The sequence below is a fragment of the Oryx dammah genome, unplaced genomic scaffold (assembly GCF_014754425.2).
Source record: "Oryx dammah isolate SB20612 unplaced genomic scaffold, SCBI_Odam_1.1 HiC_scaffold_23, whole genome shotgun sequence".
In the NCBI taxonomy this organism is placed as follows: Eukaryota; Metazoa; Chordata; class Mammalia; order Artiodactyla; family Bovidae; genus Oryx; species Oryx dammah.
Window position 1 is genome coordinate 8,879,039 of NW_024070207.1, and position 56,120 is coordinate 8,935,158.

Sequence of the window (56,120 nt, forward strand, 5' to 3'; positions counted from 1 at the left end):
AAGGCCCACTTGACTTCACATTCCAGGATGTCTGGCTCTAGGTGAGCGATCACAGCATCATGGTTATCTGGGTTGTGAAGACCTTTTTTTGTATAGCTCTTCTGTGTATTTTTGCCACCTTTTGTTAATATCTTCTGCTTCTGTTAGGTCCATACCATTTCTGTCCTTTATTGAGCCCATCTTTGCATGAAATGTTGCCTTGGTATCTCTAATTTTCTTGAAGAGATCTCTAGTCTTTCCCATTCTCTTCTTTTCCTCTATTTCTTTGCATTGATCACTGAGAAAGGCTTTCTTATCTTTCCTTGCTATTCTTTGGAACCTTGCATTCAAATGGGTATATCTTTCCTTTTCTCCTTTGCCTTTTGCTTCTCTTCTTAGCTATTTGTAAACATCATAGTTTATTCAAATGAGCCCTGCACTTAATTAAAAATTACCTCTGGGTATTTTAGGTTTTGTCTGTTGCTTTTTTGGTTGCTCTTGTGAATGGTGTCTTTTTCTCTGAATAGGTTATTGTTGATACCTAAAGAAGCTACTGATTATGTTAACTTTGTAGTTTTACTTTACTGAACTGTCTTCTTAGTTCTAATAGCCTTTTCAGTTTCATGTATTTCTCATTCCTCTTTTAATTGTTTGGGGTTCTTATGGGTAGAAGGGGAAGGAGTGAGAAGAAAAGGGGCCAGTTCATTTTACCCTCATTGGTTGTAATTACTACCAAATTATTACTGGGTTGAAAAGTAAATTGCAAAACCTTGAGATGCCTAATAAATCGGAGTGCCCAAGCATTTGTCTAATGAATTGTAATGATTCTTGGAATTTGTCTTTCAGCGAGAAGCTCTTCCTGCAGATAGCTGAGATCATGGCCTCAGATGGCTGGAAGGATGTAGGTTATGAGTACATCTGCATTGATGACTGTTGGATGGCTCCGGAAAGAGATTCAAAAGGCAGACTTCAGGCAGACCCTAAACGCTTTCCTGGTGGGATCCGCCACCTAGCTGATTATGTGAGTGTATGGGTAATTCTCTTTTTCGTTCAGGTGACTATAAGCATTTCTGTACATAATCTTGCTCAAAACACTTGGAAAGTAAAATAGCTGTTACTATCCAAATTGTAAGGCTTGTTGGGTGGAATTTTCATTCCATCAGCAGATCTGTGTTTCACAATAGTTCTTGAGGCCCATCTTGGAGAAGTTCTCTTTTTGCTGAAACCACTGAATTCTCTAGGAGAAAAAGGGAACTTGGTTCTTGACATGCGTGCATATATTTCCATATAAATTTTGAGCAGTTATCACAATTGTACTATAGACTACAACTTTAGAAGATAGAAGGAATATGTTCTAGAGATTGTTAAAGCATAATGGAGCCAAACACTAGTTAAAGGCAGTGAAGACAGATACTGAGTACAATTCAGTACTGTTGTAATAGGGGAAAGAGCCAAGTTCAATCCAAAATACACCAAAGATGAGTGGGGTTATAAATAGCCAGATTGTGGGGGTCGGTGGATGAACAATTACTAAGAGGAGATATCAGGAGGAGGGGAAGCAAGCCAAGGACTTAGACATCAAGGCTGGGGCGTAAGGAATTTGATCAGATATTAAAAGGTGGAGGGGGGAGGGTGACTTTGCAGGATTCTTACTAAAACCAGACAGGGTAAGCTAAGGTAGAGGCCTACTTGAGAGGGGGTTTAGAGGTGCCTAAGGTTCAGTCAAGGAAAGAGTCTTTGTCCAGATAAATCTATCATTGCCCTGAAAATGTAACTTTTAGCATCCCATCAAATGAAGATCAGAGCAACTGACAGCTTTCACATCAGTTCTATGCTATTGTTACATGTAGAGTTTGAACTCAGCAGAACTGAGGTCTTTGCTCTTTATCTCCTGACAAACTAATCTGGATAATTTTATGGGCTGGGGGGGCAGGGGAAAGCCCCCCCAGTATCTACCTGGTGAAGTATACTGGTCTCTGCGTCCAGCCTGAAATAGTTCTCTATTTCATGATTGCCCTTCTAGCGAGGTGACTCTTTTCTCTCATTTCAGGTTCATAGCAAAGGACTGAAGCTAGGGATTTATGCAGATGTTGGAAATAAAACCTGCGCAGGCTTCCCTGGGAGTTTTGGATACTATGATATTGATGCCCAGACCTTCGCTGACTGGGGAGTAGATCTGCTAAAATTTGATGGTTGTTACTGTGACAGTATACAACATTTGGCAGAGGGTACGTTTCATCCACAAGATTTAGCCAAGAGCAAAAGGCAGAACTTTGAGGACAAGGTAGCTAAGCATCCAAAGAACTACTCCTCACTTTGGAAATATCCAGTCATGATACTGGAAATAATGATTCTCTGTGTGCCAGAGTTCCTGCCTCTTCTTTCAGTTTGTCCATCATTCATGCATGCAAAAGCCACATGTGCCTAACCACAGCTAATGCCGTGAACTTTCATGTAAGAGAGCTCTGAGTTGACTCCAGATAATTGTTAACTCTCTGTCCATCACTGGGAAAAGAGTCCCAGATGTCAAACAGTCACAGAGAGAACATCTTCCTTCCTGCCCTTCTTCAATATAGCCACCATCCTGCACTCTCTCCTCAGAACAATCCCAGCAGTCTGGGTGGTACTATGCACAGTGTAAGCACAGAACAGTCGCCTCTCTGTGCTGCTGGTTTAAAATAGAAATGTGGCCCTTCCAGGCAGCTTCTATTAAAAAGATACAGTCCCAGCTGGAAACCCCTTTCTTTATTTTACACATTGTTTTCTTATACAGGTTATAAGCAAATGTCCTTGGCCCTGAACAGGACTGGCAGAAGCATTGTGTACTCCTGTGAGTGGCCCCTTTATATGCGGCCCATCTTTAAGGTGAGCTAGTGAGCTCAGAATCCAATAGAGCCTTGCTGGTAGATTTTCAGAACTCAAGAGCCAAGGAGATGAAGGTCCCTGTCAAAGTCCAGCCTTACTTAACAGTCTCATCCTGCCGTTCCTCCCAGGATCTATCTGCTTCTCACCATGCCCACTGCTGTAACTGGAGACTAAGCCACCATCAGCTGAGAAGCCAGTCACCTTTGACTCTTCCTTTTTGTCTCATGGTTCACAACCTATCTGCAACAATCCTGTTAGTACTGCCTACAAAATATATCCCGAATCAGCCCACTTCATTATCATGTTAACCTATTCAGTTTCCTTCTATGAGCTTAACACTATATGGAATTATTTGTTGATGTACCTATTGTCTGTCTCCTCCATTAAACTGTAAGCTTCAGGAGGGCAGGGACCTTTTCTGACTTTATCAGTGTATCCCTACCTTATGGTAAGTGTTGAATAATTACTTATAGAATGAATGCCTGTTACCTCCTAATCTCTGCAAAATTCTCTAACCTCTTTCTAAACACCTTAAACCTCAGATAGCCCACCTGCCTATCTACAAACTTTTATTTCTAATTAAACATAACAAATTATATGCCTGGGATTCAAATTGCCTTATCATCTGCTGGCTGAGTCCTGTGTAATTTGGAACTTTTACTTATTAAGATTATTTTAGTTATTTTTTAATTGAAGTATAGTTGATTTATAGTATCATATTAGGAAATCACTGTATTTGCTTCTGATTATAAAAGTAATACATGTGCATTTTGGAAAAGTTTGACTGTGAAGTATAGAAAAAATTAAAATCCTCCATAATCCCAATACAGTAGTCCCCCCATCCCACAATTTTTGTTTTTCATGGCTTTGGTTACCAAAGGTCAACCACAATCCAAAATATTAAATGGAAAATTCCAGAAACAAACAATTTATAAGTTTTAAGTTCACACCACGTTCTGAGTATTGTGATAAAATCTTATGCCATCTCACTCTATCCTGCCTGGGACATGAATCATCCTTTTTGTCCAGCATATGCATGCTGTGTACACTACCCACCCATTGGTACCTGTATAGGGAAAAAAAGGTAAGTACATACAATACCACTCGGAGTCTTAGAATGCATCCCCCACACATAAGGGGGGACTGCTGCACCTAGTTGCTGTTTGCTAAATTTCCAGCAAAAACAGTGTTAAAACCATTTTAAGTTATATAGCCTACTTCTGAAGCAAACGTCTTACAATGAAATTCCATTATATTAATGATAAGGATTTAGCTCTCCTCATAGAGACCTTTATCGGGCTTCCCTGGTGGCTCAGACGGTAAAGCATCTGCCCGCAATGCGGCAGACCCGGGTTCAATTTCTGGCTCGGGAAGATCCCCTGGAGAAAGAAATGGCAATCCACTCCAGCAATCTTGCCTAGAAAATCCCATGGACAGAGGAGCCTGATAGGCTACAGTCCATGGGGGGCAAAGAGTCGCATACGACTGAACGACCACTTTCACTTTTACTTTTCATAGAGACCTTTAATCTGTAAACTAAGAAGGCTACAAGTGCCTTTTTAAAACATGATTGTTTTCCTATCACAAGAATGTTAGTAGAAAGTAAACAGAAGAGTTCTCTCTGTTTTCACAGCCCAATTACACAGAAATCCGAGAGTACTGCAATCACTGGAGAAATTTTGCTGACATTTATGATTCTTGGGAAAGTATAAGGAATACCTTGGACTGGACATCTTCTAACCAGAAGATAATTGTTCCTGTTGCAGGACCAGGAGGTTGGAATGACCCAGATATGGTAAGAACCTGAGCCCTCTGCTTCAAGCTCTTGAAGTAGACCTGTTTCCTTCCTACTTGACACCCAGGATAAATCAGAAGGGAGAAGTTCCTGGGAGGAGGCTTTATGTGAGACTAATCAGAGCAGGATGCCCTAGAAGGTGACTTGACTCTATGTCTAGGTAACTAGACAGAATGTTTTATCTCCCTTGAATTCTTACTTCATTCTTTGTCCCAGTTGGTGATTGGCAACTTTGGCCTCAGCCGGGATCAGCAAATAACTCAGATGGCCCTCTGGGCTATCATGGCGGCTCCGTTACTTATGTCCAATGATCTCCGAAGTATCAGCCCTGAAGCCAAAGCCCTTCTTCAGGATAAGGATGTAATTGCCATCAACCAGGACCGCTTAGGCAAGCAGGGATACCAGCTTAGAAAGGTATAGTAAATAATGTTCTATGGGAGAAAATAGGAATTGGCCAGGAACATCTTCTCTTGCCTTATCATTTACAATTCATCCAAATGTTTATTTGGGGTGTGTATTTTACGATGGGTTAATACTCAAGTACCAAGTTTGTCTTGGACTGAAACCTGTTATTTTATGGAGGATATGCACTGATCTTTTAAGAAGGCATTTTTTAATCTTGATATCATAGTTCGTGATGAGGCTCCTTTGTGCTACTTTTCTCTAGAAGTGCTTGATAATTCTAAGACATAATGTCACAAATAATATGGCAGCTTATCGCTAGTTACCAAACTATCACACCTCTTTTTCTGGCTTGTTTTTCAGGAGGACAGCTTTGAGATATGGGAACGCCCTCTCTTGAACTTAGCATGGGCTGTGGCTATAGTAAACCTGAAGGAGATTGGTGGACCTCGTTCTTACACCATCACTCTTACTTCCTTGGGTCGAGGACTGGCCTGTAATCCCAACTGCCTGATCACAGAGCTCCTGCCTGAGAAGAGGAAGCTTGGGTTTTATGAATGGACTTCAAGTTTAAAAACTCAAATAAATCCCACAGGCACTGTTTTGCTTAGGCTAGAAAGAACAAGCTCAGCTCAGTTCAGTTACTCAGATGTGTCTGACTCTTTGTGACCCCATGGACTGCAGCATGCCAGGCTTCTCTGTTCATCACCAACTCCAGGAGTTTACTCAAACTCATGTCTATTGAGTGGGTGATGCCATCCAATCATCTCATCCTCTGTTGTCCCCTTCTCCTCTCACCTTCAATCCTTCCCAGCATCACGGTCTTTTCCAATGAATCAGCTCTTCGCATCAGGTGCCCAAAGTATTGGAGCTTCAGCATTAGTCTTTCCAATGAATATTCAGGACTGATCTCCTTTAGGATGGACTGGTTGGATCTCCTTGCAGTCCAAGGGACTCTCAAGAGTCTTCTCCAACCCCACAGTTCAAAAGCATTAATTCTTCAGCGCTCAGCTTTCTTTATAGTCCAACTCTCACATCCATACATGACTACTGGAAAAAACATAGCTTTGACTAGACTTCGTTGGCAAAGTAATATCTCTGCTTTTTAATATGCTGTCTAGGTTGGTCATAGCTTTTCTTCCAGAGCAAGTGTCTTTTAATTCATGGCTGCAGTCACCATCTGCAGTGATTCTGGAGCCCCCAAAAATAAAGTCTGTTACTGTTTCCATTGTTTCCCCATCTATTTGCCATGAGGTGATGGGATCAGATGCCGTCTTAGTTTTCTGAATGTTGAGCTTTAAGCAAACTTTTTCACTCTCATCTTCATCTGGGGGCTCTTCAGGTTTTCTTTGCTTTCTGCCATAAGGGTGGTGTCATCTGCATATCTGAGGTTATTGATATTTCTCCCAGCAATCTTGATTCCAGCTTATGCTTCATCCAGCCCAGCATTTCACATGATGTACTCTGCATATAAGTTAAATAAGCAAGGTGACAACATACAGCCTTGACGTACTCCTTTCCCGATTTGGGACCAGTCTGTTGTTCCATGTCTAGTTCTAACTGTTGCTTCTTGACCTGCATACAGATTTCTCAGGAGGCAGATCAGGTGGTCTGGTATTCCCATCTCTTTCAGAATTTTCCAGTTTGTTGTGGTCCACACAGTCAAAGGCTTTTGGTATAGTCAATAAAACAGAAGTAGATGTTTTTCTGGAACTCCCTTGCTTTTCTGATGATCCAACAGATGTTGGCAATTTGATCTCTGGTTCCTCTGCCTTTTCTAAATCCAGCTTGAACACCTGGAAGTTCATGGTTCACATATTGTTGAAGCCTGGCTTGGAGGATTTTGAGCATCATTTTGCTGGTGTGTGAGATAAGTGCAACTGTGCTGTAGTTTAAACATTCTTTGAACTTTTCTTTGGGAGTGGAATGAAAACTGACCTTTTCCAGTCCTGTGGCCACTGCTGAGTTTTCCAAATTTGCTGGCAAATTGAGTGCAGCACTTTCACAGCATCATCTTTTAGGGTTTGAAATAGCTCAACTGGAATGCCATCACCTCCAATAGCTTTGTTCATAGTGATGCTTCCTAAGGCCCTGTTGACTTCTCATTCAAGGATGTCTGGCTCTAGGTGAGTGAGTACACCGTCATGATTATCTGGGTCATGAAGATCTTTTTTGTATAGTTCTTATGTGTATTCTTGCCACCTCTTCTTAATATCTTCTGCTTCTGTTAGGTCCATACCATTTGTCTTTTATTGAGCCCATCTTTGCATGACATGTTCCCTTGGTATCTCTACTTTTCTTGATGACAGCTCTAGTCTTTCCCATTCTATTGTTTTCCTCTATTTCTTTGTAGTGATCACTGAGAAAGGCTTTCTTATCTTTCCTTGCTATTCTTTGGAACTCTGCATTCAAATGGGTATATCTTTCCTTTTCTCCTTTGCCTTTAGCTTCTTTTCTTTTCTCGGATATTTGTAAGGCCTCCTCAGACAACCATTTTGCCTTTTTGCATTTCTTTTTCTTGGAGATGGTCTTGATCACTGCCTCCTGTACAATGTCACAAACCTCCATCCATAGTTCTTCTGGCACTCTAATCAGGTATAATCCCTTGAATCTGTTTGTCGCTTCCACTGTATAATTGTAAAAAATTTGATTTAGGTCATACCTGAATGGTCTAGTGCTTTTTCTTACTTTCTTCAAGTTAAGTCTAAATATGTCAATAAGGTATTTATGATCTGAGCTAGTCAGCTCCCAGTATTGTTTTTGCTGACTGTATAGAGCCTCTCCATCTTTGGCTGTAAAGAATATAATCAGTCTGATTTCTGTACTGACCATCTGGTGATGTCCATGTGTAGAGTCTTCTCTTGTGTTGTTGGAAGAGGGTGTTATGACCAGTGTGTTCTCTTGGCAAAACTGTTAGCCTTTGCCCTGCTTCATTCTGTAAGGCCAAATTTGCCTGTTACTGCAGGTATCTCTTGACTTCTTACTTTTGCATTCCAGACCCATATAATGAAAAGGACATCTTTTGGGGGTGTTAATTCTAGAAGGTCTTATAGGTCTTCATAGAACCATTCAACTTCTGCCTCTTCAGCATTATTGGTTGGGGCATAGACTTGGATTACTGTGATATTGAATGGTTTGCCTTGGAAACTAACAGAGGCCATTCTGTCATTTTGAGATTGCAAGCTAGACTGCATTAAAAAGCTTCCTTTATGAGTGACTACCCTGCTTTTGTCCATCTTCAGCTATTTTTATTTCCTTGAGTAAGATTTTCCACATTTAAGCTATCTGAAAACATTTTGGGGAAAAGCCTTTGAACCAGATATGAATAGCTGAGAAAGAATAGCTTAGTAATATTAATAAGTAAAATAATAATTAACAGACATACCTCGTTTCATTGCATTTAACAAATACTGTGGGGGTTTGGGGTGGTTTTTGTCAAAAATTGAAGGTTTGTGGCAACCCTGCGTCTGTCACAAGTCTATCGACCTTTTTCCAACCGCATTTACTCACTTCATGTCTCTGTGTCACATTTTGTTAATTCCCGCAATATTTCAACCTTTTTCACTATTGTATTTATCATGGTGATTGTGATTTACTATGGCAAAAAAATATTGACTCACTGAAGATTTAGATGGTAGCTAGCAATAAAGTATTTTTAATGCATCCATTGTTTTAGACATAATGCTATTGCTAATATTTAATAGATTACAGTATAAATGTTAAGTTCTATATGCACTGGAAAACCAAAAAACTGGTGACTACCTTTTTATCTGTTGCCTGTATTGGAACTACAGGCACTATTTTAGATGCACAAGATGTACTGACCTCACAACCCTGATGCAGGTACTTAATCACTGTAAATTACAGCCAGGAATTTAAACCAAGGCTGGTGGCTCAACTGAAGAATCCACCTACAATGCAGGGAGACCCCAGTTCAGTTCCTGGGTTGGAAGATCCCCTGGAGAAGGGATAGGCTACCCACTCCAGCATTCTTGGACTTCCCAGGTGGCTCAGCTGGTAAAGAATCCACCTGCAGTGCAGGAGACCTGGGTTCGATCCCTGGGCTGGGAAGATCTCCTGGAGAAGGGAACAGCTATCCACTCCAGTATTCTGGCCTGGAGAATCCCATGGACTGTATAGTCCACGGAATCCCAAAGAGTCGGACACAACTGAGTGACTTTCACTTTTTAACACTTACACCGCCACCTACTTGGATGGCACCAATTCTTAGCCTAAAGGCCAGTACTTTGGCCACCTGATGCAAAGAAAGAGCCAATTCATTGGAAAATACCCTGATGCTGGGAAAGACTGAAGGCAGAAGGGGGCGACAGGATGAGATGGTAGGATGGCATCACCAATTCAATGGACATGAGTTTGAGCAAACTCGGAATAGTGAAGGGCAGGGAAATCTGGCATGCTGCAGTCCATGGGGTCGCAGGATCAGACACAACTGAGTGACTGAAATGAACTGAAAGGGAATATAAAAAAACTTTCTCAGTTTAAGGGGGAAAAAAAGAATACCCTTTATAAATGGACGATTTAGAGGCAACCCATGCATGTGTGCTCATCTGCTTCAGTTGTGTACTACTCTCTGCAACCCTGTGGACTGCACCCCACCACGCTCCTCTGTCCTTGGGATTCTCCAGGCAATACTGGAATGGGTTGCTATGCCCTCCTCCAGGGGATCTTCCCATCCCAGGGACGGAACCAGTGTCTAGTATGTCTCCTGCAAAGGTGGGTTCTTTACCACTGTGCCACCTGGGTGGCAATCCAACAGACCACATTACTGAATTTTTATGGAAGAATCTCGTCAGGAAACACCCCTACACACACACTTAACTTTCTAAACCTAGAAATAATTGTTTTTGTAATCTAGGTCCAACAAATGCAAACAGCTTTCTTTCACCAACAACAGTTGGTACATTATGACCTAAAATACTAAACATCTGGACAGAAGACCCCCTCTGCTCTAAGATGAATTGCCTTATCTTGAGGTCCCACAGTGAGGCAATGAGTTTCAAATTGGGGTATGGAGGAATGAATCACTGGAGGATTTCTCATGACTTTCCTGGTGTCTCAGACAGTAAAGTGTCTGCCTGCAATGCAGGAGACTGGGGTTCGATCCCTGGGTTGGGAAGATCCCCTGGAGAAGGGAATGGCACCCCACTCCAGTACTCTTGCCTGGAAAATCCCATGGATGGAGAAGCCTGGTAAGCTACAGTCCATGGGGTCAACAAAGGGTCGGACACGACTGAGCGACTTCACTTTTTCCTCTCATTGGTTTACTTAAGGACCAACCTGCAGCTAATGCTTCAGGCCTGCCCCTTCTCCACTTCCCCTTCTACCATTGCCCTTTTCCCACATAAGCAAAAAAGCTATTCAGCTCACCCATCATGAATGCAGGACAGTACAAAAGGCCCACTCAAAACACAATATGCATGTTGTAACAATTCCTTAGGCTGTCAGGTGATAACCAACTTTTTTTCAATAAAACTGGAAGACTATTCACTATTAACTGACTAAAACTGTCAGTTAATAAAATTGGAATAGAATTCGCAAATCCAGACTTAATTCATCCACAGAAACTGGAAGGAAACACCTCCAGGTCCAGTTACCAAAATGCACAGCTGATTTGTTTCACCTCCAGTTTTGCTGCACAAGAATGAAGAATACAAAAGCATACAGAGGATTCCAACTGTTAGGCATTTTACAACATGAATAGGTCATTCCCCATAGATTCCACTGGGGAGTTTAACAGAAATTCTACCCTTTGCAATTATTTCAATGATTAAAATAACTTTTTTTATCTACTTAAAATTTGAGGAAGTTTAGGTGGGATGAGAGTAAGTCTAATACATATAAGGGCTTCCCCAGTGGTGCAGTGGTAAAGAATCCACCTGCAGGAGACTGGGATTCAATCCCTGGGTTGGAAAGATTCCCTGGGAAAGGAAACGGCAACCCATTCCAGTTTTCTTGCCTGGAGAATCCCATGGACAGAGAGAGGAGCCTGGCAGGCTACAGTCCATGGGGTCCCAATGAGTTGGATGTGACTGAACAATACTATGCCTAGAGAACTGGGTTGAAATTCCTCAACTTTAGTTGACTTAAATTCTGGTGACTTTAGTAGTAAACATGTGAGACAAATTATGTCATGCCTGGTGAACCCCATATTCAATATGGACATAATTGTTACTAATCTTATCCTATTAGCAAGGTTTCAGTTCTCTACTTATATTCCATGATAACCAGTAACAGCCTTAGCTTTTTAACAATAAGTCCCAAGTGCTGAAAGTACCAAACCCATCACAGCATCTGATGTGAGTTCAACCAGTCAGATTCAACTCCTAATGAGTCTAGAATCCAAAACCATGAAGCATAAATAAGAGGATTTTATTGATGGCATTTTTATTGTCTTCATAATAAAATACGAAGCTCAAAACTGGATCACTTGGCCCTGCAATAGAACAGGAAAAAAAGTGAGTTTTTATATTTTGTGAAGAATCTTTACTCCATCAATAATAGTGTCTATTCCTAAAAGGATCACCATCCCTAATTAAAAACCAGTCTTTTCATTTCCCCCTTCTTACATCAAAACTCCAGAATCTATGGATCTTAGTTATATTGAGAGCACTGACTGCCCCTGATCTTAATGAGGGGCCACAAAAAATGAGTAGGCAGAAATCTTCAGCTCTCAACATCTTCCCTGGTAGCTCAGATGGTAAAGCATCTGCCTACAATGCAGGAGACCCAGGTTCAATCTCTGGGTTGGGAAGATATCCTGGAAAAGGAAATGGCAACCCACTCCAGTATTCTTGCCTGGAAAATCCCATGGAGGAGCCTGCTAGGCTACAGTCCATTGGGGTTGCAAAGAGTTGAACATGACTGAGAGAGTTCATTTTCTTTTCTTTCAACATTATAAAACCATATAAAAAAGACTGCACCTTTCACCCCATAATTACATACCTTTCTCTTCTTATCGCCTCCCAGCTCAAAATGCTTGCATCTCTTAATAGCCAGCATTCTCTTTGATCTACAGTTGGGCTCAACACATTCAAGCCTCAGTACAATCTTCTTTGTAGTTTTAGCCTGGAAAAATAAGTCAAAGCCTTCATAAATCACTGCAGAAAATCCTTCTTCAAAAATATGACTATGCTGGGTCAAGTATGTAAAGCAAAGCTCTGCAAATTTTAAGAGTTGTGACAATTTCTCTTTAGCTATAGGGAGAAAACAGAATTGTGAAAATAAGTAGATGTTGTGGTGACCCAAGGAGGGTCTTGGAAAGCAGAAACAGTAAAACAAGACCCTTATCATCCTTCTCTCCATGTTGTAACCATTAACGGATTTCAGGTCCTCCTGAGCAGTATAAACTATCTCCCTTCCTACCCCATAGGGAGAAGGTATTTGCCTTACTCTTTCCCCTACCCAGTATACATGCCTCATCCAATCAGCAAATGACCCACAAGACCCCTATCCCACTCCTTGTACCCTGAGTATAAAAGTGGACTAAGGATCCCTGTTCAACGTTGGTTCTCCCTTGAGCTAGCCTGCTGTTTTAGCAGCATCTCCCATTCTAATAAACTTTATTTCCCACTCATTCTGTCTCATGTCTTGAAATTCTTTTCCAACCCGCACCTGGACCATGACAGATGTAAGAGAAAATAGTGGCATTATCTACTTGAAATCAAGTTCTCCATTCAAATCAAATATCATAGAGGGTTTCTTATCAATAGGCCCTCATCACACCACCTTGGCCTTTTAGCAGTTAAGTAATCTGCACAGGCAAAAATGGGTCAACTGAATCCATGTAACTATACTTCAAACAGCATCTGCAACCTATTAAACAAGGTTAATAAATATTACTTAAATCTACTCTTCAGAGACTACTACTAACAGTTACATTGAGATTTTATGTGATAACTCAGAAAGTACACTTCCCACAAATACTCAACTTTTAAAGCCTGCTCCTGTAGTCAGAATTCTATTGCTACTAGTTTGCAGTTCTCAAAAGGGCAAAAACATAGATACAATGTCCCAACCCCGAAAGAAGCTACCCAAATGTGGAAATGGAAATTACCACCTTGAGATCAAACCATTTATTGTACTTCAATGTACACTGAAATCATTCCTGAATACTTTCTGGAACCAGGCTGAATGAGGAGCTAAGTGCCAAAAGAAATGCTGTTTGTGGGAAGGCTATGCTCCAAGCATTGTGTACTTTAAGGGGTAGATAAATCGGAACAGAAACTCAAATTCAGACGGAGAACCACGGGTTATTCAGGAAGTCAGTGGCAGACCTAAATGGCTATTTTGAAGAACTTTTAAGACTTTGTCAGGTAAGTAGCTGACTTCAGGCTTCTGAACAGAACTGAGGCACAGAATAAGAGAAAGATTCTTACTGCAAGCATGAGGACTCCTTAGGACATGACAACAGATAAGAGCAGGGCAAAGGAAAGGATTTACAGTTGTACTCAAACTTCAGTCTTCAGGAAAGCAGTCTCATTCCTTGATGTTTGCCTCTTCACAAAGAGGACAAAAAATATCTAAAAAAACCAGCGAGGCAGTGATACTGTACAGTGTAGTCAGACCTGGACCGCGCTCCCAGCCGACTAGATATCTCCACCGGTAATTGAGGCAACTTCACTGAAACTATAAAACACACACCTATACTGTAGACATGTGTGGGCTAAAAGCAAACGTAAAGTCTCTGCCACGGTCAGTGAGAAGCATATCAAACAGTAATTATTACGAACCTTTTTCCGGAAAATCGGCTTAGTCTGCCCACCATAGCCACTCTGTTTCCTGTCATAACGCCGCTTTCCTGGGAGAATGCAAGGTATTTGTCAGGGTTTATCAAACATAACCAATCAGAACAGACACGTGGAAAAGTCTTCTCATCGATTTTATCTTGGACTTTCCAGCAGAAATATCAATGCCCAAGTGGGAAAGGGAGGGGAGACTGGGCTCGCGTATTCTATTACTACACAAATGCTGCATTAAAACCAAATCACGTACAAACCATCTTACCCTGGGCATACAGAGAATCCTTGCCCTTCTTGTACTGTGTCACTTTGTGGGGCTGGTGCTTCCCACACTTCTTACAGAAAGTCCGGCGCGTTTTTGGAACATTCACCTTGTAAATAAACCGTTCAGAACATAGTGTTATCAGACCATCGGCACAAAGCCCAACCCGACCCAGCTGAAGCTAAGGCATCCCACGAGGACTCGACTCTCAAACTCCTCGCCAACACACAACGCTGACTTTAAGGTGGTCTAGCCCCATGTAATTCAAGTACAGCGGCCTCTGCCGAGTCCCAAACTAAAACAAGAACATATTCCCTCTACCGCTGCCTACGTCTACCCCATCACTTCAATTGCTGGCCCCGAAGCCCAGTCCCTTTGGGCTCGATCCTGGCAACACTGGGCTCCTTTGGTACAACGAGTCCACTCAGGAGCCTGGACTCATCCCGAGACAACACCATCAACAGAGAAGGAAAGATTAAACTGGATGTTACCAGACCCCACCCCAAGGTCCTACCATGTTTGCGAGAGCGGTACCACCACAGAAAGAAAGAGACCGGACCGGAAACGGAAGTATATAGGAGGTTTCTCGTCGCGCTTCCTCATGGGAGTCGGTGGGGAACAACCATAGAGTCTCAGGCTCTGTGTGCACCTCCCTCTGGCGTCTGAGAGGACTCGACTCAGAGCTGCAGGCACAAGCTTAAAGAACGGCTCTGGCTGATGCTGATCCACTCTCTTCGACTTCCTCTCGCCTCACTCCAGCTTTGCAACTTTCCCTCACTTCCTCACTTTTGGCGGATAGTGGTGCGTAGCAGCGTTAAGTGAAGCAAGCAGTGCTTCCAGATCGTCTGGCTTCCATGTGCCTATCCCCGAGGGAAGCCAGAACCGGAGTGAACTGGACGAGCCCTCCACCTCAATGTCCAATTCCTGTTCCACTTCGGGGTCACTGGGAACAACATCTTTCAGTGAACTGTCTGTTCACTGAAGGCTTACAGGGAGCCAGTGCTCTAGTTCATCTACCACATCGCTAGCTGTTGCATTCAACAAATGTTTATTGAATGCCTGTTCTGTGTTGGGCACCGTTCTAGCGGAGGGCGGGCAGGCTTAGTCACTTCAGGTGTCCGACTCTTTGCCACCCTATGTACTGTAGCCTGCCAGGTTCCTCTGTCCATGGGATTCTCCAAGCAAGAATACTGGAATGGGTTTCCATGCACCACTCCAGGACATCTTCCAAACCCAGGGATCAAACAGGCAGTCTCTTAGGTCTCTACATTGGCAGGTGGGTTACCACTGAGCCACGTGGGAAGCCCTCATAAATGTATAATTACAGACTAAATATTTGTAAGAAAGGAACAGTGCTCAGCATTAAACAGCCCCCGCTTGTTTAGGGAGCAAGTTGGCTACCCTAGGTTCTGCAAAGTGAGGATAAAATTGTTCAGCTCCAACAACAGCAATAACCAGGCCAAAAGAGAGAACATATCCAGCAGCTCACTTCTTTGCATACGTGGCAGAAGTCATGTGCCAGGTTTCAAGAGAGTCCATCAGAGAAAGACTGAAGGGTTCTGGGCATTTTAAGTGAATTGTCCCATAAAATTCTCTCAGTAATTCTAGGAGGTAGCTGATACTATTATTCCCACTTTACAGTAGAGGAAACTGAGGCCGTAAGGTGTTAAACAATTTGCTCGATGCTGATAGTATTTAGTCTGGAGGAGGAAATGGCAACCCACTCCAGTATTCTTGCCTGGAGAATCCCATTGATAGAGGAGCCTGGCAGGGGTCTCTAACAGTCCATGGGATCACAAAGAGTTGGACACGACTGAAGGGACTTACCACATACTATAGTATTTAGTAGAACCAGGGTACAAACACAGGTGATCTGACTCTAGAGCTTGGGTTCCTTTACCATAATATAATATGATTGTAATTATAATCAATCAATCAATCAATTCAGTTTCTCAGTCATGTCCGACTCTTTGTGACCCCATGAACTGCAGCACGCCAGGCCTGTCCATCACGAACTCCCAGAGTCCACCCAAACCCATGTCCATTGAGTCGGTGATGCCATCCAACCGTCTCATCCTCTGTCGTCCCCTTCTCCTCCTGCCCTCAATCTTTCCCAGCATCAGGGTCTTTTCAAATGAGTCAGCTCTTCACATCAGGTGGCCAAAGTATTGGAGTTTCAGCTTCAACATCAGTCCTTCCAATGAACACCCAGGACTGATCTCCTTTAGAATGGACTGGTTGGATCTCCTTGCAGTCCAAAGGACTCTCAAGAGTCTTCTCCAACACCATAGTTCAAAAACATCAATTCTTCTGTGCTCAGCTTTCTTTATAGTCCAACTCTCACATCCATACATGACCACTAGAAAAACCATAGCCTTGACTAGATGGACCTTTGTTATAAAGTAATGTCTTTGCTTTTTAATATGCTGTCTAGGTTGGTCGTAATTATAATAGCTAACATCTATTGAACACTTATTATATGCCAGGCATTTTCCTAACTACTTCACATACTACCTGCTTTTAACCTAACAACCCAGATGATATATACCTTTATTAGTATTTAACAGGTGAGAAAACAGGCATGAGACATTAAAGTTGATTTAATGGTATGGCATTACCCAAAGTCACACCAGTGGTTATTATATGGAGATAGAATTTGATCCCAGGTAGTTTCAAGACCACAGCCTTGTACCTCACTGTGTCATCACAAGGGGCAGCAGGAGCATCTACAGAGTAGAGAATGATGAAGAGAGAATTGGCAGGGACCCAGGAGGAGGTGTCCTGGATTAGAGGCTCAGGAGCCTTGATGGCCTGGGCTCTCATGCTTGCATTACCCTCCAGGAACACCCACGAGTCTAGAGCTGACTCTCTGATCAGCTCTATTTTGTTGAACAGTGTCTGGGAATGAGATAAAAACATTACCACTGCCTACCGCATTTCCCAAAATTTTCTTTGCCCAACAGCCAGCCTATAGGCTCAGAGCATTTCCTTCTTCTCCTCAGCCTCTTACGCAGTGTTACTGGCCTTCGAGTTGTTTCTAGAGATTTCTCATGTTAGCAACATGGAAATATGAAGACAATGGACATGGCCCCTCTTAGTCTAATGGACCTTAGTTCTTTCTATCACACCACATATGGCATAGCTTTGGTTTAGATTCCTTCACCAATCTTGGTCTCTGGTTTGAACATGATCCTGCTCATTGATTTCCCTTAAGATGAGGAACTCAGAATTGAACACAGGACTCCTAGACATAGCCTGGCTTCGCAGTGTATGTGACTTGTTCTCTTACCTACATCTAGACATTGGCACTGTTTGGGTGCACGCCTTCTGTCAGCTGGACAAGTGTGTGAGGGGAGTGCACATGAGCAGAGTGAGGGAAAGTAAGTGTCTGTGACCAACTCTCAGGCAGATTCCTGGAGCAGCTATTCAGAGGTGGCTAGTGAAAGGATAAAAATTGTCAATCAAATAGATCGTGCAACACCGGCTGCCCCTTTATCTTGTATGGATCTGAGGATTAACTAGTCAACTAGCCTACAAATATTTTTGAAAAATGTCTTGTTCCCTTAAAAATTCTGACAGACTTCTAGTGGGATTTATGATCTGTTTCTACACATAACACCTGTGCTGTGCTTAGTCACTCAGTCATGTCTAACTCTTTGCAACCACATGGACTATAGCCCACCAGGCTCCTTTGTCCATGTGGATTCTCCAGGCAAGGATACTGTAGTGGGTTGCCATGCCCTCCTCCAGGAGATCTTCCCAACCCAGGGATCGAATCCAGGTCTCCTACATTGCAGGCAGATTCTTTACCCGCTGAGCTACCAGGGAAGCCCCACATATGGCGCCTAGGACAAGTAAATATGGCAGGGGCTGATGTGTCAAGATGGGCAAGCAGAGCAGTTACCCAGGGCTCTGTGGCCATCATGGTCTATAGCCAGTACTATCTGCACGTCCTAGGAGAGCCCTCCTGGAGACGATCTCTGCTAGAATGTGTGCTAGAAGGTGGCTGAGGAAACATTCAGGCTTCAAGCAACACATCTAGTCATCTTTTACGAGACGAAAGAGAAAGTTGTAAATGAAGAGTTAATCCCCGAGGCCGAATCTAAAATGGAGAAAATCAACATCCACAGAAAATGGGAAGGACACATGTCAGTGTGTGGGCTTACACTCAGACATTTTTATCTGTAGAAAAAAAAATGCTTTCTTAGAAAATGACTCAGCAGGGGGAAGTCTTGTCTCTACCTCTGTCAGGATCTATACTTTTGGGTCCCTTCATCAATAGTCTCCATCCTTCATTGTCAAGTTTAACTGTGTGGCCTCAAGTCTCTGCCTTAGAGGACACGAGAAGCTAAAGACACTCTCCCTTGCCAGTCTCTTTGTTTTGTCTCCACAGATCTGCATTTCTCCTCTTTTCTGGAAGTCTCCGCTCCCTGTGTTGACCATCCCAATGGTCCTTTAGCGATGTCGTCCCTTTACGTTGGGGAGGTTGGCCTGAGGATGTGTCTGCTCAACCCAGCCTGGTCTAGAGTCTCAGTGGCCCCAGTCAAGTAGAGAAGAGTTCTTTCAGAGCAGACTCAACTAGTACTGTCAGAGGTCCCAAGCAAATGAAGGGCGGGGACTGCTGGGCGGGTGGGGGGTGGTGGTGGAATAAGGACAGCAGCAGGGAACCAGATACCATGCTGCTGAGAAGAAGAAAAAAAAAGACATTGGTTTAAGTCAGGAAACAAAAAAAGGGAACTGAGTGGCTGTGAAAGGGTGGGGTTTGCTCAGACTGTCCTTCCTCTCTGGACTGTAAGAATATGTCTCCAGGGCCAGTGTCTTCTGACATCGAGTCCCGACTTCCAAGTCCTGGCATCTCAATGCATCCGGGGAGCTGCCAGCATTAAAGTCAGAACTGAGGTGGGTCCGGGGCATGGCAAGGGCTGGACAGCAGCAGCAACTGCCTTTCCTAGGACCTTGAAGGTCAGAGAGAAAGCGTGGCTGGTGCCATGTAGTCTGAGGCAGGAGGAGGCAGATGGAGGGTGGGAGTGTCATCGCCCAAGGCCCTGGTAGTCCCTTCTGATAATCAGAAGAGGCTGGAAGGGTCCTTTCTGGGGAGGTCATAGTTGGGTGGAGACAAGAAGAAAAAAAAAGTGACATGAGGTGACCATCTGAACAGGTAGCAGATGTTGGAAAGAGGCAACTCTGCACAATTTGGCAGAAAAGTAAGCTTTCATGCCCGTGGCTAAATAAGCCAGGATAAAAATAAACTGTTTGGGTAATATTGCCAGAAGACCCCAAATGGATCCTTGTGTCAATGAGACCTTTGGAAAAAGAAATTTTTAAGAGGCAGATTGTCTTAAAAAAAAAATGGTCAAAACGCATATGCTTTTGAGCTCTGTAAGCTACGGAAAGGCTCAACCAGAGTGGAAAGCCTCTGGCTGCATTGGGCCAGTATTGCTGGGATCAGAGCTGCCTTGTTGGAAGGACTGTGCGTGCCAACCTCGTGGTAACAGTGGGTAAGAGATTGGGCCAGAAGTCAGCCTCAGCCTCGCGGCCTAGACAGTGTGGCCAACCCCTGAGGTCACGGGGAAGCTTTTTCCTATTACCATTGCCTGCCATGTGCACGGCTTTCTTTTTTTCTAGACTCCATCATTTGCTTCTCTCCTTTCCTCTCCTCTCCATCTGTCTCCCCCTTCTCCTCCTTTTCCTCCTTCTCCTTTCTCTACCTGTATCCCCTCTTCTTTATCCCCTCCTTAATTTTGTTCATTACCACCCCGGAACAGAGCCAATGCTTAATAAATTCGTGGGGAATCTCAGTGAATTCTTCTTGCCCCTTTCTTCCCCTGCTGTTTTCCCTTTGCCCTTTCGCCCTACTTGCCTAGTGCCTTCCCCATAGGACTGTCGTGAGCAGTGTGTTATCCTATGTAAAGTAGTTAAAATGGGGCCCAGCAATAGTCAGTGTGCCTATCTTAGTGTTTGCTATTATTTGTATTCTGCCTGAGACCTGTCAAGGTCCCCAAAAGGCCTGCCTAGAACAAATATGTGGCATCTCGAATAAAAAGGATTGCTGGCCCTGACCAAGACATCCTTGGGTGAGTGCGGGCCAAATGGAATTCCAGTCCAGTTTCCCGGTCACCCTGCTCTCCAAGCTCCACGTCTCTGTCTCATGTTGTCTGTTTCCGAAGGTAGGGCAGCAGCAAAGCCCAGAGGCAGGGCTCTGTACAGCTCAGGGGTTATCTTCTGTGCTGTTAGTTACATGCTGCTTCTGCTCCTTCCCTCATTTTGCATGCCAAGCCCCTGACCAAGAGTGCTACGGCCTCTTGGAGCCTCAATTATTTGATAAAAAATGTCACCTACCAAATAAGCCACAAGATGCAAATACCCTAAATAATCTAAAGCGTTCTACTGAAATGGAATCCCTTAGCGTTAACCCTATCTGGTCTATTTTGACCCCTTCAGACAACTTAAACTATCTACTTGCCTTCAAGTCCAAATTCCTGTGGCTTATGACTAGCGATGTGTTTGTTTAGAATCTTTTGTAAACTCCTCATGGTGAGAACTAGTGCAACTTTCCATCCACTTCTAGGGTCTGGGTGCAATTTAAAATTATCATCAGTATGATTTACTATTTCCATTTGAGCAAATTTCCTATAGAGAGTTTCCTTTCAGCGGACTAGACCCATACCAGGAAGTGACTTAGGTATAAGGGGAAGACATGGCTTTTGAAAACCAGTCTGAATGTTCTCCAAAGAGTCATCAGACGTTTGCTGCTTTTTGCCCGTGGATCCCATGCCGATATCCGATGGCTAGGACCTGGGAATAAGAGTGACATAGAATTTTCAGGAAGGCAGTGCTCAGTAAGAAGTTAGAGACAGACCTTGACCTAATTCACTCCAAAACTGCTGGGTTATGCAAATGAAGCCATCAGGGGGAGGGGGAGAGAGAAATGCTCTGAGGACCCTGAAACAAATGGGCCACGTGTGACTTTCGGTTTCTCTGGAGGTTCATGCGCACTGGCTGAGGGTGTTGGGAGAGCATTTGAAAAGCAAAAGCCTTAATCCCAGGCTTTCTACCTCCCTCTCTGTGAGCAATTACCACATGCCGTTAGGGTTAACATCAGTTAGCTGAACTTCCAGAAGAAGCTATTCTCGCTGCCTTACATCCCCAAAATGAAAATGAATTATAGTCTGTTAACTCCTTCCTACATATTTATCTGTAATAGAAACAGAATAAAAAGAAACTGATTAGAAGTGGAGCAGAAAAGAGACAAAAGTATGGAAAAACAGGTTCTCCAAAACTGCTATTTGGAGTGGAAATCAGTTACAGTGTTTCTGGAAACTATTTTGTCAATATCTTTCAAAACGCAAAAGGCACAAACTTTTTGACTCAGCATATGATGTTTATATAGAGATCCTAACAACATGGGAAAACATCTGAAATAATGTTAAACAAGAACTTTAGATATTTTGTGGACAACGTATGTTGGGTGAAGGAAGGATACTTAGGTAATAAGTATCTAAGTATAAGAATAAGAAAAATAAGCAAACTATAAATATTAGGTGCAATATGATCTCAAATATAGTCAGAAAAACACAGAGAAAAAGAATGGAAGGAAACATGCCAAAGATTAATGTGTCTGGATAATGAGCTTGTAACTGATGTTTCCTTTTTAATATCCCTGTACTTAAAACATTTTCTATAATGAACATGTTTTACTGGGATATTGAGGGAAAAAAATAATATATTTAAACCAGGGAAAACAAAAGCTAAATTGAGAAGGAAGGCCAAAGGGTCATACCAATCCAGAGTGAAAGACGGACATCCTAGCAGTCACTCTCAAGGCAAAGGAGCAATGCTGAAAATATCACCACCAACCTGTTGCTCGAGGTAAATTTGCAGATTGGTTTTCTGGCTCTCTTTTCATCACTTGGCCAGAATCTATTGTGTCTAGTGCAGGGCAGAAGAGTTGACAGAGACCCAGAAGTGTCCAAAACCATAGAAGAAAATTGTAAAATGTTAACAACATGAAATGCTGAAGAAGAACCAGAGTGCTGAGACCTTTTAGAAACGATTGTAGTAGATGAGAATTTCCCAGGTTAGCCAGCAGCCAGAAAACGATTTTGCTGGAAGTCTTCATCACAAATTTGGTCACCTGTAGCAATGACCCTGGAAACATCATCAAATAATTAGCTTTCACTGGGACCTGAACAGACCTTCTTGAGGACTTAACAAGAGTAATTATGGCTCCTTGTTGCTATGGGTATGATATTTTAATGACAACTTCTCTTCTGGTTCCGAGATGGGGAAATTCTCAATCAAAATCTCAATCAAAACCTGAGAGATGCTTCTTGGACCTGAGAAGAGATTTTTAGTAGGCCTATCAGTTATACTCTACTCTAAGTAGAGTAGAGTATAACTGATAATTATAGTAGAGTAGAGACCACTGATAATTCTACCAGATTTCATAGAAAACGCTCAGGAAGATTGAACCAAAAGAACAAGGGATTACATGAAGTGCATAGTCCAACACACAAGCTAGACTGGGTTTGCCAATTTGACTTCGTAACTGAGAATTCATTCTGAGAGTGGAAAACTATGACCACAGGTACAAGAATGTTCATGGTAGCATTCTTTATAATTGAAAACAAATAACCTAAGTATCCATCAATAGGAGAATGGATCAATGTGATATATTCATTACATAGAATACTTGATACATATCAAAATGAATTAAAATGTATGAACTAGAACTAGGTAAAAAAAATCATAAAATGTTACATTGAGAAAAAAATCATAAAAATGTTTCATTGAGAAAAAAAGCAAGTTGCTAGTATGTAACACATAAATTCAAATGTGAAAGTGTAAACCAATGCTAAGTATCTCTTTTGGATACTACTTAGTATTACCTGTTATGTAGTAATTCCTACTATTACCTATTACATATTAATAGTAATATTAGTAATAGTAATAGTAATATTAGCTACTATTACCTATCACACAGTAATAATATAAAAACATGCCTAGGAATGCTAAATGCTAAATTCCAGATATTAGTAGCCTGTAGGGAGGGAGGGGACTAAAACTGTGGAAGAGCACACAAGGGAGTTTTGACTGTATGGATAGTATTATAGTTCTTAAAAAAAACCCAGAAACAAAGTGGCACAATGTTAGGATTCTGTTAAGCTAACGGTGAGCACATGAGTATAATGTTATTCTCTTTTCTTTCTGCCTATTTGCAATATTTCATAATATGAAAGAAAGTACATTCAAACAAAGTTTTATATGCACAGTAAGCAATAACAACCCTAGAACGAAGAGTTGGTGTTCCATCTAAACTCTATGCTTTTATCCCTTTAACAATGAAAAATCCTGAAGGAAAAAACAGCTGGTGAATCTAAAAATCTACCAGTAAACAAGATCTCCTTAGAGAGGATTTAAAGGAAAACGTAAGAAAACGCTGAACTGAGAAGAGTCCTCATGTGGGAAAAAGTACTGTCGTCACTTAAATAGGACAGACCATCCTTTCATGTGTAGAGGAATATTGCAGAGGAAAGTACCCTTGGATCCTGAATTCTTTCTTACTTATCCCCACACTTACCACCATTTCCTCCTTTGTCTAATGTTCTTAGAAGATGGAAAGGGTTCTGTCCCCACTGCTCTTTGATGATAGCCATGGGCAGTGACAGAGTGCTGAGGTGAATGACATCACACTTCACTAAAGGCAAAAAACAAAATTCCCTCTGGGAGGCAATGAGGTACAACAGAAACAGCAAGGGTGTGGAGTCACTAATAGATGTAGGCAAGTCACGTAACCTCCCTGAATCTTGCTTTCCTGTTTGTCATAAGGAGTAAATGAAAGAATGTGTGTAAAATGTCTGATGATGGACTGCACTAAGAGAAGCAGGAGTTTCCTCCCATTCCCCTGGGGAGAAAAGGGAATGGCTAGAATCTTGCTGGGCAATTAACTAATGCTTTAAAAGAGAAATAAGCACAAAATGCAGCTTATTGGATATTTCTGTCTTACTAGTTATTTGAACTATGACTGACTGTTTCTAACTAGCGTCTCCTAAGACCTTTCCTAATCATAGTCAGGCAGAGCCATTTTCTGATTTTTGCTTTGATGTTGTCCCTAATAATGAGCAAAGATAGGAATCAAAGGTGGTTTACTTTACCAATTCTGCAAGTGCTATTTATATTAATTTCTTGGCATAGGGCAGTCTGTAAAATGGCTGAACTCTTACTACTAAGCATTCTCTTTTTGAATTCTACTGCTCCATAGGGCGGAGAAGGCAATGGCACCCCACTACAGTACTCTCGCCTGGAAAATCCCATGGACAGAGGAGCCTGGAAGGCTGTAGTCCATGGGGTCGCTGAGGGTCGGACACAACTGAGCGACTTCACTTTCACTTTTCACTGTCATGCATTGGAGAAGGAAATGGCAACCCACTCCAGTGTTCTTGCCTGGAGAATCCCAGGGAAGGAGGAGCCTGGTGGGCTGCCGTCTATGGGGTCGCACAGAGTAGGACACGACTGAAGTGACTTAGCAGCAGCAGCAGCTCCATTGGGAGACTAGAGGCTGCATAACATGGCCATGTGAAAATCCTGCATCTGTAGATTAATAAAGAGAACATCACAACACTGTAACTTTATGTTTTAGATGAAGAGCCATGTGTGTGTATTCTTTTTTCTCCTCTTTCTTTTCCTATGTGAAGTGTGTGTGTGTGTGTGTGTGTGTGTGTGTGTGTGTGTGTAACGTTCATGTCACTTCCGTTTCCACCCCACCCCCACCACTTGAGTGAGGTGCAGGGTCAGCCCTTACTGTGCATCTTTTGTGGTCAGTTGACTCTGTGGGCTGCTGAAATTGTTAGAAAAAAATTAGGACTTTCCATAATAAGTACCCAAAGAAACTGCAACTATCCTCTAAAGCAAAGTGTCCATTACACACCAACCTTCAGGAAGATATAAAAGTAGATGCCTCTCCTTTCACCATTAATGGACCAGTGGTGACTAAGGAAGAGCTACCACATCATCAGACCATGTGTGTCTTGAATGGATCACAAGGAATAGGGGGAAGCAATCAAAGAGGGAGCAATCGGGCTGTAGAAATCCCAGCAGTCCTCCAGCTCAGTGATCTACAGGTAGAGGCCATTTCACCCCATGCTCAGAGGGGCGATGGCTAGTGAGAGGCTTACTTCCTCATACTTAGACCAGCTCTAAACCCTACCCCAACACAGATACTTGAAAGAGAGGAAGGCTTCCTCTTGTACAAACTGGATTTGTTCTGAAAAACAAAAAGAACAGAGGCAGCTTCCAGAAGGACCCGTCTTATGGGAAATAAGAGGAGAGGCCAAGGCTGAAGCAGATGCTGGGTCCAAGCGGGGAGTGTATTCACCAAGAGCTTGCAACAAACCTAAAGGTAAAACGATGGGTGTGCTTTACTCAGCTAAAAGAGGCACAGCTGGACGTGGTTTGTTCAGATGATCCAATTTACTGGTCATGTTACTTGATTTCTTTAGGGTATTACTTTCTTTTTTCTGAGTTGAATCTTTGGTGGTGAATAGGTACTTAATTGGGATTCACCATGGGAACAAACAAGCTATTACTACAGGATCTCGATGAGTTGGCAGTACCTGAGAGCCGACCATTATTAGTTGGTTATCACTACTTCTGAGTAAATGAAAAATCTTAATGTTACAAGAAATCTCTTTGGGGACTGAGCTGGATCTGAATGCTACAACTCTTATCAGTTTGTCAGTCCTGTGAGAGATGATTTAAACCCGGGAATCAGGGAAGAGAGCTGTGTGGCAAGGTGTAGGGAAAAGTGTACTCCTTGGCCCGATTTTCTCAAAAAATCATTCATAAAAAGTTGAAAAAAATCTATCACCAGAGAACAGTGGCATCCAGACGATGAACAAGTAGCAAAGTGATCATTCTGAACATCCTTGATGTTCCTGTAACCTATTTTTGTCTCCTCAGTACAATAATAGAACTGTTTACACCACAAGAAAGAGCAAAATAATGGTGTGGATAGCCTCAGACTTTGATACAAACCATTCCCTTGCTTTCCTGGTGTGAGAAGTAACTTATGCTTGTCAAATAGGAAAAAACTACTGACTTTATTCTGCCACCAAAAGCATAAGGAATTTAGTTAAAACAAAACAAAATCTATCCCCTTCAGGAAAAGAACTTGCTTCCAACAAAACTGGATGGGGAAAGGGATGATCATTTGGTGATTTTTTTTCAGAATTTTTTAATGCTCTGTTTTTGTGTCAGTATTTATGTCTTCATTTTATCTTTCTAATGAAAGTTGTGGATTAGTACTACAAGATAGTTCATTTAAGTGAATAACTGTGTGTTTTGTTTGAATTAAAAAAAATAAAACCAAGGGTGACTTTGTGTAACTTTCTTTGCCTTTGTATATTTCAGTTACCCAAATTGAATCTTTCTGAATTATTGTTAAGTTTGGAGAGACTAAACAAGTTACTTTTCATAAATGATCAAAGATGGCATCTCTAAGAGTTGATGATCCTATCCAAAAGAATGAATCTAAGCAAAAAGGAAGGGAAAAGCAAAAACCAAGCAAAACAACTGCCTCTCAAAAATTGTTTTTCAATTTTAGAACAAAGCTCAGCCAGAGCTACAAAGGATGGGCAAAATCGGTTGAGTGGCAGTTAGTATATGTCCACAACTGCAGGTGCAGCCTCCATATCCTTATTAGACCCCTTGGTTACAGACCCCAGTGGGACAAGGTATGAAAAATTATACTCACTGTCTAGGAAACTGGGAACTGAAAGTCCAATATCTGCCTCAGTGGAGTTCTGGCACCTGCTTTATACCTTCTGGGGATATTAGGGCCAACAGCTGCACCAAGACTTTTTATTGTTCACAGATTCTGCACATTCAGTAAAAGGGTGGCTAGGGTAGAGTTGCTTCTAGACATTACCAAGCACATGGTACATGTCGTTGATATCCAGAACACTCCATTGACTTATGCAAGAACCCAGTTCATATGAACTCATAATGTAGAACCAATCACCCCAATCCAGTGTGCATCCATTATACCTGAAAACTGGCAGAAAGGACAGTTATGGAAGGAGGACATCAAGGTAAGAAGATCATTCTTTGTTAGCTTTGAACATTTCTATTCTATTTGAAAGTAGGTGGCTAGGCTGAGGGGGAACCAGGAGGGATGAGGAGGATCAATGTGCTGGGTCTTCAAGAACTTTCATTATCAATAGCACCCAGTGAGCTCCAGAAAGAAGCGATGGCTGCAGTGATATTGGAGAGCATCTTTCTGAAGCGATCCCAGCAGAAAAAGAAAACATCACCTTTAAATTTCAAGAAGCGCCTCTTTCTCTTAACCGTGCAAAAACTTTCCTACTATGAGTATGACTTTGACCGCGGGGTAAGTTTCTCTGCTGTGAAACCTGAGTTTTAAGGACTTGGCCTTAAATCTGCCTTGGTGAGGATGTAGATCTTTTTTGGTTGGAGTTGGGGGTGGAGCAGGATGGAAGGGACCTAAGTACACTTCAAACTCAGCAAAGTATTTCCTAACCCAGAACTGGGAAGTCATGCTGGAACAAAAATTCAAAGGTGCTAAGAAGCTATCAGGGAAATCTCACCATGGATTTTCAAAGTTGGTGAGCACTCATTAAATGATTGTTGAGAATGAAATCCAAGAGTTGGAAATTTTTTCCTTATTTTTTTATGTTAAAATTTAAAAAAAAGCACACAAAGTCAATGCATTTGCTCTCCATCTGGTAGTCAAAAAAGATCAGGTTAATAGATCTGGAAGTTGTTTGGGTTTGGTTTGTCTGTTCATTTTTTCAAAATGACAGGTCCTGATATAGAGTGTGGGTGTCACCTCACTATGTTGAATGATGAAATAGCAAAATCTAATCATCTGGTTGCTTAATCGCTCTTAACCTTTCTCCATTTCTTCCTCATTCTCTTTCTCAGAAAAGAGGCAGTAAGAAGGGTTCAATAGATGTTGAGAAGATCACCTGCGTTGAAACAGTGGTTCCTGAGAAAAATCCTCCCCCTGAAAGACAGATTCCGGTGAGAAGAGACCATTGTTAGAACCAGCCACAGGGGGTGGGGTGGAGTTCAGAAACTTGGAACACTTCAATTCTCTGTAAATAAACTGGTGATGTTGTGCAGTGTGGGACACATAAAGGTCCCTTATACCACTATGCTCTTCACTCCGCCACATATTGGTTATGCTGAGTCTCAACATCTTTTTCCCCAGATGCAGAACAACTCACTTAACTGGAAAACTTGTAACACCAATTTTCAGATGATATCCCATCAAGTGCTCAAGCTGATCAGAGATGATTGGTTTTACTCCCTCAGTCACCGGGATCAGATTTACAGACTTGAATTAGTCTGCAAGCCAGAACCCTAGGGCTCTGAGTCTTGAGATTCTCACTGCTTCGTCTCTCATTTCTCTGAGGACATAAAATCTACTGATTTCCTGATTTTTTTAAATGTCATTTTTTTCTGATGACAAGAGTAAATGCATGTTTATTACAGAGACTCTGCAAAATACAAAGAAAGCACATAAAGAAGATAAAATTATGCGTAATCTCATTAGTCAGCTAAAACAACTGTTAACATGCTCATGTACAGACTTATTGATGTTTTTCTCCATTAACAACACATACACTCACACTAATATATATGTTATATATTTAAAACACAGAATCATACTAAACACCTTGCTTTGCCACTTACATTTTCAATTTAACAATATATGAAACATTTTCCCCAGGACAATAGGTAATCTTTAATAATATGATTTTAATGATTATATAGTGTTCCCTATCGTGGATATATTCTAATTTGTTCAGCTAGTCTCCAATTACTAGACATTTAAATTGTTTCCAATTATTTTATATCAGAAATCATGTTGAGGGGAACATTCTTACATACATCTTTATGTATCTTTGTTATTCTTTATAGTGACTTCCTAGGAGTAATATTTTGTTCTTTTCTTAATTAAATGTGTACACTTTGGTTATTTTTATAGTTTTATTCTATTTTGTAGAAGTCGAATTTGAATATTATATATTCCCGCAAGCTGAATATGAGAGTATCTATTCCTCTACATTCTTTTCAACACCAGATAATTTAAATATTTGCTAATTTGAAAGCCAAAAATGATTTAATTTTTAAATATTTAATTGCTGACTTATTTTGTCACTTTTTTGCTACTCAATTATACATCCACAGTTCATTTATACTTTTTCCATTTGTGAATTGCCTGTTGATTTTTTTGGCTCTTTTTTCTATTGAAATATTTACCTTATTCCCAGTACTTTTTAAGAGATCTAGATATATTAACTTTATAATATATGTTGAAAATATTTTTCCAGTTTTTCATTTATCTTTGAATTTTTTTTTTAAACCATACTGGGTTTTAAAATCTTTGTCATCAAATTAGCTCATCTTCCTCTCAATGGTTCTAACTTTTAGCATTATATCAGAAAGGCCTTGCCTCTTACAAAATTATATGAATATTCACTTTTTTCTGTTAGTCATAGTTTCATTTCTTTCATAAGCTCTTGAATGCATCGAGAATTTACTCTGGTGTATGGTGTAAAATAGCTACCTTAACTACTCTCCTACCTCTGCCAATATTAGTGGTTAAATGTTTGTCCCAGCATCATTTATTGAGTAACCTCCCTTTCCTCAATAATTTGAGATTTTTTTGAATGAGGGTGTGCTGGATCCTATGGCTATGTGTCCCCACTGGAATATAGGAAGCCATCACTAAGGATTAGCATTGTCCATGCAGAATAGTCTTGTGGAACCACTGCAAGAGACTCCCAGTACCTAAGGAAATCCAGAAAAGAGTAATGCATCAACCAATAACTATGATTTTTTCTGTCATTGCAGAGAAGGGGAGAAGAGGGCAGTGAAACTGGGCAGATCTCAAATATTGAAAGGTTCCCTTACCCCTTCCAGGTGAGGTATTTTCTCTCATCAGCTCACAAGGGGACCTGTAATGTAATCATCAGGGATGGCACAGGCTGAGGGTGTTTGCTTTTCTATTTTCCAGTCAAACATAGTTTCTTTTACTCTTTACACCTCAAAGAGAATCCATAATGGCACTAATTCTATTATGGTGTGTCTTGTCTATGAGAACTGCATTGAGAAAGATGCTGTTTGTTGAGTGAGCATTTCACTTCCTTCTGGTTCTGCCTCTCTATCTAATGGTGGTCATGTGGGTTGAAAAGACAGAAAAGGGGAGGGAAGGAGTAGTATTAGGAAGTTCAGTGTGGGGAAGCCTAATTAGATTTACATATAAACTTAAATTCTATTCAAGTCTGGGATAACTGAAGAGCCACATAGACATCTGTTTGACAGATGCAATGTAAGCCATCAGAGAGAGCAAGAGCTTCAGATTCAATCAATCTCTGATTTGGTTTGCTTATGTCCTTAAAACTCTGTAGGCTACATACCGTGAATAAAGCAGTCTCTGCAACAGTGAAAGCCAGAAAAGGAAGTGGAAAGTCTCAGGGGAGGGGGCTTTCTGTCATGGATTTATGAGCACAACAAGACTAACAAGCAAAAAGAAAAAATATAAAAGGATCTTGTTCATGTCCCTGACTACAACAAAGTTTACAAAACCTGTAAAGGGAGAGGTGTTTTAGACACAGTTTTTACTACCATTGTTTTTCACTAAGTTGATGTTGTGACTGGCCTGGTGGATAATGGTAAATAGCAGGTAATTCACATTTGACTTTAGAATCTACTGCGAAACCATGTTTTATATGTTTTGTACATCTCCATAACACAGCACAAAGTCTTATACATGTGTAGTGTTCAAAAACTACTGATTTGATGATGATGCTTAATATATACTTCACTCTTTTTGAAGTAGGTCTGTAGTTCCAAACTGAGGTTATTTTGGCTAACATTGGCTAGGGGGTGCCACTAGGCATTGGGGGGAAAATTAGCCATGAGTTAAAATTTTGCTCATATTGATGAAGTTTATAATTCATATGTACTAATCAAGATTTGTTACATAAATCATTACTTCAATTATCTTCTATACAAAGTTTAATAAGATCATAAAATATCCTTCCTTGGATAAACACAAAGATTATGAACTAATTTTACACACAAATTGAAACACAATTTAGGAGGACCTAGGAGAATTCACAAAGCTAAGAGTTCCTTAATCCTACATCCTTGGGAATGAGTTGTTCAGGAATTCCTTGCATGACGCCAGCCCCACTGCTCACTGAAGATCCTGCCTTTTTGTATTCCACTGTCGTTATACAAGGGCTTCCCTGGTGGCTCAGAGGGTAAAGCGTCTGCCTGCAATGTGGGAGACCCAGGTTCGATCCCTGGGTTGGGAAGATCCCCTGGAGAAGGAAACAGCAACCCACTGTTGTAGCTTGAGATTAGTTGCTTCAAGGTCTTTCTTTTTTTCCCGGCTCCTAACTGCTGAAGTCTGTGTGTCCATTGCCCCAGGTTGTATATGATGAAGGGCCTCTCTATGTCTTCTCCCCAACCGAAGACCTGAGGAAGCGTTGGATTCACCAGCTCAAAAATGGTGAGAATTACTTGGAAAATAAGCTAGTTTCCAAAGGAAGGATGGGAGGGAGGAAGGAAAGAGAGAAATTGAGAGGGAGGAAGAAAAAGATAGAGAAAGAAAGAAGGAAAGAAAATGGGGACAGGGAGGAAAGGAGAGAGGGAGAAGGAGAAAAGAAAAAAGAATGGATGCAAGAAGGGAGGTGAAAAAAGAAAGGGGGGAAGGGAAGGAGGGAGAGAATGAGAAAGGAGAAGGGGGGCAAGAAATATTTCATTTTCTTCAATATTAGTGATACAATTGACAATAATATTCCTTCATATTTGATGAAAGATCAGGTGCTAGCCTAAGAGTTTCAACTCAGTTCTACCACTGTCTCTTTAATGCAATTTTGTAATTATAGGCTCCTCCATTTCCCTACTTATAAAAAGGTCCCATTCTTTACACCAATTTACAATGGTGGTGTGGTATGGCACTCAATAGTTATTTCAATATTTTGAATCATAGATATGAAATATCTGGTTCCCCCAAAATTAATATATGATTACGAGAGTGCTTAGGGTCAGACCCTGGTTCCAAGTCTTCTACCACTGATAAGCTGGGTGATCTCTGGTAAGTAGGCCAATAAGCTCCTTTGAGGTTCAAGTTCTTTTTCTGAAAGAGAAAGATGATGATAATAATAATGATGATGATAATGATATATTAATAATGATGTCCATGGTACCTATCTCTGGGAGGTAATGTATGTGAAAGCACACAGCAACTGTAAAGCAATGTACAAGAAAGCACTGTACATCTTTTCATTGTTGGTAGATATTTTCCAAAGAGCTATTTTCTGTTCCTTGCTTTGTGAGGACCTCAATTAAACATAGTTCAGTTTTTCACATAGACCATATAGTATGCTCAGATAAACTCGACTGTAAATGCTTACAGCACAGGATGCATGCACACATATTTGTGTGTATATATAGCCACATGTCAAGTGACTGAGAGATTAACTGCTTGAGTTGACATCAGGAAAGGCTGCCTAGAGAAACAGGAAGGATGGCAGACTGATAACAGCATGGTTGGGTTATTGCATGACAGCCCTTTGTCTTAATAAACATGTAGATTCTGATATTTGGTGGTTGACTACACCAGCTTTGTTCAGTCCCTTGAATGCAAGTCTGATTGGCCAATACAAAAATCATCAGATCTTTCAAGCCAAAAGAGGAGAAAGAAACAGAGGGGTCATTTTACTTAGTTCTTTTTGTGTGCCAGACACTAAGCTAGATATCTTGTAATCATTATCCCATTTAATTCTCACAGCAACCTTGGGCTAAAAACAACTAACACCTAATGAGCATTAACTCTGTACCAGGCTCTATGCCAAGTGCTTCAAACATACTAGCACATTTAATCCTGCTGATAAGCTTATTTAGTATGTATTATACCCCTAATTGCAGATGAGGGAACTGAAGCTCTAAGAGGTTAAATAAGTTGCTCAAGGGAGCCTGGGTTCTTACTACATCCCTAAGTCTGTTTGAGCTAAAGCCTAAACTCATTGCAGAGTTTTGTGCTGCCTGGTTCTCAAGCCCAGAAATTGCACCTGGAGTTGGCTGCAAGATATTTTAAGAGTAAAGCCATGTGGACATTACAAATAGGAAATCTCTTGTACCACATAGTTCAGTTCCTGGCATGTTTTGAAGAGGTCATCTTTAGTCTTGAGGGTACAAAATGAGCAAAGACTTCAGTAATGCTTATTATGATCCAAGATCTTAAGTCCTTGATGTACGTTAACTGATTTCTTCTTCCTATCAGCTACATGAGGCAGTTAATTTCACCATCCCCATTTCAGAGGAAAAAAAAAAGAGGTATAAGAGGTTAAGTAACTGGCCCAAAGGCACTCAGTTAGTAAGTGGCATGGTCAGGCTTTGAACTCAAGCTCCAAAGTCTGTGCTCTGAACCAAGATGCCACCTACAAGGCAGAGAAATATATGCAGAGGCTCAGCTGGAGTTCCAGAGGGCATATATATTTTTACTTCTTTGGTTCTCTCCATAGTACCTTATACATTGCCTTGCACACAGAAGGCAACCAACGAATAGATGTGTTAAGTGATTTTTCTGCAGAGCAATCACCACCAACTTGGGATCCACACTGATGGACAGCTAGGATATAGTTTGGAAATAGGGGAAGGTGGGACATACTAGATGAGTGAGAACCAAAAGGAAAAAAATGTGGTATGTATAAGTTAGTAATTCCTTTAACACTTCAAACACCAATTTCAAAACTAGTTGTAGGTTAGCTCAAAAATATATAGAGTGCCCACTATATTCAATATGAGTAATGACTGAGGATAAGACTATTCAACATGTAAATTTGTTTTATTGACTCTGATATTAACCTCACTATGTTGATTATGCCCTACTATTAAAGTTTCATAGGTAAGTAAAATTCCAAGAGTAAAAACAAAACCAAAACAAACAGAAACCACTACTACTTCAGTTGGTTCTTTGGTTCAATTTTGCTTCCTCTTCCCTTGTGTTTTACTGAAAGCATTTTTTTTTCATTTACTCCAGAATCTACTTGGGCTAACCAGCCCCAAAGTAGCTGCCTTGCAACAAACACCACAGTTGTTGGGAGATTTAGATGTAGATCCTAAAGATCTCAAAACAGCCCCAGATTCTGGCAATGCCAATAATGAGATACTCCGGAAGCTGTAAAACCCCACTCTGGTGATGTTATCCCACTCTGGAGTGAAATGCACCAATTGCAAATCACTAACATGAGAAGGGGACCTCATGGTATACAGGCTACCTCTGTAGCAGTATTGGCTGTGAAGAGGCACGAGGGAGCCTTCTGAGGTGCTGGATCTGAGTGGTGGTTAAATGGTTTTACACAAATGTGGCTAGCTGGATACCTCAGATTGCATGTTTTATTATATATTAGCTATATCTCACTTTATATATTGATATGTAAGCTATACCTCAAGGGCTTCCCTGCTGGCTCAGATGGTTAAAAAAAAAAAAAAAGCTGCCTGCAGTGCAGGAGACCTGGGTTCTACCTCTGGGTGGGGAAGATCCCCTGGAGAAGGAAATGGCAACCCACTCCAGTATCTTGCCTGGAAAATCCCATGGACAGAGAAGCCTGGCAGACTACAAGCAGTTGCAAACAGTTGGACATGACTGAGCGACTAACACATTCACATTCATACCTCAATTTAAAAAGTAGGATGTCAGGTATCTCATATTGAACTGCCATCTCTTTTCAGTGGTACTTTTCATGCAAAACTTGTATCCTTGAGCCCTGAGCTCTCTCCTTCCATTTCCTTGAACATGGCAGTGGGCACTTCAGTATTACAGCACCACAGACACTTGTCTTCATTTGGTCAAGCTCAATAGAGCCTATCCTAACTGTAGCTTCAAAAATGAGCAAAAGACCTGACCTCACCAAAATGAATGAGTGGCATTTGTGAAACTCCAATGATGTATATGGAGGGTAATCAATCACTCACGCCCCAAACAGAATTTGAGCCATTATCCTGACAAAAATGGATATGAGAGATCAGTCCATGATATGCTTGGAATGTGCATCAACCATTACTGCTTCCTGGCCCCATGCACTGGTGAAGTAAGCAGTTTTCTCCTGGTTCTTCCACTTGGATGCTGTCATAATCAGCTTGAGATACCACAACAAAATATCAAAGATCAAGTGATTTAAACAACAAACATTTATTTCTCACAGTTTTGGAAGCTGGGGAATCCAAAACCAAGGTGTTGGCCAGTTTGGTTGCTGGTGAGAACTTTCTACCTAGCTTGCTGACTGGTCACTTTTCTCACTGGTTCTCATATGGCAGAGAAAAAGAATCTATCTCCAGTCTCTTCTTATAAGGGCACTAATCTCATCTTGGTGGCTCAGACGGTAAAGCCTCTGCCTGCAATGCGGGAGACCCGGGTTCGATCCCCAGGTCCAGAAGATCCTCTGGAGAAGGAAATGGCAACCCACTCCAGTATTCTTGCCTGGAAAATCCCATGGATGGAGCCTGGTAAGCTACAGTCCATGGGGTCGCAAAGAGTTGGACACGACTGAATGACTTCACTTCTTCACTTCACTTCAATCTCATCTTGAGGTTCCACTCTCATGACCTGAGTACCTTCCTAAGGCCGCATCTCCTAATATCACATGGGGGGCATCATATGAATTTAGGGGGACACAAACATTCAGTTTGTAACAGACACTGCCTTTGCAATTCTAAGTAGTTGGAAATACCAGGTCTGCATTAACCAACAAAAGATAAGTGTCATCTTCAAGGGATCTCTTAATTATTTGGAAATGTAGGGTGGGTTCTTAATGACTGTGCTGGAGGTAGTGAGTTAAGAAGTCCTATAGCCTCTCATTAGCATACTAGGATAGCTTAATTTATCAGAGCAGCTAGTTGTTGATTAAGAGTTTTGAAATGTCTACTGGTGCTGAAGCCTGCACAGCAAGGTTCTTCAAATCCCTCAGTGATGGGCGTGGCACGAGGGAGGGGTGGGGCAGGCAGAGGGTAGGAACAATCAGTTCTAGCTAGGAAGAGTATCTGAAACACTGTTCAGAATTGCTAGAGTTCAGTTCAGTTCAGTCGCTCAGTCCTGTCCAACTCTTTGCGACCCCATGGACTGCAGCACGCCCAGCCTCCCTGTCCATCACCAGCTCCTGAAGTTTACTCAAACTTATGCCCATTGAGTCAGTGATGCCATCCAACAATCTCATCCTCTGTCATCCCCTCCCCCTCCTGCCTTCAGTCTTTCCCAGAATCAGGGTCCTTTCAAATGAGTCACCTCTTCACATCAAGTGGCCAAAGTATTGGAGTTTCAGCTTCAACATCAGTCTTTCCAATGAACACCCAGGACTGATCTCTTTTAGGATGGACTATTTGGATCTCCTTGCAGTCCAAGGGACTCTCAAGAGTCTTCTCCAACACCACAGTTCAAAAGCATCAATTCTTTGACCCTCAGCTTTCTTTAAAGTGCAACTCTCACATCCATACATGACCACTGGAAAAACCATAGCCTTGACTGGACAGACATTTGTTGGCAAAGTAATGTCTTTGCCTTTTAATATGCTCTCTAGGTTGGTCATAGCTTTTCTTCCAAGGAGCAAGTGTCTTTTAATTTATGACTGCAGTCACAATCTGCAGTGATTTTGGATCCCAGAAAAATAAAGTCTGACACTGTTTCCACTGTTTCCCCATCTATTTGCCATGAAGTGATGTAACCAGATGCCATGATCTTAGTTTTCTGAATGTTGAGCTTTAAGCCAACTTTTTCACTCTCCTCTTTCACTTTCATCAAGAGGCTTTTTAGCTCCTCTTCACTTTCTGCCATAAGGGTGGTGTCATCTGCATATCTGAGGTTGTTGATATTTCTCCTAGCAATCTTGATTCCAGCTTGTGCTTCATTCAGCCTGGCATTTCACATGATGTACTCTGCATATAAGTTAAATAAGCATGGTGACAATATACAGCCTTGACGTACTCCTTTTCCTATTTGGAACCGGTCTGTTGTTCCATGTCCAGTTCTAACTGTTGCTTCCTGACCTGAATTCAGATTTCTCAAGAAGAAGGTCAGGTGGTCTGGTATTCCCATCTCTTTCAGAATTTTACACAGTTTATTGTGATCCACACAGTCAAAGACTTTGGCATAGTCAATAAAGCAGAAATAGATGTTTTCCTGGAACTCTCTTGCTTTTTCGATCATCCAGTGGATGTTGGCAATTTGATCTCTTGTTCCTCTGCCTTTTCTAAAACCAGCTTGGACATCTGGAAGTTCATGGTTCATGTATTGTTGAAGCCTGGATTGGAGAAGTTTGAGCATTACTTTACTAGTGTGTGAGATGAGTGCAATTGTGTGGTACTTTGAGCATTCTTTGGCATTGCCCTTCTTTGGGATTGGAGTGAAAACTGACCTTTTCCAGTCCTGTGGCCACTGCTGAGTTTTCCAAATTTGCTGGCATATTGAGTGCAGCACTTTCACAGCATCATCTTTTAGGATTTGAAATAGCTCAACTGGAATTCCATAACCTCCACTAGCTTTGTTCGGAGTGATGCTTTCTAAGGCCCACTTGACTTCGCATTCCAGGATGTCTGGCTCTAGGTGAGTGATCACACCATCGTGATTATCTGGGTCATGAAGATCTTTTTTGTACAGTTCTTCTGTGTATTCTTGCCACCTCTTCTTAATATCCTCTGCTTCTGTTAGGTCCATACCATTTCTGTCCTTTATCGAGCCCATCTTTGCATGAAATGTTCCCTTGGTATCTCTAATTTTCTTGAAGAGATCTCTGGTCTTTCCCATTCTATTGTTATCCTCTATTTCCTTGTACTGATCACTGAGGAAGGTTTTCTTATCTCTCCTTGGCATTCTTTGAAACTCTTCATTCAAATGGGTATATCTTACCTTTTCTCCTTTGCTTTTCACTACTCTTCTTTTCTCAGCTATTTGTAAGGCCTCCTCAGACAGCCATTTTGCTTTTTTTGCATTTCTTTTTCTTGGGGATGGTCTTGCTCCCTGCCTCCTGTACAGTGTCATGAACCTCATTCCATAGTTCATCAGGCACTCTGTCTATCAGATCTAGGCCCTTAAATCTATTTCTCACTTTCACTGTATAATTGTTAGGGATTTGATTTAAGTCATACCTGAATGGTCTAGTGGTTTTCCCTGCTTTCTTCAATTTAAGTCTGAATTTGGCAATAAGGATAATAGAAAGCCTACAGACTTTTGATTGGCTTTATTATTGTTTTAAAATCCTCTACGGACAGTGTAGCCCCTTTTCACTTGCACTCCATCTGATCAGCTCCCACCACTCTGCATTTGGTGCAATGGTGAAGGGATATGCTGAAAAAGTGAGGGGTGAGTGTGTGTGGGCAGGAGACACCGGTTAGAAGTCTTCAAATCCATGTTTAGAAAAGCATCAAGATGGCACTTTAAAAAAGAAAAAAGAAAAAAAGAGAGAGACAGCACTTTTTCTTCATTTGCCTGTAAAATGCACCTGGCCACCAGTAGCTTCAAAGTCTTGAATGAGTAGAGTGTGACTAGCAAGCTCTTAAGGGCTTAAGCTGCTCTCTACAAAGGAAGGTTTTATTTTGTTTTTATTTTTATCTTTTAAAAAAAGTTATGCAGGGCTTCTTTTTAGCATCAAATGCTGAAATGAGTATGTCCTCAAATATGCATATTCTTAGGCTAGCCTAGATCTTTGGCCCAAGGCTAGCTATTGTCAGTTATTTCCTTTGTCTTTGCTTCTCTGTCATCTGGCAACAGGATCCCAGGATGACTTGTCTAATCAACTTCCGGTTAAAATTCTTGGAATACCACAGTATTAAAAACTGTAAAACTAATTCCTACTATCTGCAACCCACCCTGTTGTCTATTCTGAGAAATCTTTTGGGCCTCACAACCCCGTGAGGGAAATAGAACTGCTGTGTGTATCTCCCACAAGGAGCTCAACCCACCTCAGTGGCCCTAGGGAGACTGAACTATGTTTATTCTAGAGGCAAAATCACCTTCCTTTGATCCTGAGCTCTATTCTGTTGACTGTTTCATGAACACAGAAAGTGCGAGGCAGGAGTTTTCACAAAGACAAATAGCTCTAAAAGAGCACTCCAGAAGCTGGGGCACTGGTATACTGAGAGCTGGAGTGAGAGCTGGTTTGTCACATTGTTTCCCTTTTCTGGGAAAGACCACCAGAGTCAACATCTGCTTTACAGGAAGATTGTAATGGCTACTGGGAAACCATAGATAACATATTTTTGTTCTGGGGCTCTGGAGACATCAGATATTCTTATCGCTTTGGTCACTGGTTGGGAGATAGTCATCGTAACAGAACGACTGAAGAGAATGACACAGGAACTCTCCACGGCGAAGCATGTGAGCCAATGGTCCTGTGTTTGCTTCCCTTCAGGGTGGCTGACGAAGGGGCAGTTGTCTGAAGCTCATTGCTACACTCAAAGAGGAAAACATGCCTAAGGTAGATTCTCCCACAAGTCAAATGTCATGTCTCTCTCTCTCATCTCTTACAGTAATCCGGTACAACAATGATCTGGTACAGAAATATCACCCTTGCTTCTGGATTGATGGGCAGTATCTCTGCTGCTCTCAGACAGCCAAAAATGCTATGGGCTGCCAAATTTTGGAGAACAGAAATGGAAGTAAGAAATCTGATCAGTGTAATCTCTCCCCACTTTGACTCTATCCATCACTTTCTCAGGGTTCTATCAAACCTAGGTCTGTACATTTTGGCCAGTGTACAAAGGAGCCTGGGAGAGGGGATGGGTGGGAACCAAAATCCAGCTGATGCTCTGTTCTTTCTAGCTGGGAAAACTGGCATTGGGCTGTAGCCATCAAGACTTTTCATAACTTATGTAAAGGCACCAAATACAAGAGTAAAGTTCCTGACCAAACCTGTCCCTGGGCCCTTCCCAAATATGCATTCTGTAGCTATTATCACTGGTTTCTTACTTTGCAGGCTTAAAACCTGGGAGTTCTCACCGCAAGACAAAAAAACCTCTTCCTCCCACACCTGAGGAGGACCAGGTATACAGGGAAATTGGGTGCTGCTTCAATGGAAACTTACAGTCACACCCAGAAAACAGACCAGAGTCTTAGAATTCTCCCTGGGATATGGCAGTGTAAACTGGTATTCTTGTTGAGATAGGGGATTTGGCCCTCTAAGTAGGACTTCCTCTTTGGTGGAGAGACAGAGGCTTATTAGGAAGCTATTGGCAACCATTTAATCCAATCGCTTGTTTAGAACAAAACAAAGCCTGATTTTTTTAAATGAAAAATATTTTCAAACATAAAATTGAAAAATTTTAACAGTGAATGCCTATATACCCAATATCTTGATTTTACCGCTAATATATTACTTTAAAACTTGATTTTGGGGGTTACTTTTGGAGGTCTAGAAAGGCTTTTCTCATATATTGTAGGTAAGCAAGGCAGGAATTCTTATTATGTTCATTTTACAAACAAAGAAAAGAAGATTCAGAGCCACTTAGTGAGTCCATGTACTAGTTTAGTGCTAAGTTTTCCAGATGGGGGCTGTACATGGTTTTGGCCCAAGAAGCTTTATGAACACTGATGCCTGGGTCCAACCCTTAGAGTTTGACATAGTTGGTCTTTGAAACTGCTTGGGTGATGGGATTGTTAACTGCCCACAAGATGGTTCTGATGCACATTCCATGCTGAGAGACCCTGCAGGGGTGCTTAAAAATGGTTGTTGAGTGAATGTTGAATAAACCTTTTATTTTGCCTGATTTGGGTTAGAATGGTTGGGGAACAATAGGAGTGCCTGACATCTAGCCAATCTCCCCAACTTTTTTTTCCTAACAACACAGATCTTAAAAAAGCCACTGCCCCCTGAGCCAACAGCAGCACCTGTCTCGACAAGTGAGCTGAAAAAAGTGGTAGCCCTTTATGACTACATGCCAATGAATGCAAATGACCTGCAGCTGCATAAGGGCGACGAGTATTTTATCCTGGAGGAGAGCAACTTACCCTGGTGGCGTGCCCGGGATAAAAATGGGTGAGTTCATGTCTGCTCTTCCTGAGCCTTGTATCCATCTACTTTGTGCTTAGTCGCTCAGTCGTGTCTGACTCTTTGTGACCCCATGGACTGTAGCCCACCAGGCTCCTCTGTCCATGGGGATTCTCCAGCCAAGAATACTGAAGTGGGGTGCCCTCCTCCAGGGGATCTTCCCAACTCAGAGACTGAACCCAGGTCTCCCAGATTGTGGCCGGATTCTTTACCATCTGAGCCACCAGAGAAGCCCAAGAACACTGGAGTGGGTAGCCTACCCCTTCTCCAAGGGATCTTCCCGACCCAAGAATCGAACCAGGGGTTCCTGCATTGCAGGTGGAATCTTTACCAGCTGAGCTGCCTGGGAATCCCTCCTACCTACTCTGCTGCTGCTGCTAAGTCACTTCAGTCATGCGACCCCATAGACAGCAGCTCAGCAGGCTCCCCCGTCCCTGGGATTCTACAGGCAAGAACACTGGAGTGGGCTGCCATTTCCTTCTCCAAGGCAGGAAAGTGAAAAGTGAAAGTGAAGTCGCTCAGTTGTGTCCGAGTCCTAGCGACCCCATGGACGGCAGCCCACCAGGCTCCTCCGTCCATGGGATTTTCCAGGCAAGAGCACTGGAGTGGGGTGCCATTGCCTTCTCCACCTACCTACTGTACCCACATGCAAAATCCTGCATCATAACTCCCCTACTCAGTATCCTGATCAGCAATTGTTCTTCCCACATCAAAGGGAATATGCTCTCCTTCCAAGTCCTTCCCAGAGCGCAGCCCCGCATGTGGCCCCTCCCTGAGCCCACGTGTTGTGGAGCACATGTGATCAATGCTGCAAGTGCAGAAGCTACACACACACTGGCAACATGATCCTCTTTGAGGGCAGGACATTTTATATACCACCATTTGAAACTGGTTCTGAGCCCCAGGATACGAGGTAACCAAATCGGTGTCTCACCCAGATTGGGGAGTGTTGGATGATCAACCCTGTTGTCTCCTCTACAGGCAGGAAGGCTACATCCCTAGTAACTATGTAACTGAAGCGGAGGACTCCATAGAAATGTATGAGTGAGTATGCTTATGTTCCCAGCACAGAATCTTCACAATACAGTATAAACCTTTTTCATACTTTCAACAAAATTTTGATATCAAGATACTTATTAAAATCAGCATCAACTGGGTCAAATAATGCCACCAGTTCAAGTGATAGTGCCTACATCTTACCCTTATCCCAAACACCCTGTTGATGGAAGCTGGAGAGGTCACCATACCCCCTCCTCTCCAAATAGGACTAACTACACTCAAAGAAAAACACAGCCTGATAAGAAACATTTGAAAGGGTGAAAAATGGCAAACTGTTCTCGTTGTCCATTCTCCTGAATCATGGAAGTGGGTTGTCTTTGAAGGCCCTGACCCTCATCTGTATCCTGCAACCTTCTGCCACTAGCTCTCCATTTCCACAATTCTTCAGCAACAAGCATGCTTCGGGAAAGGGATATAGTGTGCTATGCACATGATAGGCACTCAGTAAATAGCAGTGGAGTGAACTGACTGATTCAATGGCACGGATGAGCCACAGACAGCACTCTAACGAGCCACTCAGGCCATGGCCTAGAAGCCAGCCAAGCACTCTCCCTTTCCAGGTGGTATTCCAAACACATGACTCGGAGTCAAGCTGAGCAGCTGTTGAAGCAAGAGGTAAGTGTGCGACCACAAGTAAATGGCAGTCTCTGCACCACAAGCAAGGATCCCGAATTGAGGGCTTGCTGCTGTCCGCCACCTCCAGGCAAGGCAATGTCAAGGCTCTCATCTGACGGGGCCCCAATTACACCTTGCAGTGTCAAAAGCAACGAGGCTGCAGCTCAAATGTGGAACTTGGCAGTGAAATCAGGGCTTCTGTTTTGTCTTGGGTTTGGGCAGTTGGGATGCTGGTAGCAGTGCCATTTCCTCCTGATGGTCAGCTTCTTTTCCCATCTTTTCAGGGTAAAGAAGGAGGCTTCATTGTCAGAGACTCCAGCAAAGCTGGAAAATATACCGTGTCTGTGTTTGCCAAATCTACAGGGTGAGTGTTACTGTTTTAAGGCCCTGGGGAAAAAGAACAGGGGCACCCATCCAACAGTTCCTTAATGAAGTGCTTCTCCCACTTCCTCTGTCGCTTAAACTCAAAACTCACCTCACTTCACTTCTTGGGTCCTTTGGGCCCTTGTTCCCGAGTTGCTGACTCAGCGTCCACTTCTTCAGGGAACCTCAAGGGGTGATACGCCATTATGTCGTGTGTTCCACACCTCAGAGCCAGTATTACCTGGCTGAGAAGCACCTTTTCAGCACTATCCCTGAGCTCATTAACTACCATCAGCATAACTCTGCTGGTAAGTACCAGGGAAACCAGAGAAGAAGGGTGTGACAAGTACCAAGAGAAGGAATTTAGGACAAGGTGGTTAGGTAAAACATTAAGCCTCATAGGGTAGTGACAATTAGCTGTGAAAATGAACCCCTGAGATACTGGATTGAAGTCAAGGGAAGAGGTGATCAAAGGCAGACCTTACACCCAGTAGGGACTGACTTCTTATTTGGTGATTGATGCTCAGTGCTAAGGAAGGACATAGAAGAGACTGGTAATTAATCAATCAGCAATATTCATTGAACTCCTAGTGTCTACTCTGTAATTTTCTTGTTACTAGAGAACACACAAAAACTATTACTTTAGGTCCTTGCTCTTAAAGAACATGCAGGTTCAAAAGCATCAGAAGAGAATTTCTGCAGTGTAGACATTCTAAAGACTGGGAGATTGGGGAGAACATGAACACACGGGAAAAGCTTCATCAAGAAGGCTTGCAGCTGTCCACCATGTCCAGGCAAGGCAGTATGAAGGCTGTCATTTTATGGGGTTCCAATTACACTTTTCAGTATCAAAAGGAGAAGGAGGATGTGAGTTAAGCCTGGACTGGGAGGTGGGGATATATTTAGCTGGGGAGCATACTTCAGTTAGCATTTTCTTTTTTTTGTCCCTGAAAAACATTTATAAGAGGAGAAACTTCCAGAAAAATTCAGGTTCATGGCAATCTTTTGGGATTCAAAATGTACTAGAAAGATGAATACTGAAAGTGTGAGTCATTAAGTGTGCAAGGCATCTCACTCCCTGTCTGCACCAGCAGCATGACCCTCTCTGTATGTTTTAGGACTCATATCTAGGCTCAAATATCCAGTGTCTCAACAAAACAAGAATGCGCCTTCCACTGCAGGCCTGGGATATGGTAAGTGCTTATTTCTCTAGGGCAGGGTGGACCAGCCAGTTGCAAGCAATACTACGTCTGGCAGACCCGGCCAGACCTTGCCTCTCAGTCATTCTTGCAGCGCACTGTTCCATGCCAGCTGCCACAAGGAATGTTAACACATTATTGCCTGGAGACCTAGAAATGCCAGAGGTGTTAGTTTCTGCAAAAATCCCCCAGTCAATAATGTGTTAAGACAGAGCCAAATCAAAGTTATCTAATGAGTTTTATCCCTCTGGTGGCTCCTACTGGGACTGCGAAAACATAGATTCATAAAGGTTTGTTTTTTTTTCAATTGTGGGGAAAATATCAATAAGGGATTTTTTAAAGATGTTGTCTAGTTGATCTTCTTGCTCTATGCCTGACTTGTACCAAAAATTCCCAGACTCCTCCAATCAGTAATCCCCTGTCCCTGAGATTTACCTGAGCAAAAATGAATTAGTATCCCTGAGAATTCCTCTCTTACTGCTTGTCTATTTCTACCCCCAGTAGGGATTCTAGTCTATTGTGGAAATTATACATACATGACTCAAAGAATCACATCAAGGCGTTGTTGTTATAGGATCATGGGAAATTGATCCAAAGGACTTGACCTTCTTGAAGGAGCTGGGGACTGGACAATTTGGAGTAGTGAAGTACGGGAAGTGGAGGGGCCAGTATGATGTGGCCATCAAGATGATCAAAGAAGGCTCCATGTCTGAAGATGAGTTCATTGAAGAAGCCAAAGTCATGATGTAAGTTACAGTCCAAACCCAACTCTCCATCCAGTCTAGGAATTACAAGGACGGTTCCCACTGTGGTTTAAGGTGATTGATAACAAGGGAGATTTGGGACCTGGGCCTGAGGTCAACCTTTGATTGGTGTGAGTCTTAACTGCTAAGGTACTCATTTCTCTTTGATACTGATGGAGAATGGTGTTGCTCATGGGCGGGTATCATCTTGATAGTATTTGAGGGTAAATGTAGAGAATGAGACTTTCAAAAGGAAGACATTCTAATGTACCCTTAGTGTTCACTCAGCCCTGGACTTGTTTCCTGTTCTATCGATGGCTCCAAATCCTGGTTCACCCTCACATGTTAGGCACTTTTAGAGTTTAGGGTAGGAAAAAGGTTATTATGATCTCTCATTTGACTACTCCAAGGCCAACTCCTTTCCTCCTCAGTTCCTTTCTGAATGATATTCAGAGTCAGAAAGGGAAGACTGGTTCATTGCCTCTCCTGTAGGAATCTTTCCCACGAGAAGCTGGTGCAGTTGTATGGCGTCTGCACGAAACAGCGCCCCATCTTCATCATCACTGAGTACATGGCCAATGGCTGCCTCCTGAACTACCTGAGGGAGATGCGCCACCGCTTCCAGACTCAGCAGCTGCTGGAGATGTGCAAGGATGTCTGTGAAGCCATGGAATACCTAGAGTCTAAGCAATTCCTCCACCGAGACCTGGTAGGATCTCAGAAGGATTGGTCTGGGTCCAAGGGCTGAGGGGGTGGAAGTAGCATAGGAAGACATCATCCATAGCTGAGGAAGGTGGCTGGAGCTGTGACTTCAATTTTATCTAGAAAATACTAAAAGTTTGGTGAGCCTCTGCCCCAGTGGTCAGCCGGTCAAGGAACTCCAGCCTCAACACCATAAGTTCCGCCACAATGGGAGCTGGAATGCTCACTCCCAGCCCCTCCTACTATGACGAGGAAATGGTGGAGTCCTCCAGGGACAGAAGGGCAGCCCTCATCCTGATGGAACTGCTTTTTAGCACAGAACCATCATTCTGGTTATATCAGAATCACAAACTGGGTGTCTGTTGGTGCATTTTAAAGTGTTATATTAATATATTAGTTAGCAAACACTTAAAAACATTTCACATTAAAGAACTGAATTTACAGCTTCTCATGAAAATTGACATCATGTAAACTGTCAGCCTATAAAGTATGGGCCTGGTATTACAGGATGGTCTAGCTGATCACAGGAAAGTGGTTGGCCTCCCTTAGACCAGACACTTTCCTGACAACTCCACCTACCCCCTTCACTCTATCACTTCCCCTGCCTGGCCTCCTGAGGCATATTTATTTCAGCCATGCCAAGGCAGAAATAGCCCTAGTCCTGTTGGTAGAAAAGCAGAAAACAAAACACACTTGCCTTCTGTTCTCCCTTAATTCTCTCGACATTTCAACGCACGAAGGGTTGTCATGGAATTATCAATGTGAGTGAAATCATGCTGCAAGTCCTCAGTGGTTTACTTATGACTTTACTTATTATGGGGGTTGCTCTATATGTGATGGAAGTATATCAAAATTCCTCAGTGGCATCAGCTGACTCCTGTTAGGTGGGAAAGTGTCTCTAGATAAAGGAGATGAGGCTTCCTGCCTCTGATGGACAGAAGCTTTGTGCCCTTCACTTGTGCACCAAGGACAGAGTCTCACTGGTGTCTCTTGCACTACAGGCAGCTCGAAACTGTTTGGTTAACGATCAAGGAGTTGTTAAAGTATCTGACTTTGGCCTGTCCAGGTGAGTGCAGTCTTTTTCACCTTTCCCTTTAAAAGTAAAACTGGCACAGTACAAACGAGAGGTGACACTGTAACTTTTAATCTTCTCCCTTTCCCCCTATAATTCTAGTTTTTTCCACCATCTTTCTATACCTTTTCTTTCTCTGAATGGTTGAAGTCACTTTTCATACTTCTGTTTGATTGTTATAGTCCTCTCTTCTCCTTTCTCCTTTCTCTTTTTTTTAAAAGCTAATTTCCCCAATATTCTGTCTTGTTCTGTTAATCCTGTTGACTTTACTCTGTCTCCTTTCCTAATGAGCCTAATTACCATTGTTGACTGCAGAATTGAAGGAAGGGAAGGATGGGAAAAGAGAAAAGAGGGAAGGGAATACCTATTAGACCTTATTCCACTTCATCCTTGCTGTATCTATACTGTCAATCAGGAAAGCTAAGTTGGATATGAAAACAGGAATATGTTAGTAATGGCATTTGTAAAAGACACTGGTTCGCCTGCAGTATTTGTGCGACTCTTATGGCTCTGCCAAGAAATTTTAAGCAAATATCAAACTCTCCAAATTGTAACAGCAACAAGTCCTGAATCCTTTGCAGGTATGTTCTGGATGATGAATATACAAGCTCAGTAGGCTCCAAATTTCCTGTCCGGTGGTCTCCACCAGAAGTTCTTATGTACAGCAAGTTCAGCAGCAAATCTGACATTTGGGCTTTTGGTGAGTGGATACGATTACATGGATTATACAGCTCAAAAGAAAAGGAATGCTGTTGGGAAATTCACACTCTGCAACCTGCACAGAGACACTGTTATTTGTTCTTGCTTTCATTCATCTAATCCTTAGGGAATCGGGCACCACAGGGGTTTCTGGGGATTAAAAACAGTAAAGTAGACACGATCCCTGCCTTCTTAGAACTTAGAATCTATTGAGGGAAACAAACAATTCATTCAGTATTCCACAGCTTCTGAATACTAATTATGTACCAGGGACTCTGCCAGACCCTATAACCACAAACACAAATAAGATGTTGTCTCTCTCCTAGAGGAACTAATGGTCCATGGCAATCCTGATTACCTCCAGGGTACTCAGTACTATAGCAGAAGTTTGAACAAAATTTTAAAAAGCCCAGGGGTGGGGTGGGGGGTGGAATGAGCTGAATGTAATGTTTGAAGTTGATCTAGGAACACTAGGATCCCTCCTACCTAGAAACAACACATTTTGTTTTTTCATTGTCTAGGGGTGCTGATGTGGGAAATTTACTCTCTGGGGAAGATGCCATATGAGAGATTTACTAACAGTGAAACAGCTGAACACATTGCCCAAGGCCTACGGCTCTACAGGCCTCATCTTGCTTCAGAGAGGGTATATGCCATCATGTACAGCTGCTGGCATGAGGTAAGTGTTTTAGTGGGACCTCTTGAATTATTTCCTTGAACGTACTTTCCCATGTAGCTGAGCAAGCACTCACACCCTACTCTTCCTCACCACATAGCAACTGAGCACAGACAGACAGCTGTGCACATTCTCAAACCCAGCCTACATTCCAATCCTTTCATGACCAGAAGTTTTTCCAGGCCCACTCCAATTATCACTAGAGGATCATTCAGTTCAGTTCAGTTAAGTCGCTCAGTCGTGTCCGACTCTTTGTGACCCCATGAATTGCAGCATGCCAGGCCTCCCTGTCCATCACCAACTCCCAGAGTTCACTCAAACTCATGTCCATCGAGTCAGTGATGCCATCCAGCCATCTCATCCTCGGTCGTCCCCTTCTCCTTCTGCCCCCAATCCCTCCCAGCATTAGAGTCTTTTCCAATGAGTCAACTCTTCGCATGAGGTGGCCAAAATATTGGAGTTTCAGCTTTAGCATCATTCCTTCCAAAGAACACCCAGGGCTGGTCTCCTTTAGAATGGACTGGTTGGATCTCCTTGCAGTCCAAGGGACTCTCAAGAGTCTTCTCCAACACCACAGTTCAAAAGCATCAATTCTTCGGTGCTCAGCTTTCTTCACAGTCCACCTCTCACATCCATACATGACCACTGGAAAAACCATAGCCTTGACTAGGTGGACCTTTGTTGACAAAGTAATGTCTCTGCTTTTCAATATGCTGTCTACATTGGTCATAACTTTCCTTCCAAGGAGTAAGCGTCTTTTAATTTCATGGCTGCAATTACCATCTGCAGTGATTTTGGAGCCCCCCAAAATAAAGTCTGACACTGTTTCCACTGTTTCCCCATCTATTTGCCATGAAGTGATGGGACCAGATGCCATGATCTTCGTTTTCTGAATGTTGAGCTTTAAGCCAACTTTTTCACTCTCCTCTTTCACTTTCATCAAGAAGCTTTTTAGTTCCTCGTCACTTTCTGCCATAGGGTGGTGTTACTCCAATACCATCTCAGCTCTAGGGAGAGGGGTGTCATGGGGCCATGTCACCTAGCATAAGTAGGCAGCCAGAGGCATTCAGACAAGTGTATGGACATTAAAAAAGAAAACTAATTAAAATTTGTGTTCATTCCTTTGGGAGTCATTGGCCCTTTCTTCTACTTTACTAACTGCACACTTTTTCTGGCTGTGGTCCTAAATGAGATTTTTTTAAAATGCTAACACCTGAAAGGGAACTAAAATAGGTAGTTCTCGTGGTTTGTTTTTTTTTTAATGCATTGCATTATGGGATATGTGGGTAGATGTGGTATTTTGAAAATAAAGAGCCTGTCCCACTATTATTAAAATGCTTTGCTGCTCTCACCTTGGGTTCTTCAGGAGTGCCTACTCTATTTTTAATAGATTCTTGGCAACCTTAATTTGGCAAACTAAATCTCTAGTAGGAAATGAGTGCTCAGCTCTTAGTTCTGCCCCTTTAGCAACAGGGAAAGACTGACAGTGTCCAGCAAGCACGTATGTGAATCTGGAGTTATCCCTGTGGGGTGAAAAGTAGACATCTGGATCAGAGCCTGGCTCTTTTCCCTTTCACAAATGACTCAGGTCACAAAGAAAGTGTGGAGAAAGGGATGACCCTAAGAGCCATCTCCCTTCTCTCTCCTGTGCTGGGCAGGATTGAGGGTAATTGACTCTGCTGCTCCTTCCCAACTAGCACATCCTCACTCTGCTACTGAAGTATTTCAGATAGGCACTTTCTCCACAGCCTATTAACGTAGTACTCATGAAACAGGAATCTCATCAGAATCTCTGTGGAACTCTTAAAGCTACAGATGACTGGGCCTTACCTCCAGAGATTCTGACTAGGTATGTCTAGAGGGGGCCTTGGGTATGTCTTTTTAAACTTCCCAGGAAATTCTGATACTCAGTTAGGTTTGAGAATCACAGATTCAAAGGAACAAGAAGTTGATGACTTCTGGGTTCTGATGGATTGAGACTTTTCTTGCATGAATATATCTTGAATCACTAAATACCTCATGGGCTTATGGACCATGGCTGCCACAAAAGGACTTAGTCTGAAGGCCAGATGGTTGTAATAGGAGGTTCCGGGTGCTTAGGATGCCTGCCCAGTGAAGCAGCTCCTGCTCTTGACATGTTCATTCCTTTGTTAACTTTGGCTTTAGGATGGTAGAAACAAGTGGTTAAAACCAAACAAAAATTATCACAGCTTATAGGATTTCAGTTCAGTCAACCACTTAAGTTTGTTAAGAAGGCATTGGTGTAATGAATTTGGCTTTAGTTTCGATCAGTGTTTGTGAGAATAATTTTCAAAATTTCTTCACCACATTAATAATCTGATTTACTAAAGATTTAAAGTACACAAGGACTTTATGGAATACTTCTATTTCTCCTCTCTCTGTCTCTCTTTTTTTTGGGTAATCCACAGGGTATGCTACTGGGCATATAGTGTAAACTTCATAAACATTTGCTGTTTACTCATTGTGTTTCCCTTGAATTCTAGACTCTAGCCCACTATAACACTCCATTTTTTTCTTTGGTTTTAGAAAGCAGATGAACGTCCCACTTTCAAAATTCTTCTGAGCAACATTCTAGATGTCATGGATGAAGAGTCCTGAGCTCACCAATAAGCTTCTTGGTTATACTCCTCTCCTCCACAATCTCAATTTCACTTTCTCTGAGGAAATCCCAGGCCCTTCGTGCCCTTGCTGAATACACAAAGGACCCTCTCCACATATAGGAACGCCTTTCTATCTCTTCCCTGGGATACTATTAATACCTTCTGAGCAAAGGCCAAGGAATTTTTGTGCCTGGTATTTTCCCCCAGAGAGGAAATTTCCCAAAAGTATTAAAACAGACTGAACGTGGGACTGAATCATTTGGAGGGAGGGAGGGATGTAAATAGCCTCACAATGGGGGTCCGACAGCTCTTTGGGTAGGCAATAGAGCTAGGGGGGAGGGAGGTAGAACTTGGCAGGAATAAAATGGTGTCATAAAAATGGAAGGAGAGGGTGTTTTGATAAAATAAAATTACTGGAAAGCATGAAAGTTTCTTGCTATTTTGATTAATCATGCAGCCTCCCTGAAGCGCCCTATCTCAGTGTTCCTGGAAACTGTTGTCTGGGTTGGTTTGTCACATTTCTACTTTCAGAACTCCACGGGATTCTCCACATTTAATCCCTCTCTTAGTTGCTCAGTTGTATCTGATTCTTTGGGATAGGAGGGACTGTAGCCCCAGACTCCTCTGCCCCTGGAATTCTTCAGGCAAGAATATTGGAGTGGGTTGCCATTTCCTTCTCCAGGGGATCTTATCCACCCAGGGATGGAACCCAGGTCTCCTGCATTGCAGGCAGATTCTTTACCATCTGAGCCATCAGGGAAGCCCCTTTAGGCCCTCTGGCTCTTGGTAGATTCTGCTTCTGAATCAGGTGGTGGTGGTGGTGGTGGTTTTGTTGCTAAGTCGTGTTCAACTCTTGCGACCCCACGGACTGTCACCCGCCAGGCTCTTCAGTCCATGAAAATTTCCAGGCAAGAATACTGGAGTGGGTTGTCATTTCCTACTCCAGGGGATCTTCCTGACCCAGGGATCAAACCCGCGTCTCCTGCCTTGTAGATGGACCGTTGTATTGCAGGGTGATGCTTTACCGCTGAGCCCCCAGGAAAGCATCTGAATCACAGACAGCGATCACAAACCAGAGCTCACACCCTGGCATGCGGTAGGCATTAGATATCATCGGAATAAATCTGACAGGTGAAGACAAAATCTGCCAGCGCCACTTTTTGCTACGTCAGGCGGGGTAAATTCCATTAAAGAACTAGAGCCAGGGGCCCAGGACAGCAAAGCTACGGGCCCAGCAGTCCCTGCCGAGCACCAGCGCGGCAGCGGGGAAAGCGTGGGTCAATTTGAAACCCGACTGGGGCGGGGCTGTTGGGCCGGTCGGGAACGGACCACATGGTCCGCAGTAACTTCCTTTTTTTAACCTTCTTTCTTTTCTTTTGAAATAACGTCTCGACAGCGCCACGGAGCTGGGCGGACAGTCCCGAGACCTCCGGTCGCAGACACTGCGCCGCCGCAGGGTCGTGTACGGGGCGGAGCGAGGCGCGTGGACAGCTGGAAGGAGAGCCCAGAACCCGAGCTGGGGTGCGGGCGGGGGCAGGCCCCCGCATAGGGCCCCGCGCCCGCGCAGTGCGCTCGCGGGGCGGTCCCAGAGGCAGCGGGTTGTGGTTCCGGTTCCGCCGCGGAGACACGTGAAGGTCGGTGAGTTGGTGTGGAGTTCGTCTCTGCACGCTTGACCGCGCTGGGATGGATTCCTCCTCGTCTTCCTCCGCGGCCGGTTTGGGCTCGGTAGACCCGCAGCTGCAGCATTTCATTGAGGTGGAGACTCAGAAGCAGCGCTTCCAGCAGCTGGTGCACCAGATGACGGAACTTTGTTGGGTGAGGAGCCTGGGGCTGGGACCTGGCCACGGTACCTACTTGCCTGTCCTTGCCTCGCGCAACTCACCCCGACGTCTAGAATTCGGGGAAGGGACAGGGCCCGACAGAACCCCTTGGTTTCCTTAGGTTCCTCAGGCCAAGCCGGGAGGGGAAAAGGGTGACTCCGCTTCTCAGGGTGGGTGTCGCTCCGGACCTCGGCTTTGTTAGTGCAGAGGATTGGGTATTGTAGAAGACTTATGCTGTTGTCTCAAGCAGAACTTTAGGCATTCAAGGTTGAAGCTACCTAGTGCTGGTCACTAGGACTGATGAGCGCCCCCGCTATTGGTATTTAATGTTGGCTATCCTGAGTCCCAGGATCAGTCCCAGAATCAGTGAATCTCCCGTCCCTGCACTCCTCAGAGTTTGCCTTGATTACTTAGTTGCTCTAACCGTCCCTGCTGAGGAGTGGCTCTAACCCACGAACCAAAAAAGCAGAGTAATGTCTACCAACATACACACTTTTTTGCTTTCTTGTTGGATTGTTGTGTAATACCAAGCCGTTTCAGGTCTGAAGGTTGAGGAACTGTGTATGCCCTGTTAGGGGACTTTGGCAAAAGGGTAGAAGGCATTTATTTGCAGCTTGGAATCAAAGTGTTCTCTGGCTGCCAAGGACAGCATAACTACTTTGCCTTGACATACAAAATTCAAAGAATTCAGAAGCCAGGGATAAATTTCCTTGGAAGTGGAAAGACTGAGGCTTGTATACACAACAGAATAATGAACGAAATTCATCTGAATTATAAACTTATGGTATCGCTGGACTCTGACCCTCTACAAATGATTGCTTAGCTCCCATCTGCCTTGAACTAGAGCGGTTTGATTCTTTTAAATATCTGGTTCATTACATTTGGACCAGGCGGTGGTGTGGTTAAAGACTCCTTTAAGAATCTGAAAGCAGTGGGCACTTTAGGAAAATTCATACAATTTTCCATTCGTCTTGAGAGAGAGGATTCAAGAGCCTCTGGCTTAAGTAGATATTATAGAATCTCCAGTCATAAATACTTTTTTTTTCCCCTTTGGTAGCTTTTATGGTGTCTTGCTTCAGTGATCTATCCTTTCACCCATTTATCCTGCAGTTTAAAGGCACTTAATGCAAGCAGCATTGTAGAGTTGTAACCAAATTCAGCAAAGGGTTAACTTCCCTAGTATTTTCCTTGCATTTTGTCATTTGTCTTGCTCTGTAATATCTCAGCACCATCATTTTCTGACTTATTATTTCTGTGCCACAGCTTCCCTCTTTGTAAAATGAAGATTAATAATAAACAGAATCTGTTCCAAAGGGTTGCTGTGAGAAATTAAGGCTGTGGAAAATTGCCACACAGTAAACTGCTGAATGTGAACTGTGATTAACATATCAGATACTGTTTTTAGGTGAAGTTTTTCCTCTAAGCAACAAGAAGCTCCACCTCCTTTTTTTTTTTTTTTGCCAAGTTCCCTTTGTGATTCTGTATCTTGTCCTGAGCAGGAAAAGTGCATGGACAAGCCTGGGCCAAAGTTGGACAGTCGGGCTGAGGCCTGTTTTGTGAACTGCGTTGAGCGCTTCATTGACACAAGCCAATTCATCTTGAATCGACTGGAACAGACGCAGAAATCCAAGCCAGTCTTCTCAGAAAGCCTTTCTGACTGACCTCAGCATTACCTCTTTGGAAAAGGAAGGTAGTTCAAGAGACGAAGAGCAGTTGATGGGTTAGTTGAAGAAAAGGCTATGGGGGAATTGGCCCCCACCTTTGTCACTCTTAGGACATCCTGTCATCTGAGAATGAACAAAGACCAATTTTTGATGTGGGGGATTTGAGGGTCAGATGTATTTGGGGTTGTGTTTTTTTAATGCTAATCTTGTGAAACAATTGACAGATGAATGAAAAACTGCTAGATGCATATTACTGTTTGTGGGATGATGGTTTTCTTGTAGTCCCATTAACTGCTTCCTATAATTTTAATAGTGGAATTGCTCTATAATTTGATACTGGGACCAGATAGGTAATAATGTGTTATTTGTGTGGATTCATTTCAGATTTTGGGGGAGATCAGTATACATCTTTGTGTCTTTCAGAAATGGCAGCAGTAGGGGAAGAGTAATTTGGTACTCAACTGTAGGCCTCCTTATCTAGTGTTTAATTATCAGTGCTGGAAAAAGTATATTTCAACTTTCTAGATTCTCTGCCTCCCTTATACCATGATTCACTTAAATATCTATATGACATATGATCTCGAGCTAGTACAGGTTGCCTGAGAGTCTAGAGGCCTTTAGTTAAAGGAATCTAGCCAGTGAACGTAATTTTCATACTAAACAGCCACAAGGAAGAAGTTAACTTACCCTGTGTATCAGGGTTCAAAAAGATTTAACGATGTGCCTCAATGAAAAAAATTAAGATTTGGGTCAGTCAGAAACTAACAGCAGTATCAGGTTGAGGTGCATGCCTAATGTAAATCAGTGTAGTTCCCATTTACTGCGTCTTTTAATGACTGAAATAAAAGCTACAAGATTCAAGTCTGTGACTGAGAAGGCTTTCTATTCTGGTTATCACCTGCACCCTGGAGAGATTTGGTTCCAAGTGGGCCGGTTCCAAGGCTGAAATGTAGTCAGCCTGGGTACCTGTTCTGTGCCAGTTATGGCATGGTATTACAGTGACCCCTGACCTTTCTGAGAGAAAAGAGGACTTTGAAATGAGATGGAGGGGAAGGAGTTCAGTACTGACAGTCAGTTCCCTGAGTGTAGTGGAAGAGATTCTTGAGACTGGATCCCATTCCTCTTACTTCACATCCTAGTGGAATGGAGTGTAGACCTAAATTGGAACTCTTGTTGCAAGCCTTTAGTGCCAATCCATGAAGATTGGGAAATACACATTTCTAGAAGCCTCTAGTCCCTGTTTAACTTTCCACCATACAGGCAGTACAAGGAAAGTTTGAAAACTCTAGAAAACACAATAAAATAAACATTTAAGTACTTACTCGGCCACACACCGTTTGGGGGACCAGGATGTCAGCAGTGCTCAGAAATAGTCCCTGCCTTCATGTAGCTTCTATTTTAGTGAGGGGAGACAGGCCACAAACACATCCATGTGTCAATATAAGGAGTGCCATGCAGAAGAAGCAGAATAAGGGTGTCAAGGAATGTTTGTGGGGCATTGTTATTTTAGCTAAAGATGGTAGGAAAAGGCCTCCTGGGGGAGGTGACCTTTCAGCAGAGACCTGAAAGAACTAAGTAACCAAGCCATGTAGGTATCTGAGAGAAGAACATTTCAGGTAAGGGTGATGCCAAGTCCAAAGGCCCTAAGGAGGGAACACCAGTGTAGTAGAAGAATCTGAAAGTCAGTGTGGCTGAAGGTAAAGTGAGTAAGGAGGATAGTAAGAAATCCATCAGAGACTGATTAAAGATGG

General features: G+C 42.6%; 4 protein-coding genes across 6 annotated transcripts in view; 3 read left to right on the top strand and 1 right to left on the bottom strand.

The window, feature by feature from the left end:
- The window catches only part of GLA (galactosidase alpha), an 11,805-nt gene extending 5,553 nt beyond the window's left edge, over positions 1-6,252 (top strand). The window contains exons 2-7 of the mRNA XM_040264949.1: positions 826-1,000; positions 2,030-2,207; positions 2,753-2,844; positions 4,478-4,639; positions 4,856-5,053; positions 5,405-6,252. Of these exons, the coding sequence (XP_040120883.1) occupies positions 826-1,000; positions 2,030-2,207; positions 2,753-2,844; positions 4,478-4,639; positions 4,856-5,053; positions 5,405-5,710 (1,111 nt within the window). The 3' untranslated portion in view covers positions 5,711-6,252. The remainder of the gene's footprint in view (positions 1-825; positions 1,001-2,029; positions 2,208-2,752; positions 2,845-4,477; positions 4,640-4,855; positions 5,054-5,404) is intronic.
- Positions 6,253-11,412: 5,160 nt separating this feature from the next.
- Positions 11,413-14,818, bottom strand: RPL36A (ribosomal protein L36a). The gene is made up of 5 exons (XM_040264950.1): positions 14,577-14,818; positions 14,066-14,171; positions 13,792-13,859; positions 12,005-12,127; positions 11,413-11,495 (listed from the first exon to the last, which is right to left on the bottom strand). Exons 1-5 carry the CDS (start codon positions 14,577-14,579, stop codon positions 11,475-11,477), a joined length of 321 nt encoding a protein of 106 aa, XP_040120884.1. The 5' UTR covers positions 14,580-14,818; the 3' UTR covers positions 11,413-11,474.
- Positions 14,819-18,800: 3,982 nt separating this feature from the next.
- Positions 18,801-51,308, top strand: BTK (Bruton tyrosine kinase). Of its 3 annotated transcripts, none has more exons than XM_040264952.1 (19): positions 18,801-18,961; positions 27,283-27,449; positions 28,004-28,102; positions 29,942-30,010; positions 31,526-31,607; positions 39,620-39,748; positions 40,066-40,133; positions 40,937-41,124; positions 42,118-42,180; positions 42,756-42,810; positions 43,095-43,174; positions 43,354-43,481; positions 44,292-44,366; positions 44,947-45,118; positions 45,608-45,824; positions 46,819-46,883; positions 47,471-47,589; positions 48,110-48,267; positions 50,812-51,308. In XM_040264952.1, the coding sequence occupies exons 2-19, from the start codon at positions 27,309-27,311 to the stop codon at positions 50,881-50,883; spliced, it is 1,980 nt and encodes a 659-aa protein (XP_040120886.1). In that variant the 5' UTR covers positions 18,801-18,961; positions 27,283-27,308; the 3' UTR covers positions 50,884-51,308. The 3 variants fall into 3 exon arrangements, with proteins under 3 accessions (XP_040120886.1, XP_040120887.1, XP_040120885.1); XM_040264953.1 differs by lacking the exon at positions 18,801-18,961 and adding an exon at positions 25,287-25,460; XM_040264951.1 differs by lacking the exon at positions 18,801-18,961 and having other exon boundaries at positions 26,903-27,449.
- A 1,107-nt stretch (positions 51,309-52,415) lies between these two features.
- TIMM8A (translocase of inner mitochondrial membrane 8A) lies at positions 52,416-55,235 on the top strand. Its single transcript, XM_040264954.1, has 2 exons — positions 52,416-52,700; positions 54,205-55,235. The coding sequence occupies exons 1-2, from the start codon at positions 52,569-52,571 to the stop codon at positions 54,364-54,366; spliced, it is 294 nt and encodes a 97-aa protein (XP_040120888.1). The 5' UTR covers positions 52,416-52,568; the 3' UTR covers positions 54,367-55,235.
- Positions 55,236-56,120: the final 885 nt, after the last annotated feature.

Bases quoted from the DNA above. Each gene is read 5' to 3' on its own strand.
- RPL36A (XM_040264950.1), bottom strand. The intron at 13,860-14,065 runs GTAAGATGGTTT...GCATTCTCCCAG, and splicing joins GGATTCTCTGTATGCCCAGG to GAAAGCGGCGTTATGACAGG. The intron at 12,128-13,791 runs GTTCGTAATAAT...TTATTTTTCCAG, and splicing joins AGCCGATTTTCCGGAAAAAG to GCTAAAACTACAAAGAAGAT.
- BTK (XM_040264951.1), top strand. From the start codon at position 27,234: ATGAGGAGGATCAATGTGCTGGGTCTTCAAGAACTTTCATTATCAATA. The intron at 42,811-43,094 runs GTAAGTGTGCGA...CCATCTTTTCAG, and splicing joins AGCAGCTGTTGAAGCAAGAG to GGTAAAGAAGGAGGCTTCAT. The intron at 45,119-45,607 runs GTAAGTTACAGT...CCTCTCCTGTAG, and splicing joins GAAGAAGCCAAAGTCATGAT to GAATCTTTCCCACGAGAAGC.
- TIMM8A (XM_040264954.1), top strand. From the start codon at position 52,569: ATGGATTCCTCCTCGTCTTCCTCCGCGGCCGGTTTGGGCTCGGTAGAC. The intron at 52,701-54,204 runs GTGAGGAGCCTG...TGTCCTGAGCAG, and splicing joins AGATGACGGAACTTTGTTGG to GAAAAGTGCATGGACAAGCC.